The sequence below is a fragment of the Cupressus sempervirens genome, chromosome 2, assembly GCF_028749045.1.
Source record: "Cupressus sempervirens isolate cs-2001-9-10 chromosome 2, ASM2874904v1, whole genome shotgun sequence".
NCBI lineage: Eukaryota > Viridiplantae > Streptophyta > Pinopsida > Cupressales > Cupressaceae > Cupressus > Cupressus sempervirens.
Window position 1 is genome coordinate 22,031,350 of NC_143119.1, and position 72,089 is coordinate 22,103,438.

At 33.5% G+C, this 72,089-nt stretch overlaps 1 protein-coding gene across 1 annotated transcript; it reads left to right on the forward strand.

The window, feature by feature from the left end:
• The first annotated feature begins 6,083 nt into the window (after positions 1 to 6,083).
• Positions 6,084 to 57,626, forward strand: LOC149570881 (RAN GTPase-activating protein 2-like). The gene is made up of 2 exons (XM_089812441.1): positions 6,084 to 6,354; positions 55,713 to 57,626. Exon 2 carries the CDS (start codon positions 56,701 to 56,703, stop codon positions 57,337 to 57,339), a length of 639 nt encoding a protein of 212 aa, XP_089668567.1. The 5' UTR covers positions 6,084 to 6,354; positions 55,713 to 56,700; the 3' UTR covers positions 57,340 to 57,626.
• Positions 57,627 to 72,089: the final 14,463 nt, after the last annotated feature.

Sequence of the window (72,089 nt, forward strand, 5' to 3'; positions counted from 1 at the left end):
TGTGATTTAAAATAAAAGGGGCCATTGTGGATAAGGGAAAATAGGTAATGGGATCAGCTAGTGTTGTTCATGAGGAAAGACCTAATGAACCTTCACCCAAGGCCTAGAGAATAATAAAGGAACAAACACCTCAGGTTGAGGAATATTCACCCACACAATTCCCACTACAATTAGGAGACAACCAACTTACTAGGGAGCAGATGGAGCAATTGGGATCTCAAGGGGGAGTGTTCATCACTTAAGCATAATTAGAAGAGGGAAATCCATAGGTCCTCCAATGCCAAGCCTAGAATTAATAGTGGAAGATTAAAGAGGAAAGGAGCCAGACCCTATGATTGAACAAGCTAGTAATGAGTCTATATCTGATGAAAATTTTGTTAATACTAGAGCCATTAATGAGTTTATATCTTATGACAATTTTGTTAATACTAGAGCCTTCTACCAATTTTCATGGAGAGTAAACATGGGAAATTTTGAGGAGAGGTGCAATAAACTAATAACAAATCATCTAGAAATGGAAGAAGCAGATGCACAAAATTAGGTTAAAGAAGAAATGATGCAAGAATTTAAGAACCTAAGCCCTAAAGAGGGGAGACAAATGGTAAGAGCATCTACTATTTTGTTGCTATCAAATTGGGATATAGCCAATGCTTTAGTTTTTAATTCTGTTGTAGATAGAATAAGTATAGAGGATCAAGGGAAGAAAGAAAAAAAAGGTGCTAAATTTAGTGAAGACCAAGCTACATTGGTCATTTGGTTAGTAAGGAAAGGATCTAAGACTGGCTCTTCCCAACCTGATGATATTAGATTAATAGGCAACTTGATTGTGAAGAGAGTGGAAGAAACTACTGGTGTAGAATGGGTGTTAGAGTATCTAGCTTGACTTTAGCTATTGCTAAAAGAGATGAGAAGGCAAGGTTGGGATTACAAGATAAGTATGAAAAGATTTTGGAGGTATACAATAAAGAAGTTCAAAGGATAATTGAGCTTGAAAATAAAGTGATGGGATAGTCCACTAGGCCAAGGATTACCTACCCTCACCCATCGGTAGAGCCTTTCAAATCCACTCCTCTCATTGAGATGCTAGATACACCACAGAGGCCACAATATTATACTATAGAGGATTTTGAAGAAGAAAAAAGTAAACTATGGGCATTGCATGTGGAACTAGAAGTACAATATGAGGATAAGTTGAGGAAAGCCCTCATGTATTTTGTTGATAAAGTTGATTGGCCTTCATTCCATGAACAATTGGCAAAAATAATAAATGTGTGGGCTGAGATAGAAGCAAATGATCAAGCCTTAAAGCCAATTGTAAATAAATGGATTAAGAGGGGTAAAGAGGTCATATTTTTATGTTTTTCTGTGATTTGTTCATCTAATCAACATATAGAGAAAACTTATGATATTGTCCATGACCTCTCCAATTTTTATGATATGAGAGTTGAGTTGCAAAAAAGGATTGTTAATTATTTGGATAAACATAAGAGTGCCAAATTTGATTTATTGCCACATGCTATGGATAGAAAGAATAGTTGAAAGATAGAGAGAAATGTACCTAAGAAGTGAATGACTTATTCTATTTAAGAATGAATAGAGTCATTAATGAGAAAGGACATGCATGGTGGACAGCCACAACTGAGGAAATTGTAAAAGTACAATTATTATTTGATTCTTTGAGAAGAGACTTTGATGAAATTGATAAAAGTACTGAATATATAATTAAGAAGCAACAAGATATTTTACAATTTGATTGGCAAGATGACATCCTTTTTGACAAGCGGGTGTTAGATATCACTCATAGTGAGTAGTTGGAAGAATTTGAAACTGATGATGATGAGATGGAATAGGATGAGGTACAAATTATTGATACATCATCAAGAGATCAAGGGGAAGAAGAAGACAAAAATGAGCAACCAATTGCAATTGCAGGCATAGAAGTCTAGACTGTTGACATAGCAAAAGAGGAAATGAAAATAAATGTTGTTTTATTAGTTCATGATGATATTAATGGGGATCCTTGAGTTGAAGTGAGCTTGCACGAATCAAAGCTAGAAACATTACCATCAATTCCATTAGCCACATCTTTCAAGGAATCACAACAACAATAAAGCCAATCATCAGCTTTTTCTTCAAACAAAGAAAGTAACAACAGATGTAACAAAAAATGGTCTCACAAAGGAATATTATGATGTGAAGTTTTCTTGTTGCGCATTCCTTTGTCTTTTGTGACAGTAATGACGCAAATATTTTGTCCTAAGGACAACTATCAGTTCTCTATACCTAGAGCTTGTTGCATCTCACCCTATATAAGTGAGATCCCAAGGTTAGAGAAAAGGTCCAAGAGTTTTGTATAATTTTGTTTTGTTCAAAAAAGGTATAGTCAGTCCACTTATGTGTAGTTTTTCTAAGTTTACTTTCAAGTTTTGTATTTCCTAATGTTTTCATATCAATGACAGAATTAGCAAGATTTTTTGAGTCTCATTGAGTTTCTATTGGTTATTGTATCAGTCTGTTGAAAGGATAATACAAAAGGGAACTTACACTACATCTATGTTATCAATCTCTATCTCCATTTTATGGATTTGTTTACTTTGAAATCAGTTAAATAAGGTTTAATTGATTGAATGCAGTTTGGATAGGTTGTATATTGATTCTATTGTTTCTTTTAATTCAAAGAATTAAAGAAGTGCTTCAAAGAATCAATAGGGTCTATAAGTTTATAAGAGGGATATTTCATAAGAATGTGAATCGGTGATTACAGTTGATATAATTCATTTACAAGTTATCTAAATTAGATCCCATGGTAATAGTTGACTCTGTATAACAATGCATAAGGCACTAGTCATATAAATCAAAGACAAAATTGAAGTGAATTATGCTACATGTATCCAAATTATATTCAAATCTAAATCAATCAAATATTGTATCAAGTAAATAAGGGTGGTCATCATCTAAATCTATGGGATTTATGAGTTATTGTTAGTTGTTGTAGCTCATCTTTATTTCACATATATCAGAGAAATTGGACCACAAATGTCATTTCTAGGGATTAAGGGTAAGATTCAAGAAGATATTTGAATCCCTAAGGTACTCCCACCTTGGTCTTGCAGAGCCAGAAGTGTAGGAAGCAATTGTGCTTTATTAAGTTGGCCCAAAGACATAGTTTATTATGCTAAAAATGAGCACTAGCTACCTCTAGGTATAATAAATTTTGTTGTTTGCTGGTAGTAATAATCACTGTTAAATCAAGAGCCAACATATTCCACTTCATTACCTTGAAGATCCAGAGTGAGACTTTCCTCCTTATTAGTCACCATTAGACTAGGGATGACCGCTTTTTGTTGGCTTGTTGGGGCTTCCTTCCTAATTGGTTTGGCAATGAGATCTAATTTAAACATAGGCAAGGATGATCTCATAATTGAATCTCTCATACGAATGAAAGGATTATAATCCATTTGGACAAAGTTGATCTCAGTCTTTTGAGGGGGGTTTTGATCTATGTGAGTTCTGAGGTTAGGGGTGGAGAGAAATTTGAGTTTTTGGGGTATTAAACAATGCTTCGTGCCATCAAGATCATTTTAATTTTACAGTAATCCAACTCTCATTCTTCACTAGTTTAGAAAGATTCCAAGGGAACCAAGTCTAGAATCAGTTTGTAGTAAAAGCCTGGGAGAGCATATTTTGTGCACCAAAAGATAAACATTGTCTATCAAATATTGCCCTAGTTGTCTAGTTCGCATCGATCAAACAAAACACATAGTTTGTAGGATTCAATTTTGCATGGGAGCAATTCCTATTGTTTATTAGTTCTTACTAATTTCAATTATCCAAAACACACTATTATTTCTTCTAAAGATTTGAAATTCATCTATACCTTTGAAACTGCAGTCAAAATTCAAGGTCATTTATAGTTTTTCTAGGTTTTTAATTATCCAATCCATTTACGAAATTCAATTGTTGTGATTTAGTACCTCCCAAAAGATCTTTATCTCTCCTATTAATGACCTATTGCTATATGGAACGATTTATGCATTTTCAATCTTGATGCCTAAAAAACATTTCCTAATTGTTTTAAATCATAGAGTTAAAAACTTAGACAAATTCTAGTTGGTTTCATCCTCCCAATTTTTGTTCTCACTAAAAATGAGATTTCATTTATTAAAATAATGTGAGTTGATTATTTATTCTATTGTATGGTAAATGTGAGAATTTTAAATTATATTATATAATGTTTACCCAATACAAAATATAAATTGTTTGTATTAAATTATATAGTATTTTGTAATATGTGATAATTGTTTTAACTTTATTTCTTCAAATTATTTATTTAAAATATATATAAATATTAAAATATAAATAATTCTAAAACTATGTTACATTAATGTTAAATTAATTAATTTAAATATCATCTATATTTTTCAAGTATTTTATTAGTGTGAACATAAGTTCTCAATCAATATTAATTTTTGTGAGTGTTAGGTTCAATTAATTCACAAAAATATAGATTTCATAAGTAAAATAAAATATTTAATATTTATATCTATTTTCTAAATATAAATTTACAATAATTCTGAATTATAAATATTGATGTTTAAAAATTATAATATTAACAAGTAACATATGAAATACAAGAATTTTTTATATATATTTTATTATATGAATACTTGCACAAGTTTTTTGAAAAATATACTTTATCAAGATTGCAAAATCTTCTATAATATTATAACTTATATAGACTTCGATATTTGAAATATAAGTACATTCAAACGGACATTATGAAAAATATAATTAACTTTTTCCTTTTAACATTTATAACATAAAATAAAATAATAATTAATCATACATTTGTGAAAGCAAAAGGAATCATCTTTCACCATCAATTGTACTGTTATAACAATGAAACAAAATATTTAAAGACACGTTACGAGGATAACAACTGAAAATAAATATTTTAATATTCATATTAATAATATTTTATTTCTTATTATTTTAGTTACTACTAATTATTTTAAAATTGAACTCTCCATATTATTATTTTTATTTATAAAATGGAGGCATGGGTTCGGTTGTCAGCTTCAAACCGTTTGAATTCTTTATTTAAGAACTATGGTGGTGGTGATTGTATATGCTGGTTTCTGGTGACGATGATTTTCCCTGTGGGATCGCTGGTTTTTGCTTGATGGGGGATAAGATTACTGAATTTGGTTATAGGGGCTGAACAACGTTTATTTAATTTTACGCGAGAGAGCACAGAAACAAGGCACTCTTGCTTTGAGAAAGGTCATGGGATCGATGTGGTATAGAACTGTTGTTTTTGATATAGCTGTTTAATTTCAGAAAACATAACAGTTTTGGTATGTGTAAATAAATTTTATTGTGTAAGACATCGGGACGATACCTTTTCTTAGTGGGAAAAGATGTCACGTCTCATCCTAGAACCTTTTTTTTCTTGCTTATGTGGCTATGTCGACTTGATCAAAATTAAGACTTAGTTAAAAGTTAAATAAAAGTTAATGTTTTAAAATTACTAATTGAAATGAATTATGATGATGGATACATATGAAATATTACATTCAATGATGATGTTATTTGATGTAATCATGATGTGATGGTTAAAGTTATGATTCAGTTAATGTTATTCTTAAATGATCATGCAAATAAGTTGTTAATAATGATCGATACTGACTTCTTGTTATGGTTATGAGTGTTTGAGTGGATGCAGGGATTGTTACGACGGAAGTGTGGTCGAGGTAGAGAAGGTTAACCTCCTGGGAGGGGATGTGTCGGATGACCATGCAACCACACACACTTCACCTAGGATTTATATGATGTTAGAATATTGTTACTTGTATTACTATGTTAATTTTTAGAAATTAGAATGAATGTGGAAATAACGTTTTATTTAAATAAGAGATTTTGAATTAGGTGAATATAAATCTATGACGGAAGAGTTTGATCTAATGTTAATGGGATATATTGTGGAAAACACTAAGACTCTTTAGGAGCGTTCTTTACTATCTTTTTTTTATATATATATAACCAAAGTGACTTTATATATATGCTTTTCCTTGTGAAAACAAAATTTTAAATAACAAAGTGTTGAGATGATCCCATAAAACTAACACGCAAGGGACAGTTAGGTCAGTTACCATCGAATGGGGGAAATGAATGTGTAAATATGGGTTTTCGTTTGGGGAAAAACACAGGGCAGCACAGAGCAAAATGCAAGGGACAGAGAAGGAGGTCGGGAGTGGCAGATTGGAGGCCATGGAGTCAAGGCAATAGTCTAGGACCAGACTGTAAGAGCATCAATCTGGCAGCAGCATTTCAGACCATCATATAACCATTCAGGTTCCTCCTTATGTCTTCCTTGCCCATGTCTTTCAATTTGCGGGTGTAACATTTGAAATGAATTGCTTAATGTATAAAAACGTGTAATCATAAACTTTGTTTTTCACATTTCTTGGTGATCTTTTTAGAACGCAGCCTTTAGTGTCATAGTTTTTTTTTCGATTTAAAAGAAAGGAGGGTTTTTAAGCTTTTCTTAAAACTGTACCAGTAAATGAGAACTAAAATTGGGGTTTGACAATGGCAGCGAAACTGAGAAAAACAACCAAAATACCTTAAAGAAATTCTGCCGCTGCTTATTCCTTTCATGTGTGTGTTCTTTTATATATTCGATCAGACCACAATAGTATAATGGTGCCTCCCAGACTGAACCAGAACTTTCAATATGCTAGGTTGACGTGATAACCAACTACACTACGTAATACTGTTAGATTAGTTCTTTTCTTAATTATGGAAGTCCTTGTTAAATGGATTGATCTCTGATGTTTGTTGTACTTTCCAAAAACATTATACTAGAACTGTAATATTAGGAGTAGACACCCTTTACTTTTGCTGTGAGTACATTATTATTTGACTGGAAAAGGTTAGTACTTCCTAAACGTAACTGTGATGTTACAGTCTTACTGTTGTTACTTAATAGACTGGAGGAATTAATCTTTAAATGGAGAAGTCATGTTGTCTGCAACTCTGTAGGGCCTCCTCTATATCCACATAGCTGGTTATGTTTTATTTTAATATGCTGAACTTCCTTTATTTGGCTGCATTACTGAAGTTCAACGCAACTGAAAAGCTAGAGGATTATTCTTATAACAATGAATGCGTGTTTGTAGCCTTTTTGTTATTCTCAGATTATTACCGCTTTTAGGATAAGTGTTAAGTTGAAAACTCTATAACCTCTGAACATTACTCTTTGCATTACAGTTTAGACTAACCTTGGTCTATGAGCAACTGGAACTTTATGTAAACATCAACCACTTGCATCAGTCTGAGCCTACTAAATTCTATTTCCTTAATCAATGTCCTTGGAAATGTTGTTCCAAATCTTACATGAACGCAGTATTTTGGATGATTCAGCACTTTTTGACTAAACCATGTAACCATAGCTTTTCAGTAGTACTATGATTGGCTAATATTGAGCGATAACTTTGATATTTATATGTAAACTTGTTGGTAGCATTAATAAGTATATCCCCTCATGTCAGGTGTAATGTAGCGATTTATGGGATAGATAGGTGGATATCTTCATGTTTAGTTTTCCTATCTGCCAGTGCTGTAGAATGGATACATGTCTATTATTGTTTCTTCTACAGGTAATTCTGGATTTTGAAAGTGCTTGGCCAAGCCATTTTAACTTTTCCAAATACTGTATATGTGACACAAGGTTATACCTATTTGAAATTCTTTTCTTTTGCTACATATGTGTAGATATGTAGTTATTTATTTCCCAGCTACATTCCATGTTTAGACTACTAGGCACATGGTTGCAATGTAGAAATGTTACACGGTTGCACCAGGTACATCCAACCCATCTTGTTTCGAGCAGCTAGGTTTCTCGTGCTAGGGTCGGGGAACTCTTCGTGTCAGGAAGAGTCCCGAGGGAGTACTTCACTCCGTGGTTGGCAAGGTTAAAGCGCCTGGGCCACACTTTTGTCTCGGGAAGCAGGTGGGAGACGTCCTACAACTTTTGGAGACTGGAACCACTGGAGAGCTCATTGAAAAGTCATCTCAGTTTGATTGCCCAACTCGTCATTTGAGATGTTCTTATTTATTTGGAAAGTCATCTCAGTTTGATTGCCCAGCTCATCATTTGAGATGTACTTATTTATTTGGAATGTCATCTCAGTTTGATTGCCCAACTCATCATTTGAGATGTACTTATTTATAACATTGTAACTCATTAAATTCAGCTGTAAATTTGATGCTCTTTCAAAAAGGGTAACTTGTAACTGTTATGGATCAGCAAATTGTACTTTTTTTATGTAACTATTAAGAAGTTGTAAGCTGGAAGATCTAAACAGAAATGATGTACGTCGACATGATGTATGTACAAGGATTTATGATGATCAATTTTAATAATGCATTATTTATCTTTTGTAACGAATAGTGTGTCTTTTCCACTTTTGAGAATAGTTTCTTCCGCATTTTCCGGTTGAAATTCATGTGGCAAAGTTAGTCTAGCTGGTTCTTTACATAAAGCTCCTAAGGCCATTGGAAGAGGCCAGGAAATCATACACCAAGATACATTTTTGCAACCATAGTTTTGGAGTGGAGCCAACCCGTGTTGCCAAAAGAGCCCTGTTGAAAGTTTGAAAAACTTTAAGAGATGTGGAATTTGAACATTTCTTCTTTGGAAGATCTGAGGATGAGGCACTTGAGGTTATGCAAGAATTTTCATCTGCTCTAGAAGGGAGCATGCCGAGATCCTTGATTCTTGATTTAAGGGAAATGGGAGAGAAGGGCGTCGAAGCTTTTACGCAACTGTTGAAATCTCAGAAAGCGCTGGAAAACCTGAAAGTCAAAATGAGTAGCAACATTTCAGTATAAGCCACTAGAGCCATTTTTGAGCTTCTTCCCTCTATTGAAAGGATCGACGATTTGTATTTTATTTACTACCGAAAAGAAAACGATTCAGCAGAGACCCTTTTTGAGCTTGTTAAAAAATGCATTGCTCTGGGATATCAATGGCTTAAACATCACACACTAAGGCTTGATTTCTAGTACAAAAGTGTTAAATAGTCAAAGTTTGACTTACTTTTCCAGACTTAATTTCTTCCTTAGTGTGTGATGTTTAAGGCTGGCCGCTGGATATCCATTTCTCAGAAAACGACAAATGGGTTGCTCTGGAGGATAACAAGTTCTCACTAAACAACAACCTTGGCATGTGGGATGGTACAGATGTGGTACTATCTCTTGGAGAAGGCAACAGTGTAGCAATGTTTGATATAGAATCTAATAGGTGCGGACTTGCAGTGAGACCAGTCATCTCTGGATATCTATGTCTCACACAAGTTAACATAATGAATATGAAATTTCAGGATGAAAGGATGATTGCTATTGCCCGCGGCCTGAAGAATACAGCTCCATATTTAAGAGTTCTTATTGTTGGAGGAAATTGTATCACTCCAAAAGCAGCTCCAGCTTTAGCAGAATGCCTTGCTGCAAAGAACCTGCTGACCATGTTTTCTGCAGAAGACAATAAAATGGAGGATGAAGGATCAGTTGTAATATGCAAAGCCATTTCGAAAGGTCATGAGCAGCGAGAAGAACTTGATTTGAGTGTAAATGGTATGACTGTAATTGGGGCTAAGGCGGCTGCAGAAGCTGTTGCAAAAAAGCCCAATTTCAATTGTCTTGATATTTCTGAGAATGTCATTAGTGAAGAAGAAATTGCGACTGTCAAAGATCTGCTGAGAAGCAGTAACAAGGATGAGTATGTACTTACATATAAAGATTTGGCACGGTGCAATATGAATTAAGAGAAGAGGGTCTCACTGACAGTGGCACTGAGTCAGATAACAAATGGTGGTTGATCTATTGATACAGGAATTCATTTTCTCAGTCAATGGGGATTATTTGGAAATATTTTACTAGTTTCACTACTTACTATGAAATCTGTAGCTACATGTCAAAGGTTTAGGTAGATCATGCCGAGTTGCATTGATAGGACTCAGGAGTAACCATCCTTTAGTTCAGAAGGACATGCGTAGCTACATGTCAAAGGCTTAGGTAGATCATGTTGAGTTGCATAAACCGTCCTTTGGTTGAGAAGGACAAGCACAAACCTGTTGCTAGCTACTATCTTTCATAAACACCTTAAATATAAGCAAGTGTTGCCAAAGAACCACAGCCCTCTTTCCAATACACAATTTGACATTTTGAAAATCCAAATAACTGCCTCATGCACTAATCTTATTGCCTGCAATCAAACTTTATTGGTTGCAGTCAATTAAAAAAAACTCCTTATTCAAACGATACTAATCTTTCATAGAATTGGTGCTTCTGGTGGATTAATGCTCGCAAGCATAGAGTTTTTGGTGTTCTATTTCAAGACAAGGTTTGATACCGGCTTATTCTTGTAATTTTTGAGGCAATGTTGGATTTCAACTTATTTTTGAAATTTCTCAATAACACCTTTAAAACTTTGTTAAAACCCTTAAAACATTTTCCATGCCAATAAAAACTTTTGTTGCATTTGTTGTGTTTTCTTCATCGGATTCAGATGGGATTTCTATCTTGTTTGAATGATTGCTAAAGGCATAGAGGTCAAGTCAAACATGTTTGGGAACTTCAGTTTTAATCACAGATTTGAGCTTGATTTTGAGATCCTTGATCTAATATGCTGGTCGGAAATCATGGGGGTTTTGAATTTTTTACCAAATAACAGATTGCAATTTTCTAAGAACTGCACCTACAAAACAAGAGTCACCTCAGGAATCTCTTCTAAAATTGCAAAGGTCTACATGAGTCTAAGATTGATATGTATATTGACCAGTCAACATAATATATATTCCTTTCAATTGAAATGAAAGAAAATACATGCATGACAAAAGAAGATAAACCAGTATGTTCTAAACTTACAATTGACAAATTTTAGCAATGTTTTATGTTGCATTAGTGAAGAGACTATTTTTCACCTTTTTTTCCAATGCCCCTTTGTCTAACAGATTTGGCACTTCTGGTGGAGTGTGTGGGGATGCACGTGCTGGCATGTTTCCTCTTTATCTAAATTCTAAGACCGTTTGGGCCATCCCCCTTTCAAGACTTCTTTTCTTCAAGTTGCTTGGACTATTTGCCCTTCCCTTATTTTATGGCATGTTTGGCTTGAGAGGAATAAGAGGATCTTTCATGATGTGCAGTTTGAGATCAGGCACCTGTGGGGGAAAATTATTAATTCTCTTCATGAAACACTCTTAGCTAAATGTGACATTGGTAGAGGTTTGGGTCCTAGAGATGTTGGTATTTACTCATGCCTTTCCTTTCCTCTTCAGGGTAGCACTCCCTCGGTCCCCCACAACTTCTTTGGGAATAGAGCTAGGTGACACTCTCAGCATGTTAATTGTGAGGGGCATTGGTCTCCTCCTGAGTCGGGTATTCTTAAAATCAACACTGATGGTTCTTCTTGAGGAAATCCTAAACCAGCTGGTATAGGGGAGTTAGGCATGATAGTTCTGGTGATATTTAGTTTCTATTTTCTATATACAAGCGTTACCATACTAATAACCTCATGGAAGCCCTGACTATCTTGGTTGCAGTGGAACAGTGTTGTCAATGTGGTTGGAAAAGAATTATCTATGAGACTAACTCGTAGGTAGTTGTGAATTTATTAAATAGAAGGAACTTTGTGCATGTGGATTGGCATTTGGCTCTGGTTATTCAGTAGATCATTCAATTATGCAATTATCTGGATTTTGTGTCTTTTATGCATATCCCTTGTGAGTGGAACAGTGTGGCTAATTGTTTGACTAAATGGGCCTCTGAGCATGGGCTGGCTTGGAACATTATTGATCATAAGATGCTTCCCCTTGATTTATCTTAGATGTTGGTTCAAGTTGTGGACCAGGATAAAGCTCTATAGTTCTCTTTGTTTCTTGTGTTGTTCTACTCTCTTTAGTATTCAATAAAAAATTTACCCCTCCTTTAGTTAAGTAACTGACCAAATGACATACCCAAGACACCATCTTCTGGTTGCAAGATTAGTGAAATAATTTGAACACGATGACCTTATTGAGAGGAGCTCCATAACCTGCTCAAGAAATACAAAGTAAAAAGTTACAGTAGGAGTGCTTTATCACCATACCAGTTAGTTGTTAAGCTTCTTGAGAATCATTCCTGACATGAAAAATACATACCCCAGCAATGAGGAAGTCTAAACAAGGAAAACTAAGAGGAGTAAAGGAATACACTTTCCAAAAGCTAAGATATGGGATCATTTCATAATATTGAATGTATTTCAGTAAAAAATAACTCAAATAATACATTTAGTGTAATTCAAGATGCACGATAAAACCACAAAAATAATGATGGAAGGAGATAGATAGAATCACTTGTGATTCATGCAACTACTGTGGTGAAATAAAACACATATCACAGATTAATCAAACAATTATCTAAGCTTGGGAATAATAGTCACATAATCACTGACAACAATTCAGCACAAACTCTTTATAGATTGTTCCCATAAAGCATATCTTTCTCACAAATGTTTCTATTATGGTAAATTAGACATAGTTATATTACAATTCAACAAAATTTTAGTCTGACTGATATTCTGACATTTAGTTGAAAGGATTCTCTTTTATGCCTTCACCAAAGTTCCTAGACTTGCCCTTCTTGGATAGGGATTTCCGAAACATGGAATTTGAAAGCAAGGCAAATGGCAATGATTATATAATTTGTCAAGTACCAAACATTATTAGTTGTCGACTCTACCAAGATAAATTTGTAGGCTTCACAGTGGAACGAAAGTATGCAAACTAGACTTTGACTAGAAAATTTTTGAATACATGGATCTAGATTATGAAATAACTACAGAGGTAAAATCCAATCGACCCACTTTTGTCATTAACATAAGATGTTTTCCTCCATCTGAGTTGTAAGTTTTATGTGGACATGTTTCCTTGATCAGTAATATGGTACATTGATAAGTGGAAAAATAAACAATGGCATAAACGGTAGAAAAAGACTAGAACTTACAGCTACCTCATAGGAGAACATAGAGGGGTTACAGTCCTACACTAAATTTTAATACGACTATAACTATAAAGAGTAGAAATATGTTTCGAAACGACAGAAGTGGTACGGGTTATGCTGATATAAGTTTCACTTTATGCTTGTGATGATTATCACACAAAAAAAACAAAAGAGATCGGTGTTGCCCTGAAAGGAACCAGCCTACTACTGCTATCAAGAATGTAGCGCGAAAAGGAAACAAAGCATTGCAATAGCTGAAAATGCATAGGCTTAGCTACTGATAATTTACACAATACTTTCACTGACACCTCAAATGCTTCTACCACATATTCATTCATCAAGTTTTCCTCATGGAACACAAATACTGTAGCAATTTGAACAACAAAAATACTTCATGATGCACAACGACTACAAAGCAACATTAAGAAGTCCAACGAGGCTATCGGAAATAAATGTAAAAAGAAAAACATGTGCTTTATCTATCGAAAAAGTAATTTGTTGCAAGGCTACACCAACCTATAGGAAATGGCAAGCTATTTTATTTCCCAAAATTGAAGGAACACATTGGATCATCCTTAGAAATTGCAATATCAAGAAAACAAACATAGCAAAGGCAGATTTAAGAAGTGGTAAGAACCATGATATGTAATGCGATGACAGAATACTCATGGGGAAAGAATTCCAAAACAATTTGAATATATTAATCAGTTTCTACGTTTTTAAGATCAATTTAATAATATAACATTCTCCTTTCTTTTCTTAGTTGTGTAGGCCTCTGTTAGAATTGTAGTCTATTAGATGTCACATCATAGTCCAAACATTTGGTATCAGACATGTGCACTCTTTATTTTTAGATTTTCTCTCATCAGATTGTGTTAGGGCCAATTGGTCCTATGTCTTAGAGTGAGTTGGCCCTATGCATTATGGTGATGGTGATGATGTATTAATGAGAAATAATGTGAGGGAAATCTTGTCTCTGGCAAAGCTAAAAATTCATTCATAAACATTTTAGTCATATAATGTTGTTGATAAAAAATAAACTGTGTCAAGCTACAAAGTTCCTGGAATATGCTGGAAAGCCAGTGTTGATCATTGAAATATGTTGAAATTTAAAGTAGCACAGGTCTGATTCAATTGGCATAAAGCATGTAATTCTTGAACATTTTGCAATTTTTCTTGAAGTGCCTTTTAGTATGCATCTGAAGATAGTAGATTCACATCGTTTGATGCTGAATTGATGTGCATAGATTCATAATAATTTTATAATATATCACATGTTTTCTTCCACTAGTTTTTCCACTATAGACCAAGCTAATGCCAAATGTTCTCGGTTAGCATTCTTTATATTATATATTGTGGTTTTATAAAATATATCAAACTACTGATATGTTGTCAGAACATGATGCATTTTACATATTCTCTGCATTTAAATAAAAAACAAATCTTTCATTTTCTGAATTTGAATTTTTAGTTGTCAATTTTAATGGTAGCAGTTAATATTTTAGGCCACTGCATGCCTCCTTTCCTGGTGATATTTGTTTTGGGAGGCAAAAACACACCTTAGGTTTAATATCAATCATTACAGTACTCTTTGATCTCATTTATCAAGTGGTTGCTCTTGCTAAAATAATCCTCAAGGCTAGCAGGATGGACACTTCCTCAATAAAAATGATGACAGAATTTTGGTAATCTAAAAATATTATAGCTCTATGCCCTACCAAGATTTCAACTGTAGTCTTTTGCATGGTGATGCCTTGCTTCATTATCTTGACCATGTCCTAATGTCATTTTTTAAGGAAATTTAAATTGCGGTTTTTAATTCAACCAAGTACTTTTTTGAACTAAATTCAAGGTTATAAACTACTTGTTGCTTGCCTGTGGGCTGAGGACATGGAGTAAAATGGAGTAAAATGAGTATTATTGTTGGGAAATACCGAAAGGCAATTCTTGTTTCATCAAGGACTTTGGGAGAAATTCCAATACGAATGGAGATGGAACTAAGCATGGTTTTAGTAATTGCATTCAATTTTAGAAAATTAAAGAATTTGCATTGGTAGCTAATCAAGAAGGGGATAAAAGAAGGGAACAAATGTAGTAATTTTAAAGTGATTACAGGGTCTTGTCATGGATCTAAATGATTAGAGGGCCTTATTATATTTAAATTGTTGCTAGAACTAATCCTAACTAAGATCTAAGACCAACTTCACTTTCACCTTACTATAATCTTAAGCTAGGTGTTACATATAAACATTTTTAAAATATGAATATATCATAATTAAAAATACCATCACCAAGAGACATCTTTCCGAAGTAGCTATAGAACATTGCCATTTGTTATTGGAAGACGGAATCTTGCATCAATGAATGTTAGTCTTGAACAAATAATTATAAAATTTGTTATTGGACTTCCTTCCCCCTCTCACAAACCATTGTGGAGTGAGCATATTCAATAATAAAATAAAATTACATAGAACATTGAGACCATATCAAATCAATTACCTACTTGCTTGATTCACATATATATACAATCACATATGGTTTTATAATCTATTGTCATTAACCTTGCAAGGAGAATGTTGTCGGGGATAGCCCACATGTCATCTTTCTCTTTTTCCTCCTCAACTTGGGGAGATGAAATAGCAAAGGTCATGTGAGGAAGTCCTTTGGAAGAAGTGGCAAGAGACCATGAAAATTCACCAAGAGCGGACCAAACAATAGTAGGTGGGGGCATCGTCAGAGCCACAAAAGACTAGCCAGAGTTGTGGCACACTAGAGAAGCAAAGCAACAATGCTAGCCATCATCATTGCCACCAGAGAAGTGGAAAGAAGCTTGAGATGTCGAAAGCTTGGGACTAGTAGGCAGAGGAGGGTAGAGTGTGGTTGACATAAGTGGAATTTGGTGACACTCTAGTAATCATACATGGGATGTTACCCTATTTTTGCAAAACCTCTTGAAGGTGGGCCACCTCTAGAGCCACCTAGCCAACTTGTTGACTTGAGCTTGAATCTTCATGTGATGATGTCTTGATTTTGGATTTGAATCTACATCATCACATTATTACATATGCAAACTTTAGTATACAATGATACATTCATATAAATTATCTCAATTTTCATTTTTCAAGCATTATTTGAAATCTTTTTTTAATGAAGAAAAATACATAACTATTAATCTAATTTACATGCCAAGTGCTCACCATCTTGGGTGAGATTCAAACCCTCATGCTGGTATGGGAAGCTGATCAGAATTGATGCCAAGCCATTGTGTTTTAGGTTAATGAGGTCAAAAAATAAAGAGTACTAAAATTTCTTAGTGAAAATCCCATGAAAACTATGGACTCATGCATGCTATTCATCTTGAAGAGTAATATGGGTTGGAAGGAGTCCATTTATAGAGAAGCAATTGAGGAAATGTGATCAATGGAAACTGAGATCACTCGGATGCACAAAGAGCTCCTAAATGATATGCATGTTGTTAATCCCATAAGGGTTTCACAATTTGAAGATGGAAATATGGATTCTGAGGCCTTAACAAGAAAGTTCAATGATGATGTGACAAAAATCAAAGACAATGATACATCTACTCTTGGCGACTTCACTATACTAGAAAACATCAAATTGATGTTGTATCTGAATAAGAACCTCATGCCATGGCAAAGCCAAAGGATTAAGGAACTCAAATGGCAGAAGGATGCTTTCAGGTCCAAATTGTTGAGCCTGAAAAACCCATACTCTCATGCAATGTAGGAATTCATGAATGCCTTCAAGAGCTCAAAGATAGTAAAGCAAATTGTGGCTGATAGAAAGAAAATTTATGATGAACTTTAGTTGAATTAGTTCTGTTTATTTGTTTTGCAATTGTTTCAAAAATTTCCTTTGTTGCTCATAACTATTTTTAACCGAAAGGTTGGGCTTTAATGGAGGCCTTTTCAGATATGTAAAAGCTATAAATGTGGAGCATTTAACTAGTTAGGGATTAGATTATTAGAAGGCAAAAATATACTTTGATAAAGTTAGTACTATTTCAAGTTAATTAGATAGAAATAGCCATAGATAGACAGAACATACATACATACATATATATATATATATATATATATATATATGCTTTTCAAAAGACTTTGTGCTAAGGAAGCTTTTGAGTGTGTGTGTGTGTCACCTTTATTGTGCTTTAAAACTTGGTGTTTGAAGCAATTTGATTGTGGTTACTTTGTGAGCTATGATAATCAGTCACGTGTAATATCTACTACTATTTCTTTGTGGTCCATTCTCATTTATTTTCTTGCATGATTAATCCAAATTATGGTGTGTTTAGATTGTAGTTAGATTATTGTAGGTGTAAGGACATATGAGCTTTTCATTTATTTTATATAAATGAGTATGTAAATTGTTACCTCAATACCTAAGAGTACGTGAGTGATCCTTATGGACTTTTTGGTAAAAGTGCATATTTAGTTATTGTTGGTTTCTTTTGAGCTTATTGATAAATCGTTGTAAAGGGAGTTGTACCTATAAATGTAGAGGGAAACAAATAAATATTATGTTTTCCCAACTATTGTGAATATTATTGGATTTTCCAAGTTTTGGGCATAAAGTAGATTTATTGTTTAATCAAAAAAGACAATTTGTTCACTAACAGATTTTTTGTGACTCTACTAAGGAGAGTCCCTAGAGAAAAAGGACTAAGCCCTTTGAAGTAGTAATGAATTACAGTGGTCCTACCAGATGATGATTTTTTTCTTGTTTTGTAGCCTAATCTCAAATTTAAAAACACACACGAAGACATAATCTCTAATTTAACCTCTACTACTTGAACATTACACCAAAATAATCAACAATTTCAACAAGCATTGAATGTTCTTGAAAGAGAAGAAGAGCATTCTAAACTTTTGAGAGATGTGCTAGAAGTTCAAGAAGAAGTTGTAGTAAATAGACTTGCTCGACCCCCTATGAGACCTTAAACAAGAAGTAGACCTGGCTAAAAGGAGGTACATGAGAAGAAAAAGAGAAAGCGACATTTTAGATGAAAATTTTGAACCTTTAAAGAACTTGAGTTTTTTGCCCAATTTTAATGATCCAAAGAAGAAGAAAACTAAATCATATAGTAGACCCAATTCTCCCACCAAACTTTCCCCTCTCTTGCCTTTGATACAATCTTTGCTTCCATCGAAAGCTCTAGTCCCTTCTCATCTGAACATCTAGCCTTTGCAATTCGTACTACCAAACATGGTTGTCAACTAACCATGGGGGCAGAATATAGGCTCATTGAATCTTGGGGTCAATCCTACCGCATTGCCTAAAGGTGCAACCAAAATTTTACCCAAGTTTAGTGGGGGTGGTAAAATTTCTATAGACGATCACCTGAGTGCCTTTCATACAGCCTGTGGAGTTATAAGTGTTCCTACCCAAGAAATTGCTATTAGGTTGTTTGTTCAAACATTAACCAATGTTTTCACTGATTGGTTCAACCATCTACCCCAACATTCTTTAACTAGTTGGGATGATATGAAAATAATATTTGAAAATAGATTCAAACCCCTGACAATGAATGTTCCTTGTTACTTCAGCTAAGTCAATTGAAGAAGGAAATGCACAAACCCATTAGGGAATTTGTAGCAAAGTTCAATAGGTTGGTTGAGAGAATCCCAACTTCCTCTAGACCTAATGGAGAAAATCAAAAGATATTCTTTGTTAATGCAGTTTCCCCAGATGTGACTTTTCACCTCATTAAAGATTCAGTCGCTAACTTAGTAGCCACTCAAAGATTGGATATCCATTTAGAAGATGCATTCATTATTGTTGGTAAATGGAGAAGGGATGTTCAAACCTCTAGGCCTACTTCTACCTCTACCCCCATAAACCTTTCATGCAGAGGTTAATGAATGACATAGCTATGTTGAAAAGCCAATAGAATAGACCTCATGGTCCTTACCAATCCCCCTATCAAGATGTTAATAGACGTCAGCAACACCAAGGTCATCGCAAATCCCCATCCTTGATAGATCCTTAGCTAGGGTTGCAAATCGAAGGAGTACCTAAGGAGACTATGTTTTCCTTCTATCTGACTACGGATCATGATGGGAAAACTTGCACAAACTGGTTAAGATGTGATTAGTTGGTAAAAGGTGCTCTTAGCACTGAATCACTAATTGTAAATGAAAAGGAAAAAAGTGAGGATGCAAACACTTATTTTCTTAAATACAAATCTAACTTAGAAAGAGGAGGAGATGCTTTTGTGACACTCCAAGATCCTGCTTGCACTATCATGACTAGGAACCAAAGAAATTAAAAGTCTTATCCTAGAACTAATATGACCGCATGAAGTTCTAAAGGAAAGGACCACATGCATGGTGATCTAGCGAAGAAAGCATATTTCAAGATATTATCCAGGAAAGAAACAACCATTGGTATGTCTACTTTTGACATTGTAGATTTTTGTAAATCATCTTCCATATCCATTTCTCCAGCAGAGTACTTAAGAATGAACCCTAAAGAGTTGGATAAGTTAGTTCAGTATGTGAAGGGAGGACTTCTTACTAATGCCAAATTCGCTAACCACATGATTGAAAATCAAATATCTTTGAAGAAACTAGATTTTGTGTTTGAAAAATATACAAAGTGTTCCCCCAATACGAAGCTAGTTGTTAATGCCATAGAAGGAGAAGTAGAAGAAAGGAAACCTAATCCTTTCTATGTATCTTTGTTGCTAAATGGACAAAAGATCAATAATCGTATTATAGATTCAAAATCCTTTGAAAATATTATGCTAGACCCTATCGCTAAGGCCCTTAGCTTGGACCTCACTAAAACTTATGGAGGTTTCCATTCCATGGATAGAAAGCAAGTCCCCCTTTTTGGCTAGGTGAAAGATGTACAAGTAGTTCTTTGTGCTTGCTCTAATAAGAGGCCGAAACCAGCCATATTTGTAGCTAACATATCAGCTAGTTATGGGATGTTGCTAAGTAGAACCTTCTACAAAGATATGGATGGAGAGATCAAGATGGATTGGTCTAAGGCTTATATCACAGTGGGAAAAAAGAAGATAAAACTAGAACCAAAACCTAAGAATAAAATTACACGGTGGTGGCCTCAAATAATCCAAAAGCCCAAATATTATATCAAGAATGTCATTTTGGAAATTATGTCATTTTGGTTGATGATAAATCCAAGGAGGATAATACAGAAGACTATGAGGACATCTTGTGGATTTTTGAATTTGATGGCACTTGCTCTAATTTGGGATTAGGGGTAGGAGTTGTTTTGATTTCCCCCTTTAGAGAAGTGTTTCCTTTCTTGTTTAAATTGGATTTTTACAATACAAATAACACCATATAATATGAAGCCATATAATCTTTCCAATAATGGGGTATCAACTTCATAGGGCCATTAAATCCTCCATCTAGTGCTAGCCATGTATACATATTGACAACTACATATTACTTCACCAAATGGGTGGAGGCCATACCAACTAAGAGGGCCAACTCGTAGGTGGTGTATGAATTCATAGTTGAATACATATTTGTTAGGTTTGGGGTTCCTCAAAAGATAATGGTTGATAATGCAACCTATTTTTCATTTGAAGAGATCTCCCTTTTCTATTATGAACATGGCATATCATTAGCTCACTCCTCAGATTATTTTCCTCAAGGAAATGAATAGGCAGAATCTAGTAACAAGGCCATGATTGCCATAATGAAGAAATCGATAGCTAATAATGCCCACGATTGGCACAAAAATTTGTATGAAGCATAATGGGCTGATCGGATCACTCCTAAAAGAACTATTGGCATGGCCCCATTTGAATTAGTGTATGGAGTAGGTGCCCAAGTGTCTTTGCCTCTGGAATTGTCCACCACAAAATTGTAGTATGTAATAGAGGATGACTTCTTCCAAGGCACTTTAGAGAAAAGGGTGATGTATTTGAACAAGTTGGAAGAGGAAAGGGATAAACTTGTTGATCATATTACTGAGCATCAAATGAAGGTAAAAGGGATTTTTGACATGAGAGCCAGACCTCGCAACTTTCTGAAAGGAGATGAAGTTCTTTTATGGGACAAAAGGAGAGAGCCTAAAGGAATATATGGAAAATTTGATTCTTTGTAGAAGGGACCATTTATCATTACATAAGTTGTTGGTCCAAATGCTTTTCACTTGAGATACCCAAATGGCATGGGTTTGGCCTTTAGCTACAATGGGTAGGACCTGAAATTATTGAAAATGTAATTCATCAAAGGAGTCTTGATCATGTATATTCCCCATTTTAGGGTTTTTGTCTTGTTTTCCTTGTTTTTCTATCATTTTCTACTTAGGTGTTTCCCTGTGCTAGTTTTGTTTCCAATACTCTAAGTTCTCTATGTACTCACATACATTGTCCCCAGTCAAAGCTCTTTTAGCCTTATTTTTTGTTGCCATTATTTGGTTTTTCTCTATTTTCTTTTAGAATGCCCAAGTTAACTATTGAACTAGCCTTCCTCAATTTCATATTTCCCAAATATCATCAAGCCTTGCATATGGAGATTTACCTTGTGTTGTTCGTCATGTCTCTTATGCCTTGAACCTCTTTGAACCTCTTCAAACCTTGGTTTGAAGTTGTTCAAAAAAGTTCAACTAAAAGATTTGATACTGACTATTTTTCCTCCAAGTGGGACTTGCTAAGCATTATGAGCATATTCTTTTGAATTGATTTGAACCCCTTTGAACCTAATTTCAAAGCAGTTGGAATTGGTTTTACTACTAAAAGTTTTTGGGTGAAAAGTGCTCATGATTCCCTAAGGATTCTCGGTTCTCAAGGCATTACTTGAGGTGCTAGGAAGCAATGATTGGAGTTTGTATTTTAATTAATTTCATTTAAAAAACAAGAATGGTTGTCATCATGACTCAAAAGGAGAGATATATTGTTTTTTCAGAAATAGGTAATCATTGCAAATATAGTAGCAAAGGGGAATTATTAAAAAAAGAGGTCTTGTCATGGGTTTCAATCATGTGAACTAGGCGGAAACTAATTCACCATGAATGCCTCATTATGAGGCCTTACTTCCACCTATATGTTCTCCTTTCCAAAGAACACAAGTTTTCCATTTTATTTTTTATTGTGCAAAAGGCTGAATTGAAGGAGAAGTGGTAGAAAGTGAAGGAAAAAGTCTAATTTTTCTCAATAAACTATAGGTGAGAATACAAGAAACCCATCCCATTTTTCTCTATCCTCTACATTTCAAAGAAAGAATTAGTGTTTGGCTTCTATTTCCTTGTCTAAAATGAAGTCTATTCAACATTTCTTCAGAAATATTTCTAGTTTGGAGTGTAGGAAGCTTATTATTACTGATACTAACTTAGAGGGTGTCAAGATTGAGAAATTACAAGTAGATTTCCTTGAATGAGAAAATGAAGTTAATGGTTGTATGAAAATTTTGACAAGTTTCCTAGTTGAAGCTGCAACTTTTCCCCCTACCCTTTTGAGTCCTAATTTACTTTAACTATGCATTGACCACTACCATGTAAGAACCAAAGACATTTTGAACAAAGATGGGGAGCCTGTGTTATCTATTTCCAAGAAAACTATTTCCTTAGTCTTTCATCTATCTCAATGTACCTTTTCCGCCTTCCTACCCAATCTTTAGTGGAGTATTAGGGAAGTCTAGACAAGTACTATAACACCATGACTAGAAAGTGGACAGAGAAAAACTATAAAGGTGTTTCAAGTTTGCCTAAAATAGTCACCAAAGACTATATGAAACCTCATGTTCATGAACTCATGGTCTCGTTACACCAATTTAAAGGTTTGATGAATTTTTTTCTTTTTGAAGACTAGATTTATCACTATGTAGAGATCATTCTAAAAGGAGAATAGATATTAGATTGGGTTGAGTTAATCACTAGTTCATTGGGAAGCCAACTTAACCATGCTAAGGAATCTAAAGAAATTTTTTATATGGCTTCATATTTGACTTATTGCATTGTTTCTGTCGATAACATTACCTCTTGTTAGGATTAAACCATAGACAAAAATAACAATTACATGTAAATATAACCAATAATAGAAAATAATAGATCACACAGAAAAGAACACAAGGCACCAAGATTTAACGTGGTTCACCCAATCCCTGGGCTACATCCACCAAATAGCAAGTTGAATATTTTTATGATCCAGTGATTATAACTTGATTACAATTTGTAATCCCATACAACTCAATACTGCCCCAAGAACCAATTTTGCATCACACCTTATGAAACAATCCCTAACCCTAAGCCCTTTTTATACATGTATTTAAACCACTTTAGGGTTATAATTAATAATTACATGTCGGCCCAAAATCTTGATAAAATAGTGCCCAAAATTATTATTTTTGGGGCGATTCCCTAAACCCCAAAGAATTTATGAAGTATGTATAGTACTTTCCTAATCAATCACCACAATCTAACAATCTCGCACCTGGGGACTAATTAGGCTCCACACTAAAAAACAATCTCCCACTTGGAGACTGATCTTGTAGCAATACCTCTACCACATGGGACTCCCACTCAATCAAACCACCCTAGACTCTACTATTCTTTTATTCATATTCAGTCTAGAAGACCAACTAAAGCTGAAGAGGAGTTCAGCTTCTCTCTTGTTACTACCTTTGTCAACATATCTGCTAGATTGGCATTGGTATGTATCTTCTCCAGCTTTAACTGTCCATCCTCCAAAACTAATCGAATGAAATGGTAGTGCAACTATATGTGTTTGGTCTTTGAATGTAGATCTAAATTCTTTGTAAGATGAATAGTACTCTAACTATCTGTGAACAAATACTTATACTTCTAAGGATGTCCCAATTCTTGCAAGAAGAACTGAAACCATATCATCTCTTTGGCTACCTTTGTAGCAACTACATACTCTACCTTTGTAGTGGATAAAGCATTAACCTTTTGTAACCTAGAAACCCAGTACACAACTGCCCCACCAATAGTAAAGATGTAACCTATAGTACTCCACCTAGTATCAATATCCCCTACCAAATTTGAGTCAACATAGCCCTGTAAATTAGTAGTACAGCCCCCAAAGTGTAAACTCTTATTGGATGTTCCTCTCAAATATCTAAGAATCCATTTGATTGCATTCCAGTGCTCAATGCCTGGATGATTCATATACCTGTTAACAACTCCCACTACATGTGCAATTTCTGGCCTAGTAAATACCATAGCATACATCAAGCTTCCTACAGTTGAAGCATAGGGTACCTTGGACATCTTATCCTCCTCTTCTTGTGTCTTGGAACACATCTCCTTAGTCAATTTCAAATGACTAGGTCAAGGTGTGCTGACAGTTTTAGCATTCTCCATAGAGAAACGCTGCAACACCTTCTCAACATAATCAGCCTAAGATAGCGTCAATGTTTTGTTTTACCTATCTCTAAAAATCTTCATACCAAGGATTTTTTTTGGTGCCCCCAAATCCTTCATAGAAAATGCATGTGCTAATTGGCTTTTTAGCCCCTTAATGTGATCCATGTTAGACCCAGCTACAAGCATATCATCAACATATAAACATAAAATAATGTAGCTATCATCATCTAACCTCTTAAAGTAGACACAATGATCTGAATGACACCTAATGTAACCATGCTCGTGCTTAAAACTATCAAATTTTAGATACCATTGCCGAGATGCTTGTTTCAAGCCATATAAACTTTTCTTCAATTTGCACACTAAATTCTCGTTACATTTGACCACAAATCCCTATGGCTAAGCCATATATATCTCTTCATCCAAATCACCATGAAGGAAGGTGTTTTTAACATCTAGCTTCTCTAAATGCAAATCTTCAGTAGCCATTAGACTTAAAATAATACGGATAGAAGTCATTTTAACAACAAGAGAAAATATCTCATCAAAATCAATTCCCTTTTTCTGTGCAAATCCTTTTACAACTAATTTGGCTTTAAATCTTTTCTTACCTCCATCCTCTTCTTTTAACCTGTAAACCCACTTATTTTGTGAAGGCTTTTTATCTGCAGGAAACTTGCACAAATCCCATGTCTTATTCTTTAGCAAAGAGTCCATTTCATATTTCATTACAGACTCCCACTGAATCTTAGTATCCACCTGCATAGCTTCATCATAATTTTCAAGTTCACTAGCATCAATAAGTAAAATAGAATACAAAGAGGAAAAAAATATTTGTGGAGGTCTAATTTGCCTTGTTGACCATCTAACATTCACTAGTGTATGCGGTATTTGTTGTTGCAGTTGTTACACATCATGAGGAATGGTTAGAACATCAACTTTTGGATTATCATCCAACACTTCATAATCATCTTCTTTCTTCTCATGTTGCTGCAATAGATCTTTGTATAACACTTTCTCATTGAATATGACATCCTTTCTTTTTACAATTTTATGATTTTCAAAATCTCAAAGCCTATAACCAAATTCATTAATGCCATATCCAACAAATGCACATTTCTTTGACTTAGCTTCTAACTAGGTTTTATTTTCAGAATCTATGTGAGCAAATGCTTCACAACCGAAGGTTTTGAGAAAAGAATAACTCACCTTCTTACTAGTCCATGCCTCCTCTGAAATACAAGAGCCCAAAGGAGTAGAGGGACCTCTATTAATCAAATATACAGTAGTATTGACAGCCTCCACCAACATGTCTAAGGGAAACCCAACATGCAACCTCATGCTCCTTGAATGATCCATTATAGTCCCGTTCATGCGTTCAACCACTCCATTTTCCTATGGAGTCCTTGGAACAGTTTTTTTTCTATGAATACCATTAGTGGAGCAATAATCTTCAAATTCATGACTACAATTCTCACCACCATTATCAGATCCGAGACATTTTAATTTTTTACCAGTCTCATTTTCAACCAAGTATTTTCATTTCTTAAAACTTTGAAATACATCAGATTTGTGTCTAAGGAAATAAACCCATACTTTTCTAGTTGCATCATCAATAAATGTAACATAGTAATGAGAGCCACCAACGAAAGATACTTGAGCCGGTCCCCATACATCGATATGCACAAGCTCTAATTTATCCCTTTTATTTTCCTTCCCAGTCTTTGCAAAACTCACTCTCTTTTATTTTTCATACACGCAAATTTCACAACAATCCATATTAACACATTTCAGACCTGGTAAAACTTTCTTTGAATGAAGTACTTTCATACCTTTCTGACTCATGTGCCCAAGTCTATTGTGCCACAATGTTGTATCAAAATCTACAACAGCTATTTGTTCTCCCTGCTCAACTACAACAATTGTTCTTGAACATTGATTTTTCTTTGAAACAATTAAAGTAGAAGGAACAATATGACCTATACAAGGATATAAGGTGGCTACTTTCACACCTTTTTCTACTATGAGGGAACCTTTTGAAACCTTCCAATTTTTATCATTAAAAGTAACTACACAACCCTCATCACCCAGTTGTCCTGCTAAAATTAAATTCTTACTTAGCCTTGGAACATGTCTTACCTCATGTAGTAGCCAATGATTCCCATTCTACAACTTAATCTTAATTTTTCATTTTCCAACAATCTGACAGGGTTCATTATCCCCCAAATAAACAAGCCCAAAATCCCCTTGGACATAATCAATGAAATAACCTCTATGAGGTGTAGCATGAAATGAAGCACCAAAATCTAAAACCCATGAATCATCAACACTTTCTAAAGATAGAAGCAAAGCTCCTCTTCAGATTTATTACTTACCACATTTGACTCCTTGTCTCCATCTGATTTATCTCCTTCATTTTTCTTTTGATTCTAGCAATCTTTCTTTTTGTTCCTGGTTTCCCATAGTACCAGCAATCATTTGGTCCTCTCAATTGAGACCTCCTCCCCTTTGACTTTCCCTTTGATTTCCCATGATTTTCAGAATTATTTCTTCTCTCAATTGTTCTGCTCCTACTTTGTGCATTCAAAGCACTTCTTGATGTAGATCCACCTGAGGTTTTTCCACGAGTTTCCTCACTCAAAATAACACCGATCACATCATCATATTTTAGGGTACTAGATCCAGGAACAGAATTACTCACAACCATTACCAAGCCATTCCAGCTTTCAGGCAAAGAACACAAAATCAAGAGAGCCCTAATTTCTTCTTCAAAATTGATACCCACAGAAGACAACTGACTAGTAATAATATTAAACTCATTTAAATTATCTATAAAAAATCCACCTTCTTCCATTTTCATATTAAATAAACACTTCATGAGAAATACCTTGTTTGAAGCAGAGGGCTTTTCATACAATGTCACTAGGGTTTTCATCAATTTTTTTGTTGTCTTTTCTTTTTTAATATTAAATTCCATTGATGGTGCTAGGTATAATTGAATGCTTCCAAGTTCCTTTCTGTCCAAAAGATCCCATTCATCATTTGACATAGATCCCTGATTCTTGGCTTTGTCTTCCAATGGCTTCCATAAATCCTCCTAATATAGATAGTCTTCCATTTGCATCTTCCATAATTGGAAGTTCTGCCCATTAAACCTATCAACCCTCAGCTTACCCTCATTTGCCATTGCTCCCAGTCAACTGTGAGACTCCCACTCAATCGTGAAACTTTCCTGCAGAGGATAACTGAAAAACAACTAGGCTTTGATACCACTTGTTAGGATTAAACCATAGATAGAAATAACAATTACGTGCAAATATAACCAATAACAAAAAGTAATAGATCACACAGAAAAGAACACAAGGCACCAAGATTTAACATGGTTCACCCAATCCCTGGGCTACATCCACCAAACAACAAGTCTAATATTTTTATGATCCAGTGATTACAACCTAATTATAATCCATAATCCCTTACAACTCAATACCACTGTAAGAATCAATTTCACATCACACCTTATGAAACAATTCCCAACCATAAGCCCTTTTATACAAGTATTTTAACCACTTTAGGGATATACTTAATAATTACATGTCGGCCCAAAATATTGAACCCCAAAGAATTTATGAAGTATGTAGAGTACTTCCTTGATTAGTCACCACAATCTAACACCTCTCTTCCACATGAAACTTGGAGTGAAGATGTAATTGTCTACCAGTATTTCCCTCTGCTCCAAAGAGATGGGGTGTTAGAATATTTTAGGAAAGTGCACAATGTGCTAATAGAGTGTACATTTGAGCTTTTAAAAGGCACCAACGCTAAGGTTATCCTTAGAAGCCCAAAAGATGATTCAAAATTATTAGAGCTATTTTATTCAGTTCCCTAAATTCACCTATTTGAGAGTAGGCAGATTTGAAAAAGAACCAGTGAAACTAACTCATTATGCACTAAATTGTTTTGTCTTAGTTGAACTTTGTAGACAGTTATTTTCAGTGATTAAGGATAGCCTACCTCAAGAAAATTGGGAATTAGTTTTTCCTATTAAGCTTGGCCATTTAACCTACAATAGCATGATTAATGCCTTAGTCATCAAAAGCAATTTACTTAGTTTCAATTTTGGATCCTATTAGGGGAGGAGGGATTTTGACAGTAAAGGTTTCACATCTCAAGTTCTTGGTTTAAAAGGTCAATCACCTATAGTTCCACATTTAGAAGATTTATGGTAGGATTGTAATGATGAAGAAGAAGTGTAAAGAAGAGATCACTAGAGGTTAACACTTTCACAAATCAGTTCTCTCAAGCTAAAATTTTATCTAGAAGGGGTGGTTGAAGATGGCTCAAACATTGTCAAGCCAGGATGAGACGAGGCAAGTGAATTGAAACAATTAGAAGTAGATTGGAGCCAAGAAGAAGAGGATGATATAAAATTGAGAACTAGATCTATCCTCACTCACATAGATAACTGGATAAGGAGAAGAAACATGAGGACTGTCAATGAAAAGAAAACTAGAAAATTTCCAAAGATGGTTTCTTTCTCTGAACCACTTGCTTCTGACATTCTAATTTCATCTCATATTGTAGATAGTTTGTCAAATCCTAATAAGTAGAAAAGAACATCATCTCCTACACAAACCATGGCCCCTAGAACTAGGTCTAAGACAAAATTTGAGGCACTTATGCAATAGGAAATTCAAAAAGAGAAAATGATGTCTCAGGAATAGGGTCTAGGCAAAGAACTCAATTTTTCAAATAATCCTGATGGTGATGTACAACTAATTGAAGCTCCTAAATTGGATCAACCTACATTAATTACTCCCACCAAGGAAGCTCAAGGAATTTCCATTACTCCTACTATTCTATCTTGGTTGTCTAATTTGGTTACCAAGAAAAGGAATCTTTAGCTTGTGTCTACACTTGTTAAGGATATCATTATCAAATATGCAGCCTATGGCTCTAAGAGAAAGAAATTTAAAAGTGATGCACATCTGATCAAAGATCCAATTATGGGAAAAGTAATGGTAGAAGTGGCCACATACAAACAAAAGAATGAATTTTGAGAAATTGATGTTGAAGGCTTTAAGGTCACTACTATAGTGTTAGAAGCCATTATTAGAGACACAAGTATATGCTTTTTCAAATTCTCTATAGATCACATGTTGACCCAGTCAAAGAAAGATAGAAAATAAAAGAAAGAGCTCAAGGCACTGGTAATTACCATGGCCACCTATATAGATTCATTGATGAATTTAGGTGCTCTCCCATTGGTTTAGACCCCACAATCTTTTGGTCCCAACTCCTTAGATAGCTAGCAATTAGTCAAAAAAATGCAAAGGGGGAAATTACTCTCAGACACAATACAGGACTGGGTGGCCTCCATAATAAAGAAAGGTAGTAAATTTATCTTAGATTTAACTACCACATGTGCAGAGGGAGAGACACTATTGGGTGAGATTCAAACCCTTGTGCTGGTATGGGAAGTTGATCAAAATCAATGCCAAGCCATCATGTTTCAGGTTAATGAGGTTGAAAAATATGGAGTACTGAAATTTCTTAGTGAGAATCCCATGAAAAATGTGGACTCATGCATGTTATTCATCTTGAAGTGTACTATGGGTTGGAAGGAGTCCATTTATAGAGATGCCATTGAGGAAATGCGATCAGTGGAAACTGAGATCGCTGGGATGCACAAAGAGCTCCTAAAGGATATGCATGTTATTAATCCCACAACAATTCCACAATTTGAAGATGACAATATGGATTTTGAAGTCTTAACAAGAAATTTCAATGACACTATGACAAAAATCAAAGACAATGATACACCTACTCCTAGCGACTTCACTACACTAGCAAACATTGAATCAATGTTATATCTGAATAAGAACCTCATGGCATGGTAAAGTCGAAGGATTAAAGAACTCAAATGGTAGAAGGATGCTTTTAGGTCCAAATTGTTGAGCCTAAAAAACCCATACTCCCATGCAATGTAGGAATTCACGAATGCCTTTAGGAGATGGAAGCTAGTAAAGAAAATCGTGACTAACAGAGAGAAAACTAGCAATGAAGTTTAGTTGAATTAGATACTTTTTGTTTATTTGTTTTGTGCAACTATTTCAAAAACTGTCTTTGCTGCTTGTAACTATTTTTAATCAAAAGGTTGGGCTTTAATGGAGGTATTTTCAGATATGTAAAAATTATAAATGTTGGAGCATTTAACTAGTTAGGGGTTAGATTATTAGAAGGAAAAAATACACTTCAATAAAGTTAGTACTATTTCAAGTTAATTAGATAGAAATAGTGATAGATAGATAGAATATATATATGAATTCTTTCAAAAGACTTTGTGCGAAAGGAAGTTTTTGAATGTGTGTGTGTGTGTGTGTGTGTGTGTGTGACCTTTTACTATGCTTTAAAACTTGGCATTTGAAGCAATTTAATTGTGGTTGCTTTGTGCAATATGATAATCAGTCACATGTAATATATACTACTATTTATTTGTGGTCCATTCTCATTTATTTTCTTGCATGATTAATTCAATTTGTGGTGGTGTTTAGATTCTAGTTAGATTATTGCTGGTGAAAGGACTATGAGCTTTTCATTTATTTTCTCTAAATGAGTATGTAAACTATTGCCTCAGTACATAAGTGATCCTTATACACTTTTTGGTAAAAGTGCATAGTTAGTTATTGTTGGTTTCTTTTGAGCTTATTGATAAATATTTGTAAAGGGAGTTGTACCTATAAATGTAGAGGGAAACAAATAAACATTATCTTTTCCCAACTATTGTGAATATTATTGGATTTTCCAAGTTTTTGGAATAGAGTATATTATTGTTTAATTAGAAAAGACAATCTATTCACTAAAAAAAGGTTATTTGATGCTAAGCTCACTATCAACCTTGATAAATGTGATTTCATAAAGGAAAAGTTGGTCTATTTGGATTTTGTCATTTCACAGTGACAACTCAAGATAGATCCTAACAAGGTGGAGGCCATACTTAGTTGGCCAACACCCAAGACTACCGCAAAGGTAAAGAGCTTACATGGCTTAGCACAATTTTATAGAAATTTTATTAAGCAAGTCAGTCATTTATGTGAACCCTTGTTGGAGACTATTGACGGTGGGATTAGGGCCAAATTCAAGTGGACTAAAGAAACCACTAAGAACTTTGAATTTTTGAAACAAAATATTGCCACTCAATCCATTTTTGTCTTACCTAACTTTGAGAAGTTGTTTACCATTGAATGTGATGCTAGAAACCTTGCTATTGGAGCAGTTCTTAGCCAAGAGGGTAAACTAGTTGCATTTCATAGTGAAAATCTAAATGAAGCAAAGAGGAAGTATTCTTCATATGACCTTGAGTGTATGCCTTGGTCCAAGCCTTGAGGAAATGGAGACACTACCTATTGCCTAAAGAACTTGTGATTTATTCAAAAATTCAGGCCTTAAGATTTCTAAGTTCCCAAGATAAACTAAGTCACAAACACATGAAGTGGTTGGAGTATATTTAGGCCTATACATTCACCATCAATCATAAAAAGTCATTGCCAACAAATTTGCAGACACACTTAGCCATAGGTTACTGAGTGTACAAGAATTGCAAATTAGGAGTGTGGGAATTGAGAACTTCAAGGAGCTATACCTTGATGATCCAGACTTTTCCAAGCCATATCAAGTTTTTACTAATTATACTAACCATTTCCAACATGAGTTTTCTGATTTTACCTTGCTGGAAGGCCTCTTGTTCAAAGGAAATTACCTATGTGTCCCAAGAGGGTCCATCAAAGAAAATCAGATTCAAGAGAAGCATAGTGGGGCTTTAAGTGGACATTTTGGAGTGCATAAGATAGTGGATTTGGTCCAAAGGTTTTACTACTGGCCTACTTTGAGAAAAGATGTGAAGAGTTATGTTGAATTTTGTTTGGTTTGTCAAAAGGCCAAGGGAGTTGCCACCAATGCAAGATTATATCAACCACTACCTATTCCCCAAAGGCCTTGAGAATATTGTCATGCCCAAATTTTACCAAGGCAAAATACAATAATTTTATTTTGTTTGTTTATTTATTTATTATTATTATTTTTTAAAAAATTCTTAAAAAGGAACCATTATCATGAGACCTGATATTAATTCATTTTATAAAAGAACTTACTCACATAACATTATTCAATTCCAAAATTGACTTAGTATCATATTGATATTTAATGAATTATATGTATGTATATATATATATATATATATATATATATATAATCTAGCTTTCCATAATGTAAAAGATATTCCATAAGAAAATTAATTCTATTGGTTCCAACTTATTACTTCTAATTTCATAAACTTATTTTCTTCCTCTTATTTTATCCTGACCACTAATACTTGACAAAACAATAATCTATTTTTCAACAATTAACAAAGGCTCATTTAATATCCTAATTCAATATATTTCATGTTAATTACTCTCAAATACAATTTAAAATTTATTAAATTTAAAATCTATTCATTTACCTTAATTCCCATTAAATATGCTATTATTTCCTTATCATTTAATTGCTTTACTTTATTTTCCTAACCCTCCTTTTTCAAATTTTGAACTACCAAGCATAGGCTTACGTGCACATACAAATTTTTGATGTTGTTGACTTGATTACATTTTCTGATTTTGGACAGGTCTGCCACATATTTTTGGAAGTTTAAATATCCCCCTAGGAATGCTTTCCAAGCTACCAACCCTCCTCCTCTCCAAATGCATGCACTCCTACCAAGAAAATTTTTATTGGGGAGAATGTAACTTACAAAATCTGCATACAATAGGCTTTGTTTGACGTGAAGAAAGTTGATGGGAAAACTCATAGTTGTGTCAGGAAGCCATAATGTCTTGTCCCCCCCCCTTTTTACTATGACTAGAAACTCGCCTTGTGGGATCTATGTTATTTTTATTGTTGAGTTGTTTTATTATTATGATTTGTTTTTGTTTATCACATGGTCGCCATGGTGCATGGCCATAATTAGTCCCTTAGCATATATAGATATGTATGTATATATTTTTTTTAATAAAACAAGGTGAAGTAGAGTATAGGGGATATGCTAGGTTAGTGTTAAATATCTAGACTATTATTCTAATGATTTAACATGTCCTTGATCTCTACTTGTAAGTGGATTTTGTGCAGACTTAGGGTCACGGGATTCAAGTTGTGTTTCCCTACATGAATTTTGATGATTGTCACTCTATAATACTATATGTACACATATGTTATTTATATGTATATATATTTTTTCAACTAATCTTTCAAGTTCATGATTTTAGGAATCTTCTCTAGATTAAAATATTACTTTGTATTCTAGGAGAGGATTTTATTTTCCTCCCCATACATTTTCCAGAGAGAAAAATGTGGACTTTCAGCAAGGTTGAAATATGCACTCTCTTTACTCATGTAAAATCCTCCTTTCATTCCTTCATAATTCAATGAACACTTGTGCTAGTAGGATGGTTAAGCCTTCTTAGAAAACCTAATTGAACTTGGGGACCAAGTACATAATGTTTTATACATGTATAGTGAGCCTTCAAACATGAAGATTTTATTTCAAATTTTGAAATACACAACATACAATCTTTCAATGCAACTCATATATTTTGAATCGTACTAACTCTACTCATAACATTCAACTACATGTCCTTTTATGAAATCCATATCTATCAATACATCAAGGAGAAGAATCTCATTTAATCTTTCTTCATAACATATCAAATTTAACATAGAAGATTTCATTACAAGAGAAATATAAGCATACAATTCTTCAACCTTCCACAATCTTCAAATGGAACAATGATGCCAAAGTATTCTACATCTCCTACTATCTCTTCCTTAACTCATGAAGCTTCAAATGATCATTTCTTAACAAGGAACATACATATACAACATTTTCAAATTTATTTCCTCTACATATGCATTAGGTAACAATGGTACAATCTCCTTTCATCACAATGAGACAATACAAGAGACCTTCCAAAATCATAAGGAACATGAACATTGAAAGACATGAACAATGAGTTGCATGAACATTGATCACCATGAACATTGAAAACATGAACATTGAGACTCCTATTACACATTTGGATTTTCTCCATTTTGACTAGGGTGAAACCCTAACACTCCATGGTATGCATCTTCACATAACCTGCAAAACAACACAAAACTTGGAACCATGGAGGCTCACCTCCCATCCTAGGCTTCTACGAAGCCACCCACCGAGCAGGGGAAATAAGAACCAAATAGGTTACACACATACTTCAGCAAACTTTGCATGAAACACAACACAAAATACAATCAACACCCTCCCATGGCTAGCACAATGATTCTCCATTGGAATCATAAAATATTGGGTGAAGGTGGGCTCTTCAAGGAGGAGAAATTCTAACAATATATTTATCATATTGCCAATGCATTTTTCCTCTCAAGACCACCACAACATAACAACATATTGCCACTGCATTGCCTCTCAAGGCCTTCAAAACAACCATCTTCTCCTCATCCACCAAACCTCCTTATTCCTCCCAAACAACAAGATTCATGGCCATGATGGAGCCCATGCTCCATGATAATAACAAACCTCATCATGAGGTAAAAGAAAAAGATTTCTTTTCTCACCTGCAATGTCAAGCCCAACTTGTGCCCTTCACCCAAGGCTTCTCTGCCCTCCCAAGGGTGAGTGAAGCCTTCACACCCATAATTCACAACCAACACTCACATTCAAACAAGAAAAAACAAAAAAACAAAAGGAGAAAAACAAAACAAAACTGAGAAAGGATCTCCAGAAGCACAAAACACATTCACTTCTTCCCAACACAATGACAAGCTCATAACACAAGATTGACAATGCAATGCATACTCCATTGATAACTTTTCACACTTGAAAATTCTCTTATCCATACTAAAGAAAAGAATAAAAGAACATGTTTGAGCCACCAACCTTGGTCCAAGCTAGGGTAAGGATAGTTGTAATAGAGCCCCCTTAATCTCCCTCCAAAACTTAGTTGTCTCTAAAATTAGAGAGTGGGTGAACAACCCACTAACTTGTCACTCCCCCCCTTAAAAGACTCTCCACTAACCCTTTTTTTAGTAAGAAACATCAAGCCTCCCTATCTTACATTGTTGCTCCTCCAAAATTAGAAGGTTGACCAAGTGGAGTTGAGAGGGTTTTATCATAGAAAAACTCAAATTTCGAATTGGTTCAAGTTGGCTTTGTTTAAGGGGTTCCCAAAGCTAGGAAAATATTAAAATACTTAAATTTAGGCCCCTAACCTACTATACTACCATTAGGGTAGTTTTTTAGCAATAAAATAACACATTAGGATCCCATTTACACCCCCTAAACTCCCTATCAAGTTTGAATTCGAATTGCAACATGATGTGACCCATCCAACACTCTCTCCCAAATGGGTGTACTCAAGCATTAATTTGAAAAGAAGGAAGAGGACCAAGATTGAGTAACCTTGAGACCAACACTTTAGGTGACACATAGACTATACAAGTGTCAAGTGACACACATAAAAATACATTACATTTTTCCTTGGCATGCCTTTAATGCATCTAATATATGATTAAATATATCCACAAGCAAGAAACCATACAATTATGAAGAAAAAATAAATAAATAAATACTTTCACAACGAGGCTTTTGAATCTTCCAAAGATTCACCCTTGGTTAAACTATGTTCACAAGGTTTGGAACTTGTTTCCCCAAGAATTTCCATGGTTCCACTTTCCTACACACTTAGCTCAATGTCAGTAGTCCAATGAAATAATATAAAAATACATGTAGATAAGTGCAGAATAATCCAATATCACTTAATCCACACTAACTTATTCAATTAACTTCCATATAATTATTTCCATAAACTATTCAAAACATTTCAATATCAAAATATGTGTATCAACATTTATCTTTCTTATCATAATGAAATTACCATTCTATACACTATCACAATACTTGTCTATCATAACCATGAACACTAAGGTCATATCTATTAAATTATTTAAGCAAATAAATGGATCCTAGTATATGTATTTAAATGGAAATCACTAATATGTGGACTTGTTAACTAGTATCTTTTCAATCAGGTTAAGGATAATGACATTCCTAGCAATATCCCTTCATCACATAATGAGGGGTTTGTGTGTGAGTTTCTAGGGTTAATTCCTCAGACTGTTAGAATGTTTCCATAATTATGTCATCACAATATAAAACCAATTTTCAAATGTAACCATATGTCTTGTTGTCCTCATTATCAAATTACATTTATCTGCATATCACAATCCTTCATCTTATAAAGCATCATAATTGAATTAGCGTTCAACTAAAAATCATAAATCATCATAATATAATTAATGTTTTGCATCGCATCAAAATCTAATAGTATCAAGTCATAAAATTGTATCCATATGTGTTCAATCATTTCATACAAAATAACAAGTTCTTATGTAACATGATCAAATTAACATTCTGAACAACCTCATAACCTATTCTCTATCATGGTAATAAGATATTAAATTCATGACTATTAAGTTACAGGGTATGTGAGTTGGGTTCATTTGCATATCTAAATCTATCCTTTGGTGCTAATTTTCATTTGAACATTACAATTTGACATTCAAGTATTATGTAATTTAGTTTCCATTAAAGCAAATTGAAAGAGCTTAGAACATGAAATAAAATAATTAAATATAACAATTAGGTTCTAATAAGTGTGAATCATCAAAATGTTGATATTCAAATGACATAACCCTATAGTCTCAAAACTATATCAAAACATCAAATTAAAAGTACCATGATGCAATTATGTCATCTATACTATGGTGGATTGGGTGAGGCCTCACAAATATCTAAGAATGGACTTTGTGGTGAGACTACCTAAAACCAAGCAGGGTTTTGATAGTGTTTATGTGATTGTGGACATGTTCAAAAAAATGGATCACTTTGTGCCATGTAAAACCACTCATGATGCATGTGCCATTGCAAATCTATTTTTTGGGGAAGTAGTAAGGATCCATGGACTTCCTCTTAGCATTGTGCCTAATAGAGATACTAAGTATACAAGTCACTTTTCAAATAATCTGTGGCACAAGTTAGGTACAAACATATCATTTGGATCTACCTACCATTCTCAAATGGATGGGTAGACATAACTTGTTAACAAGGGCTTGGGAAACCTCTTGAGATGCCTAACCAAGGAGTATGGACAGAGCTTGGATCACATTATTACACAAGTAAAATATCATACAATGATAGTTTCAATAGGACTACTGGTAAAAATCCTTTCCAAGTGGCGTATGGAGTGCATCCTACAAGCATTCTTGAACTAAGGGACATGAAAGAAGGTGCAGAGGTCAATGGAGTGGCTGAAGACTTTTCTATTTCCATGAAAGAGGTTCATGATATGGTCAAGAAAACTTTGGAGAAGAATATAGTCAAGATGAAGAAATAGGTTGATGCAAGGAAGAGGGATGTTCAATTTCCAATTGGGGACTATGTAATGGTCCATCTTAATAAACATAGGTTTTCCAAAGGAGAAACTCACAAGTTGAAGATGAGGAAGGTGGGACCATGTAAGATTTTAGCCAAGTATGGAGCCAATACATATCAAGTTTATCTACTAGTAGATATTGGCTTATCCACTACATTTAATGTTGCATATTGGGTAGCCTACAAGGGTCCTATTCCACCTTCCATTCTAGTAGGGGATACATACTTTCAAGACAGTGTATCCACCTTGCCAAAGCCATGTACAAGCATGCCCAAAGCTGAGAAGGTATTATGCTCAAAGGTGGATAACTAGGAACAAAAGCTACATGAGAAATCTTATGAAATGGATGGGAAATCTAGATAGTTAAGCCACTTGGGTTGTAGAAGGAGACTTCAAGAAGCAAGGCATTGATCCTTCTCTAATTCCCTTCTAAAGTTGTAGGACTTTCAGCTCACTGGGAGAGTATGGTGTAGGAGCACCTAGGTTAGGTGGTTAGAAGTAATAAGAGTCTTGAAAAGACTTAGTAATAATAATGAGGTCCTATTTTTGGCATTCTCATGCATATAAAGCACCAATGTAGGGCATTATAGGCAACTCGGTATCTAATGTTGCATTGGGAAAATATTGTCAATTAGGAGCAAAAGTGCAAAAGTTGTCTTAGAGGGCTAGATAAGCATAGAAGGGTATTTAGGCATGGAAATTTCATAAATATGGTCTAAATAAATTATATGGATGTTTTTGAGTCATAATATATAGTCCTAACAAGTCTAACGTGTAAAAGTTCAAAAATTATTAATTTTGCAAAAATTGCACATGAACAATTTTGCAATTTTTCTTGTCAAAAGTTGCAAATGTGGTTAGAAGAAACAAGTAGGTTAAAAATTATTATGAGTTGGTTTATTTAGTTATATAATGATTTGATATATCCCTCCAAGTTGCCATTTTATGGGTTGGAAGTTTGAGGAGTATGAATGGATACAACAGATAGAGAAATGAATGATAGCTTGAATGAAAGAGCAAGATTTTGATTGACATGTGCTAGAACTGATCTTTTGGAGAAAAAAAATTAGTTTCTAAATATTTATTACTTGATTTTTTTTTATTGTTTTTAGTTTCTAACAATCTGGTTGTGGTTTCAATAAATGATTTGTAAACTACCTATTTGTTGGCCAGTACAGGGACAAACTTTACAAAATGATGTCTACGAAGATTCCCCATGGTTAAAATTCTCTAAAACCTTGAGAAATTATAGTAGACACATTTTACTTTGTATATTAGAAAGGATTGAGCAAGAATTGAAGGGCCAAGCCATTTCCTGGAATCCCTAGGCGAGATTCTATTGATCTCGGCTAGAAATTGAAATAAGGAGGGTAGATTTCTTGGAAGGGTGAGTATATTTTAATGGAATGGGTGTAAACATTGGATAAAGAATAGAGTAAAGCTTTTAATTTTGCAAGGAGAAGTGGTAGAATTCTCTATTGAGGGAGAAAGATCATATTTAGTTCTGACTAGTCTAGATTGTTGATAAATCAAACCCTCAAAATTTGGGTTAGGGCATCTAATATATCTTGGGAACCTAAGACTTAAGGTCTTTGAAAAGGGTATCTTGAACTGGAGTTATTTTGGGACCTTGTTAAGGAAATATTTGCAAAAATCCAAGATTAGTCCATTAGGATGGCTAATTGGGGGCTACTAGACCTAGAATGAGTTTTCCCTTGTTTGAAGGGATCATATAGCAAGTTAATGAATGGGTTGTGAAAGATGGATGTAAATAAGTCCAATACACCCTAGAAAGAGCCTCCAACCCTTGCAAGATTAGCTAAGACATTGGCCTAGAAAGAAATTTCAAGCTAATTTTCAAGCCTAAATAGGTAGGTTGGTTTAAGGGAAAGTTATCTATAAGTGATTAGGGTTAACCTAGTGTAGTAGAGGATATCAATAGGTGAACATCATCTATCTACTCTACCCTAGACTATTCATGTCACTTTGTTGGATGAGAGCTTAGCTTGGTCAAACCTTAGATTAAGGAGTCAAACATAAAATTGATATGTAAAATATTGATAAAGGGAATTATATCATGTAATAGAATTGAATATATCAAAGAGAAATACAACCACTCTTGCAGATGCAATTTATTTTGATACATGATCAAGTATGCAAATGTAATAGCCTCAACTCAAAGAAATAAAAAGGAAACTATATAACCTAAATTTTCATGAATGAGAATGTTTGTGATGTTTCTTGAGGAAGAATGAAATAACATGAATTATTTGAATGATATATCTCCTCCTTAGAGGCTAAATTTCACTACCACCTTGAAGGAATAAACTTAATATAAGAAGGAAATACTAGATCTTGACAAGTGTTTGAAGAATGTCTAATGTAGATAATTAAAATTGCTTTTTTGAATCCTCATGTATACATGTAATATTTATCTTGGTTGTTGATGGACTTATTGATCATGTAATGCCCCACCAAGGAATCCAAAGAATTAACCTAAAATTTCACTAAGTTTGGTAACATTTTTTTTTTTTTTAAACATGAAAGTAAAACCATACACAACACTTGTGGAAGCAATAGTAACATCCAACTAAAAGTAAACATAACATAACAGATTACAAACTTTAAAGATCCCTTAATGTTGAATCATATCTAATCATAACCATTCTTCTAACATCACATCCTCATGAAATAACAATGATACATCCAACATTTTTAAACCATATACAAGTGTCCTTTTAGTAATTACATTTTAGAATTGCTCAATCATCCACTGTACATGTCACAGGGTATAAAAATCTTAAAAGAATAAACATCCATGTAAATAAAGAACATCATCATCCAACATTAATCCATGATGCAATAACATAAATGAAATCACATACCATACATGATACATCATCATCATAAAAATATAAGCATCCATCTTAAAAGATAACCATATATCACCAACATAAATAACTAAGTGCACGGTTCCTCCCAACCGTAAATAGCATCATTAGACCATCATGGATCCTAGCCATCCCTCTGTGCGTAACATTCCAAAGCACCAAAAAGATCATCGGTATTAACATAGTAGGAATGTCACTCCTAACATATACAACATCATATGTAGAAAGTAATCTAACATGCAAATATAAGCATAAGATAACATCATCTAACATATGCTAATCATCAATGAAAGGATACATATCCACCATCATGAAGGATGCATCAGCCACGATGTCTCAATGAATCTCAAATGATAAGAGTGGAAAATACACTACCACCTGACCGCGTGGTACCTAAGTGCTTCACTCCCACCGTGTTGAAGAGATAATCTCAAGTCCCAAACAGGCTGTCCATAACACATAGCACAAATCTCTATAGTCCAAGAATCCTAAAAGTATACTAACTCAAAGGTTCCAATCACGAAACTAACATCTACTTTCCAGAGGCACACAATGACATGTAGGATACCTACTCTGCAAGTAGGAAAGTGTCATCGCATTTATCACATACAAATTACCCTAGCAGTTAGCTAAACTCCACAGGTCCATACTGATCTCATGTGGCCACTAGTATCCTCTCATACTGACGAGGCATACTACGGAATGCATGGTCGCAACCATGCATCTCACTACTCCCATCCTAGCCTGTACAAGCGCTCAAGGCATGGACGAGAACCAAAACTCTTATCTTTTTAGGTTCATTTAATCCCCATTTAGTGTGTAAATGTTATCACTTATTAACCAAACTTACAATGAGTTACCCTGGCAACGACTTAGGGCCCCGACCCCCATTGCAAGCCACTTCCCGACAGTACAAGTAGATTACCTACCCTAAGCTCATGGAATCATAAATTTCAAAATCACAAAAGATAATCCATAATAAAATCATCAAATATGCATAAAAGCATCAAATATCCATAAATCAAACCTCCAAGATAAGAATCATCAAATCTCCATGAGCATCCGAAAAGCATCCATAGAAAATCATGACCACAACACTTCTCTATTGGCAACTGAAGGCATCACTAATAATCATAAGTATCAATTGGTTCTCAATAACCAAAATATATCTCAAAATAATCACCATATCGATTGGTTCTTCAACAAGCAACCAAGAATATCTCAAAATCATACTGATCGAAGACTCCAAAATGGTTGAGTCAAACATGTCACAACATGATATTATCAAAAAATAAATCCACATTTCAGTCCCATCATAGTGACTAGAAAATAATCCAAGGATAACTGATCGATGACTCAAAAATAATGGTTAAGTCAAGGGTCTCAAACATAAGAATCTCAACTTTAACAATCAGTAATCACAACCAATACATAGAGCATTCCATCACATAATCATGGTTGGGTTTATAAAGATCGAGACCAAATAAGATCAACATGCCAACACATCTCATAACCCCTGAGCCTCTGGTAACAACCTAAGACTGGTCAACACTAGTCAACCCAAAAACTAAAACAAGAAGCATATAGAATACACGATGTAAACACATGTTTTGGTTTACTAAAATCATTAAGTGTAGAAGTTTAAATTTTCTGTTTGCAAGTATACTTCAAATGTCTAAGTTTCATCATTTGACCTACAAGTCAACCCAATTGTTCCCCGATAGCATTATCCTAAGAATAACTTAAGGATAAATATTCACTAAACTGATCATCATTGACCTTAATTAAATTGCCCTTTTTATTTAACTAAGATCCATATTCAATTGTTACTTCAACTTCCAACATAAAGCAAAGGTTCATTATTCGTTATATTATAAGAGGACCAATTATCATTCTTCGAATAAGAATATTATAACTTAATTAAAATGATCAATTAAATCAATCAATTAACATAGGTACACAATCCATGTCCTATTAACATTCTAATAGTTAAAACTCAATTAAATATCTCTAACACTTAAGCCTCTTAATTATAATCATTTTAATAGTTAAATCGTTACTAATAACCATTAAAATATCTAAGTCATTATTCAAGTCATTAAAATAAGACTTATCAACTTCGATATAGATAATCTACAATCTCGTTAAAAGAATTATATTAAATAAATCTCTATTACATAATTTAATTATTAATTAAATCTAATTATCTTTAGTTAATTGATTTAATTAATAATTTCACAACCAAACCATCAACCCAATGAATAATAATTGACTAATAACTAAAAGTCAGCCATACACAAATATTCATGTTCATAGTTCAATAATAATAACTTCCTAATATTCAATGACAAACTATATTGAAAATCTTATTAATAGATCCCATTCATCATTCTTTATGAATACTAATGTTTTCTTAATTAATTCGTATTAATGATAGTCATCTCAAGATAAATCTCAATCACATAATTATATTGACAACTCAATGAATATTGATTAAAAATCAATCATACTTCAAACCAAAAACTAATATTTTTTTACAAAACTTTAATCATTAAATAATCTCCACTAGATTAATTCTAATCAAATTTGTTGATATCTCTTTAAACCATTATTTATTAATAATTTGCTAGACCCAACAAACATTAATAAATAATAAACTCATCAAACTATATTTTTATAAATCTCATTAGTTAATATTTAACTAACCTTTATATCAATTTATAATCAATATAATAATTCAAATCGTAGCTATGTTATAACAAGGTCAAAATGTAACAATGACCCACTTTGTCCAATATCATTAAAATATGTGTTTCTTAATAATCATCATTAAACATCTTTATAGATTACCACCTCTTAACTATTTAATATATATTAATATTAAAAGTTCATTACATAAACTATATCAATATCTTTTCTTTATTAATAATAATTGACAAATTATTATTAAACATTTATTTAACAATTTTGAGAACTCCAAAATAATTGAAATAATTTCCAACAAATACTTCCCTTGATAAAACAATTAAAACTCTATTATTAATTAAATCTAATTAATTCTACGATTAAATTAACTAGTAGCTATGTCAATAACTACATGATTATCAGCTGATAATAGTTTCGTTAATTGAGAGTCAACTATGTATCATTCCATCAATGTTCAAATTATTACTTTACCAATAAAATTATAGTAAATCTCCAATATTAATATCTCAACTAAATACCTCTTATGTTGGTTGATAAATAGATTAATTATACTTCTTCTACTATTAGCTAATTAATTTAAATTAGTTAATAAATCATATAAAATTAATGCATACAAATAAGATTCTACTAAGGGAAGATTGCAATAATATCTTTGATTCATTTCATGCTTTGATAAGTTTAAGCATAAAGAACTCTTAGTTATGAGAAATGGAGAAATATTTGCCTTTGAATAAAACAGTTTCAGTACGACAATCATATCTCCCTAATGAACCGTTGGATTGGGCTGAAATTAAAATATGTTGGAGAGGACCAAGTTGCGTCGATTCTAACTGGAGCGATCGAATAAATTCAATCACGATAAAAAGTTATGAATAACTGAGTTCGGGTCTATCCAAGGGGCAGCGACAGGACAATTTGTGATGAATTAAGAATTTTCTCTTAAAATAATTATTCTCTAAATTTATCCAATAATTTCACAAATGGATTTGGCCATAAATCTTGAATCCATTTTCAAATCTATTTCAATTTGATTCTAATTCGAACCCAAATCCGTTTAGATCTAATTTCTTCCTTAATTGGATCTAAAAAATTTCTATTGTTTTCTTCTCAACCAAATAGCATATCTAGATTCCTATTTCAATTATAGATTTAATCACGGAGAGTATTCAGATACATATAACAAACATGATGAAGACAAGAAGAGAAATAGTGCAAAGAGAATATGCGAATATCACGAGTGCACCTAGACACTGATGCTAATCCATCATGCCCCAGAAGTCCATAGAAAATTCTTTCCTTCTCCACCATTCACAATTTCTCCAAGATCCAAGACAACCAAAAACCTCCAAATGACTAGAAGTGCTAGAAGAAGCATAGAAGCATGTAGAAAATATATGAGCATATGAACTTCTCCATTGCATGTAAGCTTTGAAGCTTCCATTTTAAGTTTGTAGCTTGTAGCTTCCATTCCCCAATTGCTCTCCACGCTATATCTAAGCTTCTATGAATGCCTGAATATAAAAAGCTCTCAAGAAACCTTTGGAATACTTTTTGAAACTGCTGAAAGGTGTCACCAATTAAGCATGGGTCTTTTCCAACCTTTTTGATGAGTTATAGAGTTGTAGACACCTTGTGCTTAATTGATGCACTAACCCCCGTGTTGTTGACACATGTTAATTCTCTTGCAAGCTTATAACTCCAATTTATTTAACTCTTTCCAATTTAATTTATTTATTTATTAAGTCTCATGCACTAACTTTAATATCTCCACTTTTCAATCGTAATATATTTATATTTTAATCATATGAGATTTAGAATCTTTTAATAATTTAAAATATATTTTTCACTTTTAAACTTTATTGCTAAAATATCTATTAGCTTTAATAATAATATTATTTAGTCATTTATTTAAAAATGAGCTCCAAATATATTATTATTAAAATAAATATTGTCACATTCCAAATTTAATATTATAACTTTTATCTTCCAATTTAATTATTTTATTTTCAAATTTAATTATTTTATTTAATTAATTTTCTAATTAATTAAATTAAATAAATATTAAAATATCATATTAATTTTTATTTAATTAAACCATTAATTAAATCTTTTAATTAGGCTTAATTAATAGAAAATACTCCAAAGACTCACAAAAATAAAAATACGAAAAACTCATCATAGCCAAAATACATACAAATCAAACCAAGGGGTTTATATCACGAATTACATCATCTGACGCATTCGTAGGGTACTCAACTTAGATACTTGTTCTAATTTTTCAATTAGAACAAATGGCTTAAAATGTTAGGATTTGGACTTAAGAATTTATCTCCCCTCTCTTATCATTGAGATAATGTGATAGGGTACGCTCATTTTGGCAATTCAGGGAAGTCGATACTTGGTACTTGCAACCTGCATAAAAACCATGCATGTACTAGTATAATATATACCAAACTAAATAGGCAATGGCAAGAAGTGGTGCATCGTGTAGATCCCGACTAGCAGGTGACTACGACTCCCTTCCTTAACTACATCAGACACGCCATACAAAAGCAAACATACAAAGCAAACACGCACACCATACACATGCAAGTATGGGGTAAGTATCCATAAGAAAACACATATGATAATAAATCATCTTACTAATCATCATTAATAACTACAAACACTGAAAATAATCATCATGCATACATGAAATGCAAAATCTAAGTAATCACATCACATAATAAACTGAATCCCTAGCACAATATCTGATAATCTCAAAAAAATGTTGCTAACCATCAACATAAAACCAGCTCTAAAAGAGTTCAGCAACGGTAACAAAATGCGAACTAGGGGCAAGCACTACATGAGAGTTCAAGGTTTTCATTTTGTTCATCTAGTTGACAACTAGTGGTATTCAAATATACCCGGAGCTCCCAATGTTGAAACTAGGTGAACTGAAAACAGAATCTAAAATTGTTACTTGCATATTTTTCATACTTCAACACTTAGCTTTCAAAACTGAAAATTCTACTGAAAACCTAAATGAAAGGCAAAACTGAAAATTGAAACTCATTCTAGTTGTAAAACATGTATTTTTTATCTATGTTGAAGGGTAGTAAACCTTTATTTATCTTTGCAAGCATTAAGTTGCTCTTGTTTAGAATGTTTTAAATGATATATTTTAGTAGTTGTTAAAGGAATGATGTTGGATCAATGTGGTTTTCGGTTTACCATTAAACTAGAATCATATTGCTCTAAGGGTGTTGCAATATCCTCAGTGGAATCATGTTTCTCTATATAGAGAAAAAGGGTTCAATGGGACCCGCAAAGTGAGTATCTTAGCTTTTCATTCTTGTAGGCTTCCAGGAGTAAGCCTAATCCTAGGGGGGTGGATGTAGTGCCTGCCCCTAGTTCGCATTTTGTTACCATTGCTGAACTCTTTTAGAGCTGATTTTATGTTGATAGTTAGCAGCATTCTTTCGAAATTATCAGATATTGTGCTAGAGATTTAGTTTATTATGTGATGTGATTACTTAGATTTTGCATTTCTTGTATGCATGATGATTATTTTCAGTGTTTGCAGTTATTAATGATGATTAGTAAGATGATTTATTATCATATGTGTTTTTTTATGGATACTTATCTCATACTTGCATGTGTATGGTGTGCGTGTTTGCTTTGCATGTTTGCTTTTGTATGGCGTGTCTGATGTGGTTAAAGAAGGGAGTCGTAGTCACCTGTTAGTCAGAATCTATACGATGCACCACTTTTTGCCATTACCTGTTTAGTTTGGTATATATTGTGCTTGTACATGCATGATTTTTATGCAAGTTGCAGGTACCAGGTATCGACTTCTCTGAATTGTCAGGATGAGCGTACCCTATCACATTATCTCAATGATAAGAGAGGGAAGATAAATTCTCAAGTCCAAATCCTAACTTTTTAAGCCATTTGTTCTAATTGAAAAATTAGGACAAGTATCTAAGTTGAGTACCCTACGAATGCGTCAGATGATGTAATTCGTAATATAAACCCTTTGGTTTGATTTGTATGTATTTTGGCTATGATGAGTTTTTCGTATTTTTACTTTTGTGAGTCTTTGGAGTATTTTCTATTAATTAAGCCTAATTAAAAGATTTAATTAATGATTTAATTAAATAAAAATTAATATGATATTTTAATATTTATTTTATTTAATTAATTAAAAAATTAATTAAATAAAATAATTAAATTTGAAAATAAAATAATTAAATTGGAAAATAAAAGTTATAATATTAAATTTGGAATTTGACAATATTTATTTTAATTATAATATATTTGGAGCTCATTTTTAAATAAATGACTAAATAATATTATTATTAAAGCTAATAAATATTTTAGCAATAAAGTTTAAAAGTGAAAAATATATTTTAAATTATTAAAAGATTCTAAATCTCATATGATTAAAATATAAATATATTAATATTGAAAAGTGGAAATATTAAAGTTAGTGCATGAGACTTAATAAATAAATAAATTAAATTAGAAAGAGTTAAGTAAATTGGAGTTATAAGCTTGCATGGGAATTAACATGTGTCAATAATATGGGGGTTAGTGCATCAATTAAGCACAAAGTGTCTACAACTCTATAACTCATCAAAAAGGTTGGAAAAGACCCATGCTTAGTTGGTGACACCTTTCAGCGATTTCAATAAGTATTCCAAAAGTTTTTTGAGAGCTTTTTATATTCAGGCATTCATAGAAGCTTAGATATAGCGTGGAGAGCAATTGGGGAATGGAAGCTACAAGCTACAACCTTAAAATGGAAGCTTCAAAGCTTACATGCAATGGAGAAGTTCATATGCTCATATATTTTCTACATGCTTCTCTGCTTCTTCTAGCACTTCTAGTCATTTGGAAGTTTTCGGTTGTCTTGGATCTTGGAGGAATTGTGAATGGTGGACAAGGGAAGAATTTTCTATGGACTTCTGAGGCATGATAGATTAGCATCAATGTTCAGGTGCACTCGTGATATTCGCATATTCTCTTTGCACTATTTCTCTTCTTGTCTTCATCATGTTTGTTATATGTATCTGAATACTCTCCGTGATTAAATCTATAATTGAAATAGGAATCTAGATATGCTATTTGGTTGAGAAGAAAATAAAAGAAAAATCTTAAATCCAATTAAGGAAGAAATTAGATCTAAACGGGTTTGGGTTCAAATTAGAATCAAATTGAAATAGATTTGAAAATGGATTCAAGATTTATGGCCAAATCCATTTGTGAAATTATTGAATAAATTTAGAGAATAATTATTTTAAGAAAAAATTCTTAATTCATCACAAATTGTCATGTCGCTGCCCCTTGGATAGACCCGAACTCAGTCATTCATAACTTTTTATCGTGATTGAATTTATTCGATCGCTCTGGTCAGAATTGACGCAACTTAGCTCTCTCCAACATATTTTAATTTCAGTCTGATCCAACGGTTCATTAGGGAGATATGATTGTCGTACTGAGACTGTTTTATTCAAAAACAAATATTTCTCCATTTCTCATAACTAAGAGTTCTTTATGCTTAAACTTCACAAAAATAATATATATCAAAGCATGAAATGAATCAAAGATATTATTGCAATCTTCCCTTAGTAGAATCTTATTTGTATGCATTAATTTTATATGATTTATTAACTAATCTAAATTAATTAGCTAATAGTAGAAGAAGTATAATTAATCTATTTATCAACCAACATAGGAGGTATTTAGTTGAGATATTAATATTGGAAATTTACTATAATTTTATTGGTAAAGTAATAATTTGAACATTGATGGAATGATACATAGTTGACTCTCAATTAACGAAACTATTATCAGCTGATAATCATGTAGTTATTGACATAGCTACTAGTTAATTTAATCGTAGAATTAATTAGAGTTAATTAATAATAGAGTTTTAATTGTTTTATCAAGGAAAGTATTTGTTGGAAATTATTTCAATTATTTTGGAGTTCTCGAAATTGTTAAATAAATGTTTAATAATAATTTTTCAATTATTATTACTAAAAAAAAGATATTGATATAGTTTATGTAATGAACTTTTAATATTAATATATATTAAATAGTTAAGAGGTGGTAATCTATAAAGATGTTTAATGATATTGGACAATGGGTCATTGTTACATTTTGACCTTGTTAAAACATAGCTACGATTTGAATTATTATATTGATTATAAATTGATATAAAGGTTAGTTAAATATTAACTAATGGAGTTTATAAAAATATAGTTTGATGAGTTTATTATTTATTAATGTTTGTTGGGTCTAGCAAATTATTAATAAATAATGGTTTAAATAGATATCAACAAATTTGATTAGAATTAATCTAGTGGAGATTATTTAATGATTAAATTTTTGTAAAAAGATATTAGTTTTTGGTTTGAAGTATGATTGATTTTTAATCAATATTCATTAAGTTGTCAATATAATTATGTGATTGAGATTTATCTTGAGATGATTATCATTAATACGAATTAATTAAGGAAACATTAGTATTCATAAAGAATGATGAATGGGATCTATTAATAAGATTTTCAATATAGCTTGTCATTGAATATTAGCAAGTTGTTATTATTGAACTATGAACATGAATATTTGTGTATGGCTGACTTTTAGTTATTAGTCAATTATTATTCATTGGGTTGATGGTTTGGTTGTGAAATTATTAATTAAATCAATTAACTAAAGATAATTAGATTTAATTAATAATTAAGTTATGTAATAGAGATTTATTTAATATAATTCTTTTAACGAGATTGTAGATTATCTATATCGAAGTTGATAAGTCTTATTTTAATGACTTGAATAATGACTTAGATATTTTAACGGTTATTAGTAACGATTTAATTATTAAAATGATTATAATTAAGAGGCTTAAGTGTTAGAGATATTTAATTGAGTTTTAACTATTAGAATGTTAATAAGACATGGATTGTGTACCTATGTTAATTGATTGATTTGATTGATCATTTTAATTAAGTTATAATATTCTTATTCGAAGAATGATAATTGGTCCTCTTATAATATAACGAATAATGAACCTTTGCTTTATGTTGGAAGTTGAAGTAACAATTGAATATGGATCTTAGTTAAATAAAAAGGGCAATTTAATTAAAATCAATGATGATCAGTTTAGTGAATATTTATCCTTAAGTTATTCTTAGGATAATGCTATAGGGGAACAATTGGGTTGACTTGTAGGTCAAATGATGAAACTTAGACATTTGAAGTATACTTGCAAACAGAAAACTTAAACTTCTACACTTAATGATTTTAGTAAACCAAAACATGTGTTTACATCGTGTATTCTATATGCTTCTTGTTTTGGTTTTTGGGTTGACTAGTGTTGACCAGTCTTAGGTTGTTACCAGAGGCTCGGGGGTTATGAGATGTGTTGGCATGTTGATCTTATTTGGTCTCGATCTTTATAAACCCAACCATGATTATGTGATGGAATGCTCTATGTATTGGTTGTGATTACTGATTGTTAAAGTTGAGATTCTTATGTTTGAGACCCTTGACTTAACCATTATTTTTGAGTCATCGATCAGTTATCCTTGGATTATTTTCTAGTCACCATGATGGGACTGAAATGTGAATTTATTTCTTGATGATGTCATGTTGTGACATATTTGACTCAACCATTTTCGAGTCTTCGATCAGTATGGTTTTGAGATATTCTTGGTTGCTTGTTGAAGAACCAATGGATATGGTGATTATTTTGAGATATATTTTGGTTATTGAGAACCAATTGATACTTATGATTATCAGTGATGCCTTCAGTTGCCAATAGAGAACTGTTGTGGTCATGATTTTCTATGGATGCTTTTCGGATGCTCATGGAGATTTGATAATTCTTATCTTGGAGGTTTGATTTATGGATATTTGATGATTTTATTATGGATTATCTTTTGTGATTTTGAAATTTATGATTCCATGAGCTTAGGGTAGGTAATCTACTTGTAGTGTCGGGAAGTGGCTTGCAATGGGGGTCGGGGCCCTAAGTGGCTGCCAGGGTAACTCATTGTAAGTTTGGTTAATAAGTGATAACATTTACACACTAAATGGGAATTAAATGAACCTAAAAAGATAAGAGTTTTGGTTCTCGCCCATGCTTTGAGCACTTGTACAGGCTAGGATGGGAGTAGTGAGACGCATGGTTGCGACCGTGCATTCCGTAGTATGCCTCGTCAGTATGAGAGGATACTAGTGGCCGCATGAGATCAGTATGGACCCGTGTAGTTTAGCTAACTGCCAGGGTAACTTGTATGTGATAAATGCGATGACACTTTCCCGCTTGCAGAGTAGGTTTCCTACATGTCATTGTGTGCCTCTGGAAAGTAGATGTCAGTTTCGTGATTGGAACCTTTGAGTTAGTATACTTTTAGGATTCCTGGACTATAGAGATTTGTGCTATGTGTTATGGATAGCCTGTTTGGGACTTGAGATTATCTCCTCAGCACGGTGGGAGTGAACTACTTAGGTACCACGCGATCGGGTGGTATTGTATTTTCCACTCTTATCATTTGAGATTCATTGAGAGATCATGGCTGATGCGTCCTTCGTGATGGTGGATATGTATCCTTTCATTAATGATTAGCATATGTTAGATGATGTTATCTTATGCTTATATTTGCATGTTAGATTACTTTCTACATATGATGTTGTATATGTTAGGAGTGACATTCTTACTATGTTAATATCGATGATCTCTTTGGTGCTTTGGAATGTTACGCACGGAGGGATGGCTAGGATCCATAATGGTCTAATGATGCTATTTACGGTTGGGAGGAACCGTGCACTTAGTTATTTATGTTGGTGATATATGGTTTTCTTTTAAGATGGATGTTTATATTTTTATGATGATGATGTATCATGTATGGTATGTGATTTCATTTATGTTATTGCATCATGGATTAATATTAGATGATTATGTTCTTTATTTACATGGATGTTTATTCTTTTAAGCTTTTTATACCCTGTGACATGTACAGTGGATGATTGAGCAATTCTAAAATGTAAATACTAAAAAGACACTTGTATATGGTTTAAGATTGTTGGATGTATCATTGTTATTTCATGAGGATGTGATGTTAGAAGAATGGTTATGATTAGACGTGATTCAATGTTAAGGGATCTTTAAAGTTTGTAATCTGTTATGTTATGTTTACTTTTAGTTGGATGTTACTATTGCTTCCGCAAGTGTTGTGTATGGTTGTACTTTCATGTTTTTTTTAAAAAAATGTTACCAAACTTAGTGAAATTCTAGGTTAATTCTTTGGATCCCTTGGCGGGGCATTATAGATCATGGATGAATGAAAACGAAATGTATAAGCCTCCTTATACTAGTTTTTGGTGTCCCAATGAAGGGGTCTTCTGAGTTTTTAGAGGAAGGGCATAAAGATTTAGGATATTATGGCAAATCTTAGAGGAAGTGCATAAAGATTTAGGATATTATGAGACCTCCATAAGATATGACCAAAAGGGTGATAAAATAACACCTAAAGGACCACATTGAAGATGAGAGATACTGGGAAGAAGAGAGAGATCAAAACTATATTTATCAGAGGTAAAAGGTCAAATTGAAGTGCTTTCATTTTTAGATGGTACACGAACAATGTTTGGTCAAATGGAAAGGAATAGTTGTTGAAGGTTCATCATGCTTGTCAATAAAGAAGGTTAACCATCTTGGTTTCCCTATACACACCTAAGATGTGACATTGCCACTTCTCAAATGAATCTGAGTGTCTAATTGAGTAGCATCCTAGGTGTAAGGACAATCTTGCATCACCCAAAAATATTATTTTGTTTGTCAAAAATGGTTAGTTCAATGCAAAGTTACTATTTTTGGAAAGCTTTTTATTTATTTTAAGTTTTCTTTTCGAGCTCAAAATGTTCTAATTTCTTCCTTGAAAGGCCACTTTGGTTATATCATCCCAACAATAAAGTTTCAATGCAAAATACAATCTAGTGTTGAAGGTATTGAGAATTTTGATTTTTGGAGAACAGTAGAAAAAGTTTAAAATAAGTGTTGCAGATTTTAGTGGCTTTAAAAAAGGGCGCAAATCTTGGCATGTGTGGAGTTTTGCAACTCAAAACTATAGAGTACTTTGTGTCATTTCTGAATTTAGGTTATAATAGCCAATCAGGTAATTGATGATGATTTGTGGTCTCTAGAAGTTGCACTACTTGAATTTTTTTTTTTATATATATAATTTCTTTCCAAAATCTCATTTGAGTCTCGAAAGTTATTTGGGGTCTATTTCAATATAAAAATATATAAATAATAATATCTAAGAGATAGTTAGCCTCAAAGATTAGGCTTAAAATGTCCAGAACCTTCTTGGGTAGTTTGAAATTTCTTGTGGAATATTGTAATAAAATATTCATGTGGTTGTGCATGTTATAATATTCTTAATTTTATAATTCCATTTCATTGGAGATAATAGAAAATAAATATTATATTCTTGTGATTTGTTGTTATTTCTATATTTTTTTGTGTTTGTGTTGACAAGAGGAGTACCCTCGTTCAAGAGATATTGGGAGTACCAGGTTTGTCAATAGGTAAGGGGAGTACACCTTTCATCAATGATTCAATGCAAAGTCTATAAATTTATTGTTTGACCCTTAGTCCTTAAATCATTCCACAAGTAGCTTGGATGGATAACACTCTCCAATAGTCTAAGAGAAGTGTGCATTATGGAGATAATTATTTGGTGTTCAATACTAGTTAACATTATCATCAAATCTTGTAAGTTGTAAGAATGTGTGCTTATTTTTTGTAGAAGATAAGTTTGAGAGAACAAATTACTACTAAGATTACTTATAATAGTTTGGTTTAGCTTAACGAACACAATCTAAGCATAGATTTCTTGGAAGATTGGGTATATTCTCATTTTTTTTCTTAGTAAAAAATGAGATTTTCATAATAAAATAATATGAGTCCATGATTTATTTTTATGATAAATGTAGACTTTTGAATTATATTATACAATGTTTATCCAATACATAATATAAATTGTTTATGTTAAATTATATACAACTTATATTAAATTATTTAATATTTAATGATATGTGATCAAACAAAATTATTTTTCTACTTTGTTTATTCAAATTTTATATTTAACATATGTACAAAAATTTAAATATATAAATACTTCTAAAATTATGGCACATTAATGTTAAATTAATTATTTCAAAAGCCATCCATATTTTTAAGTATTTTATTTATGTAAATAGAATTTACAATCAATATTAATTTTTGTGAGGCAAGAGCCTACAACACAATGGTAACTTGTGAGCCTCTCACACTTTGGCCATTTACCGATCAAAAAAAATTTTAAAAATTGTGAGTGTTTGGTTCAATTAATTTGCAAAAAACATAAGTTGCATAATGAGACAAATTATTTAATTTTTTATATCTGTTTTCTAAATATAATGATATAACAAGTTTGAAATATAAATATTGACGTTTAAAAATTATATTATTAATAAGTAATATATAAGATACAACAAATTTTCAATGTTTTTAATTATATGATTGTTTATACAAATATATTTAAAAATATACTTCTTCTTTTTTTTTAAGAGGGGTAAACGCTTTGACCTGGAGCTATGAACCAGTGAGGCCACAAACGGGGGACCTCATCCCCATTAGATTTGAACATTGATGGCAAGGATAACAACTCAACAACTTAACCATCACATATATAGATTTGATATTAGAAATACAGGAACATTGAAGCTATTAATATAATTTGTCTAAACACTTTATTTTAAAATTCAAAGATATAATGAAAAAGTATACCTAATTTTTTATCTTTAAACATTTATAACATAAAATAACAATTAATCAAACAATATTATTTCAATAAATTTTGAAAGCAAAGGGAATCATTTTGTAATTTTGTGATTGTACTGATAATGGTACAAGCCACCTTACAACTAAAACAATAAGCATTATTATTTTTTTCTTATCATTTTAATTACTAGCCTTTTTGCAAGATTAGTTTTAAATTTAACTCTCCGTATTATTTATAAAATGTAGGCGTCGGTCCATATATTATCATTTGTCGGCTTCAAACTGTTTCAATTCTTTATTTAAGAACTTTGGTGGTAGTGATTGTATATATAAAGGGTTTTTGCTTGACAAGAGATAAGATTTAGTGAATTCGGTGATAGGAACTGAAGAACGTTTTGAGTTTGGTTGCAGGTTTATTTTATTTTACGCGAGAGATAACAGAAACAGAGCACTTGCTTTGACAAAGGTCGTGGGATCGATGTGGTACGGAACTGTGGTTTTTGATATATCAACGAAAGATAAGGATGGGGATTTCGTATTTCTTGACGAACACTCAGCCATAGAGCTCTTCGGGCCATTGGAAGAGCTCAAGGATTCTTGTACCAAGATATGTTTTTGCAACCATATTTTTGGAGTGGAGGCAGCCCTTGTTGCAAAAAGAGCCCTGTTGAATGCTCATAAAACTCTACGAGATGTGGAAATTAGGCCCCGTTTGGTTGCTGGAAGATGAGGGCCAAAACCGAGTTATCAGAAGCAAAACCAGGTTTTGCAAAAAAACTTTGGTGTTTGGTTGGTTAAAATTATAATCTGGTTTTCAATTTCATCTTCCAATTTTGGTTAAAAATTGGAAGAAGTTTCTTCCAACAAAAAGGTGGAATTCGAAATTAAAACCAGGTTTTGAAATTTATGACAGTTTTTTTAATAATATTGTGGGGCTCACAGTATATTCATCTTTCGTGTCAACCAAACGGACCATTGGCTTTCCAAACTACAAAACCAGGTTTTCGAAAACCTGGTTATAAGATAACCTGATTATGTCAAAAAATCATCTTCCCCAACCATACGGTGCACGCTGACTACCTTGACTCTTGCACTTGGGGATTTGGGAGAGAAGGGCGTCAAAGCTTTTGTACCAGTCTTGGAGTCTCAGGAATCACTGGAGAAATTGGAACTCATTAGTAACAACATTTCGTATGAAGCCGCTGAAGTCATTTTTGAGCTTCTTCCATCTACAGAAACGATTGAAAATTTGTATTTCATTTACAACCAAAAAGTAAATGACTCGGCAGAGACCCTTTCGAAGCTTGTTAAAAAATGCATTTCTCTGGATATCAATTCCACAGAAAAAAACAAATGCATTGATCTGGAGGATATCAATTTCTCACTGATAAACATTGGGATGTGGGATGGTACGGATTTAGGAGGACCTTTGGGGGAAGGCAGCAGTTTAACAATGCTCAATTTAGAATCTGACAACTATGAACTTTCTCTGAGACACGTCATCTCCGGATATCTAGGTCTCACAAATGTTAACTTCGCAAATATGAAATTGGAGGATGAAAGGGTGATTGATATTGCCCGCTGCCTAAAGAATACAGCTCCATATTTAAGAGTTCTTATTGTTGCAGGAAATGATATCACTCCAAAAGCAGCTCCAGCTTTAGCAGAATGCCTTGCTGCAAAGAACCTGCTGAGCAACTTTTCGGCAGAAGACAATAAACTGGAGGATGATGGAGCAGTTGTAATATGCAAAGCCATTTCAGAAGATCATGAACAACTCAAACTACTTGATTTGAGTGTAAATGGTATGAGTGGAATTGGGGCTAAGGCTACTGCAGAAGCTGTTGCAAGCAAGCCCAATTTCAGGTGTCTTGATATTTCTCAGAATTTCATTACTGAAGAAGAAATTGCAACCGTCAAAGATGTGCTGAGAAGCAGTAACAAGGATGGCTATGTACTTTCATGCAATATGTTGGGGCCGCGCAATATGAAAGAAGAGGAGAGGATCTCACTGACAGTGACACTAAGTCAGAGGTGAAATTTTAGAAACCATGAGGGGAGTATTGTATCTTTAGTATATGCACATACATTAGGACCATTTTTTGATACTCTTAATTTCCATTAAGGTGTTCTATAGTTGTAGGAACAATAGCTAATTCCTACTTAACTTCCCAAAGTTACAAGCTCAACCTTAACCAGAAATATTCCCAGTTTCACTTATTTAGTTTGTTTCACTCATGTTATTTGAGACATGTTTCATTTTGACATCTTCTGTAACGATTATTGGTTTGTGCGTAAACAATAAAGAAGATCAAGATTGGCTTCTTTTCTCTTTTAATCTGTTAATAGATCTATCCAATTGTGATATATACGCTAATGTTGAAAAATTTTATGGATTATAAATTTTCTTCATGGGTGACATAATCTGTGTGTTTTATGAAATTAAAAGTAATTATTTATAGGAAGTTTAGTGGTTATAACTTTTAGAACTTCTTTATCTGTCTTCTAAGGACAGGTTTTATGTATTCTAATGAGAGGCCCATTCACAAGATGCTTCAAACTAAATGTTAGCGATTTTACTTTCTAGCAAAATAATAGATGTTTCTTTCCTTAAGCTCTGCAAATTGTGTTGGAAAACTTAAACGTTGAAGAACCAGCAGGTTGTCCTCGAGCCCCATGCCCATCTACCTTGTCAAGTCACTGTAGGCATCCATGAATGGCAGGCATTTATTTTTGGTAGGTGAGATTTTGAATTTGGACATTGAGGGGGAAAGATATGACAAAAGGGAATGTTTATTCATTCATTCAGAGAGTTCAAGCTGATCAAGCAAATCAGAAGTTGCAGAAGAGAGCAGAGCAGAAGAAGGAAGAAGGAAAGAAGTTTGTGTCTGCAGTTGCACGTGCTTCCCCTGTTCACTCTATAAGTTTGTCATTGTTAGATTCATCCTGTTGAAGCAGTGATTGCTCCACAGGCACCATTGTATGCAGCCATTAGAGTTGCAGGTTTAAAGTTTATTGAATTTTGAAATTTTACCAGTTTAGGGTTGTTTTAGGGTTTTCTGGTTGAAGCTGAATGCTCCCAGATTTTGTAATAGTTTAAATCTCAGTTGAATAGAAAATAAAGTAGGCATACTTGAATCTATTGTTCTTCCTCTTCTATTCATTGCATTTGAGAAACTTGGTTGAAAGGTTAAAGCTCGGCTCTCTGGTTTTAATCGTGAAAGCATTCACGTTAGATTGTTTCTAAGTTATAAATTTTATTAGTTGGAGCCGACCTTACTCGGCATCCATTGTCTTCTTTGAGTGCCGAGCTAACTCAACATCTACTACATTTTCCTTTGTGTTCCGAGTAAATCTGTCACTCGGCACTTTCAAGTGCCGAGTAAAACTGGCACTCGGCACCTTCATGTGCGACCAACTTTTAAGTGCCGAATAAGATTTTAGGTTTAGGGTTGTCAGTATTAAATTAAATTTTAATATATTTCTCACATGGTATCAAAGCTTTGAGGCCCCACATCCATAGTGAGTTAGGGCATTTGTTTTCTTGGGATATTTGACATGGCAGGAGATGCAGGAAAGATATGGCAACAGCCACCATCCTTTAATGGACAGAATTATGATACATGGGCAAAGAAGATGAAAACCATAATGGTTGCAAATGATTTGTGGGAGTTTTTGGTCAATGGATTCAATGATGTAACAGACCCAACTTAGTATGTTGCTCTCACAAATGCACAGAAGACTCATTTGAAAGAGTCAAGGAGGAGGATGCTAAGGCATTAAGTTTGATTGAAGCAGCAATGACAGAGACAGTATTCCCAAAGATTGTAGCAGAAAATTATGCAAAGGAAGCATGGAATATCCTTGAGAAGAACTTCAAGGGGACTGATAAAGTCCGTACATTAAAGCTATAGAACATAAGGAGGGAGTTTAAGAACCTTCAGATGAAGGAAAATGAATCAGTTGCAGACTTCAGTTCAAGGACCTCCAATGTGATTAACCAACTGAAGTCAAATGGAGAAGACTATCAAGAGCAGAGGATAGTGGAAAAGATATTGAAGAGTTTACCTCATAAATATGACAATTTGGTCATGACCATAGAAAAGGCAAAAGACCTCACTATTTTGACAATGGATGAGTTGATGGGTACACTTCAAACCCATGAGCATAGGATCAACAGATCTACTTCTTCATCTTCCCAAGAGCAAGCATTCAAGGCTCAGTCAAATTCAAGAGGAAGGGGGAGAGGAAGAAATGGCTCAGTTGGGAACTCCAGAGGCAGAGGCTGAGGTAATGGAGGACAAACGAATGCTACAGCAGAAAGCTCAGGAAGAGCAAATGGAGCAAGTAGCTCACAAAATACTTCAAGAGGAGGTAAGAAAAACTACAACTCAAATAAAAGTAATGTAGAATGCTACTACTGTCATAAATATGAGCATTATGCAAGTGAATGCTGGAAGAAGCAAAGAGATCAGTTAGGACAAGAAAATGTGGCTGACGTAAATATGGGAAGTGAAAACACTATCTTCATCATGTGTAATGTTGGTGAAGAAGGAAGCCCTGAGGTTTGGTACCTCGATAGTGGATGTAGCAACCACATGACTGGTAATGAAACCTTTTTTTCATTCATTAACAAGAGTTTCAAATCAGAAATTAAGATGGGTAACAATGGAACCCTACCAGTTGTGGGCAAAGTATCTATTATGGTCTGCACCAAGAAAGGTGAGAAGAAGGAAATACAAAATGTGTATTTCGCCCCTAATGTGAAGCACAATTTGATGAGCATTGGTCAGCTCATTCAAAATGGATATAAAGTGTTGATGGAGAATGACAAGTGTGTCATTCATGAAAAAGATGGGAGCAAGAACTTACTTGCAGCAGTTCAAATGACAAAGAACAGAATGTTTCCCTTGAGGATAGAAACATGTTTCTCATCTCAAGTTTGTGTTGCACCTCACACACAATCAGCTCTAAGGAGTGTGATTGAAGACCCTTCACGGTTGTGGCATCTCAGGTATGTTCATCTTGGCTATGTTGGTTTAAATTTATTGTCAAATAAAAGAATGGTAGATGGTTTGCCACGTGTAGGAAATTCTTGTGACAAGTGTGAGGCTTGTATTTTGGTTAAGCAACATAGGCTTCCCTTTAATTCTAAAAATTCTAGGAGGGCTAGATATCCATTAGAGTTAGTTCATACCAACCTATTCGGTCCTATGCAAGTTACTTCCATTGGGGGGAGTACTTATTTCATGACATTTATTGATGATTTCAGTCGTAGGACATGGGTGTATTTCTTAAAGAATAAATCTGAAGCATTTGATAAATTTGTAGAATTTAAAGCCGAGGCTGAAAGAGAATGTGGACACTATATCAAGGTCCTAAGATCAGATAGAGGAGGGGAGTATACCTCCAATTCTTTTGTAAACTTTTTTAGGAAACATGGCATAAAGAAAGAGCTCACAGCCAGTTATACACCACAGCAGAATGGAGTAGCTGAAAGAAAGAACAGGACCATTGTTTAAATGGAAAGGAGTATGATGAAGGAGAAAAGTCTCCCAACTGAATTTTGGGGAGAGGTTGTGGCAACAGTAGTTTACCTAATTAATAGGTGTCCTACAAAGGCAGTCCATGACAAAATTCCAATGGAAGTATAGTCACGAGGAAGATGGACAGTTGAACACCTAAGGGTGTGTGGATGTGTTGCATATGCACATGTTCCTAAAGAGAAAAGGCAAAAATTTGATGAGAAAGGTGTGAAATGCATTTTCATAGGGTACAGCCCAGAATCAAAGGCATACAGATTGTATGACCCATTGAACAACAAGATGATTCTCTCAAGAGATGTAGAATTTCTTGAAAATCAATCTTGGTATGGTTCAATTGATGAGTCACCACGCACTTCAAGTAAAGTGCCAATTATGAGTGAAGAAGATGTTGATGAACAACAACAAGAAGGAGCAAATAGAAGAAAAGGCAAGCAGATTCAGACATTGTCGAGCTCCTCTAGGAATGACTGAGCTAGTCGGCAATGTAGCAACAGTGAAGATTCTAATCACACACTGTCCTCCCTATTACCAAGAAAGACCAAGAGCCTTAGGGAGATATATCAAGATGAAAGGTATGAAGATTATGATGAGAGTGTTAATTTTGCATTATTTTCTCATAGTGATCCAATATATTTTGAAGAAGCTATTAAGGAGAAGAAATGGTGTAAGGCCATGGATGAGGAAATAGATGCTATAGAAAGAAATGAGACATGGGAGCTAACTTAATTGCCTCCAAAGAAGCATGTGATTGGAGTGAAATGGATCTATAAGACCAAATGCAATGCTAAAGGCAAGATTGATAGGCATAAGGCAAGGCTAGTAGTCAAGGGCTACAAACAGCAATATGGAAGAGATTATGATGAGACCTATGCCCCAGTTGCAAGAATGAAAACCGTGCATGTTGTCATAGCAATTGCAGCTCAGCACAAGTGGAAGGTATTTCAAATGGATGTAAAGTCCGCCTTCCTTAATGGTGTATTGAAAGAAGAAGTGTATGTGGAGCAGCCACCTAGTTATGAAGGTGCAGGTGAAGAGAACAAAGTATATAGGTTGAAGAGAGCTCTTTATGGGCTCAAGAAAGCTCCACGGGCATGGTATAGTAGGATTGATTCATATTTGATGAGCAATGGCTTTAGCAAAAGCAATGGTGAGCCCACTCTTTACATCAAGGTAGCAGATGGTAATGTATTGATTGTTGTCTTGTATGTAGTGACTTGATTTTTACTGGAAATGACAAGGCTCTGATTGGTGAATTTAAAGAGGCCATGAAAAGTGAATTTGAAATGACAGACTTAGGTCTCTTGAAATACTTTCTAGGCATAGAAGTAAAACAAATGCATAATGGCATTTTCATCTCTCAAGAAAAATATGCAGGGCAGATCTTGGAGAGATTTAAAATGCAAAATAGTAAGGCAGCCCCCACACCAACAATAGTAGGTCTGAAGTTGAGCAAGGAAGACTCTAGCAAGAGAGTGGATCCAACACTATACAAGAGTATGGTTGGAAGTCTAATGTATTTGATTGCAACTCGGCCAGACCTAATGCATGCAGTAAGTCCGATTTCTAAATTTATGGAAACACCAAAGGATTCCCATTGGCAAGCGAGAAAAATGATCCTAAGGTATGTGAAAGGTACCAAGGGATTTGGAGTTTTGTATACTACAAATGATGATTTCAAGTTGGTTGGTTACATGGATAGTGATTGGGCTAGAAGTATAGATGATAGGAAGAGCACTTTCGGATACATGTTTCATATGGGACCGAGTGCAATTTCATAGGCATCCAAGAAGCAACCTATTGTTGCTCAATCTATAGTAGAGGTTGAATGCATTGCAGAAAATGTAGTAGCATGTCAAGCAATTTGGCTAAGAAGGATCTTGACAGATTTGAATGAAAGGCAAGAGGTTGGAACCACAATTTATTGTGACAACATCTCATCAATTGCATTGTCCAAGAATCCAGTCTTCCATGGGAGAAGCAAACACATAGAAATCAGATATCACTTCATCAGAGAGTTGGTGGAGAATGGGGATATCAAGATGGAATTTTGCAAGTCTAAGCAGCAACTAGCAGATATTTTCACCAAGCCATTAGGCATTGGAACTTTAGTACACTTAAGAGAGTGTCTTGGTGTAGTTGATTTGGATCAGTTGTGATCCTTGTTTGTTTGGCTCGGGACAAAGGGGGAGTGTTGGAAAACTTAAATGTTGAAGAGCCAGTAGGTTGTCCTCGAGCCCCACACCCATCTACCCTGTCAGGTCACCGCAGGCATCCATGAATGACAGGCATTTATTTTTGGTAGGTGATATTTTTAATTTGGATGTTGAGGGGGAAAGATATGAAAAAAGGGAATGTTTATTCATTCATTCAGAGAGTTCAAGCAGATCAAGCAGATCAAAAGTTGCAGAGGAGAGCAGAGTAGAAGAAGGAAGAAGGAAAGAAGTTTGTGCTTGTAGTTGCACGTGCTTCCCCTGTTCACTCTGTAAGTTTTTCATTGTTAGATTCTTCATGTTGAAGTAGTGATTGCTCCAGGCACCATTGTATGCAGCCATTAGAGTTGCAGGTTTAAAGTTTATTGAAGTTTGAAGTTTTGCTAGTTTAGGGTTGTTTTAGGGTTTTCTGGTTGAAGCCGAATGCTCCCAAATTTTGTAATAGTTTAAATCTTAGTTGAATAGAAAAGAAAGTAGGCATACTTGAATCTATTTTTCTTCCTCTTCTATTCATTGCATTTGAAAAACTTGGTTGAAAGGTTAAAGATCGGCTCTTTGGTTTTAATCGTGAAAGCATTCATGTTATATTGTTTCTAAGTTATAAATTTTATTAGTTGGAGCCGACCTTACTCGGCATCCATTGTCTTCTTTGAGTGTCGAGCTAACTCGGCATCTACTACATTTTCCTTTGTGTGCCGAGCAATCTATAACTCGGCACCTTCAAGTGCTGAGTAAAACTGGCACTCGTCACCTTCATGTGCCTACCAACTTTTAAGTGGCGAGTAAGATTTTAGGTTTAGGGTTGTGAGTATTAAATTAAATTTTAATATATTTCTCACAAATTGAATGTATTAGTTTCTTTCTACACATTGAGACCTTAAAATCTATCATGTTTTTTCTATCAGTCATCAAGAATAGCTGTTGATTTGGATATTTTATTTTTCCTGCCTATTTACAAGCCCTTGAAAGGTGAATTTAGTAAATTTATCCTTAAATGCAATTTGGATTGCTCTGTTTTGGGTGATTAAGATGATTGAAATTGTGTACATTAAATTCAATTCATTGACAGTAGCCATTAACAAGACAAATGACCGGTTGATCTATTAATGCGGGAGTGCATTTTCTCAGTCAGTGGGGGATCATTTGGAAATATTCAATAAATTTCCCTACTTAAGTTATGAAACTAGTAGCTACATATCCATGGTTTAGGTAGATCATACCGAGTTACATTGTTAGGAATAACTATCCTTTGGTCCACAAGGACATGCACACTGGCTACTATCCTTCATAAACATTTTAAATATAAACAATCATTTCAAAAGATATTTGATATTTTGAAAATCTTGATAACAGCCTTATGCACAAATCTTCTCGTCTACAATCAAGCTTCATTGGTTGCGATCAATTAAAGTCTCTTGCCACACTAAATGTAGTTTGATGGCCTTAGAAAGTGGCGGGTGTGGACTCCACATGATACACATTCAAGCGTAGATACTAAAATTCTCCTTCATAATCACCTCGTCAACCTTAATAAACTTCCCCAATTTATTGCCAATTTCTTGGAGAGTCTCCTCATTCCAATATTCGTGTGGCCAAATTTAAATGGCCACTTCTTCGATAAAAGCCCATTTTGGGTTGAAATTTGGCATCTAATCCTTATTGTAGAATCTAATCCCATTCATTAGGAAAGGACCGTTGCATATGACTCGATCTATTTTCTGAGGTGATTCCATAGTGATCACATAAAACCCATTTGTTAGGGTTTTAATGGACATCAAGATTGTGCCTGCGAGATACATGGAGAACAAACTCTTAATTATTCTATATAAAAATTAACAATTGTAACTTGAAGTTCAAACATCAAAGTCCCTTCTACATTGGAAAAGACTCATTTTATCTGGACAATGAACTGCATCAACAATTTGAACATGCAAAAATAAAACTAGAAAATGAAAATGGTTGTTCCCAAAATATACTTGAACTACTGTCCATTAAAATAGTAATTCACTTGCAATAATATCGAATCTCTAGTAAAAGGTCTTATGGAGGAGGACATCTTCCACTTGAATTGATTTATCCACCTAGAGTGAGGCCATAACAAACCAATAAATTTGAAATTTTTCATGGCATGTACAAGGTTGTAGAAATTATATCTGTTGAGATAATGGGTGTTGCACACATTGCATAATATTGTTATTTTTTTATTTTATTTTATTATGTAATGTTGTGCCTAGATGGACATGCAACATGTAAAGATTCCCATGAAATATTCTTGATGAGTTGTATTGTAACATTGTGATAATATTTTATGTAATTATTTAATATTGGGGAAAATAATTAAATGCCCAATATTAAATGTGGGGTCAGTGGGTTAGGTAGCACATGGTTTTAGCACATGGTTTATGTAATACCACTTAGTGGTTTTGTGGGACTTTCTACTATATAAGCAACCACAAGGGTAGTTGTTATAGAGAGTGAAAGAGAGTGACAAGGAGAAGACAAAAGGCAAGAGTCGAGCGGGACAAGGCTTGACAGGTTAGCCAAGGGAGCATTTGTGAAGGTTGAAAGCATGGCATGGGATGTGTGGATTCATGCTTGTTCACATAGTTTGCTCGGTTGTGGATATGGCCATGAAGGCTTCCATGGTTGTATGGCAATGGTATTTTTTGTTGAATAATACATGATGATGGATGCTTTTGGAGGCTGGGTTTTTTTCCCTCAATGAGGGTTTCCCAGGGTATATCTTGTGTCACAATTTTGTGGGTATGTTGTCTATTCTCTTGCATGTGGATTTTAATTTCGTGTTTATTTTAGATCTATTATGGGTTATGTGGAAACAGTTATATTCTTTGTTGCCAAGTTTCCTTACAATATCATTAGGCCCAACAATACCTCAAAGTTATTTTCAATTGCAAAAAAAGACTAGTAATAAAAAATGATTAGCCTCACAACTTTTGCAAACCTCCCACACTCGCAAAGTTTGTTAGTAGTTCCCCACATCTCTTATCAAATTTAAGCTTTCTCAAATGAAAAAGATGCTATAATTTATGCTTTATTCACACAAGTGGGAAGTATGATTCCTTTCTTCCTACCAAAATAAATTGAATTATATCATTGCTTTTGGGTTTGAAAACAATATAGAAATAAAACCTAGGATTGAATAGATCTTGGAATAGACTTATCCCTCACAAGATATCAGCCTAATCAAAATAGAAATTCATAACAAACAATAGTGAAAGAGAAGTTAGTGCATGAAAAATATGAAAGCACAAGGCAGGACACGTGGACTATTGAATCAGATGTCTTAAAGAATGTTTTTATGACATGCAAGATATCAGATTCATAAAAAGATGACAACTATCAAATTATTCTGGTTGTGTGTGGTGTTCAACAAATGTCTTATGTTTAGAAATAAAATTTTCACTTTTTGCAAAAAAATACCAAAAATACTACTAGGACAATCAACAATGACCAATCAGAAAATAAAAATGGAATAACACAATCTCACTTTAATGAAATATTTTCTACATAGGATAGAAGTACTATGCACAATTTTTTAAAAATTAATTAATAGATAAAAGTGTTGTGGAAACTTTAGTCTTGGCCTATTTATAGTGATACACCATTTTTGTAATACCTTCAATGAGAAAATCACACGATCAACTGAAGGTCTTTGACATCAATGGTTCTAATTCACATTTGCATTGTAATAGCATACTTCATATTTTCCATCAATGACAAAGAATACTTCCATAAGTACAAACATTATAATTTCAATAAATTTAGAGACACAATAATTGATGTAAACCATTGTCAATACTATGCTTTGCTAGAACACACCATACTAAAATCAAGAGATAAATAATATCAAGCTAATATTTCATACTTGATTTAAGATGATTGCTAGAAAAAAAACTACAATAATTTTATTTTTATTTTTATGTAAGTTCACATCACAATGCTTTATCTAAATTAAGACCCTAACCCCCTACACCTATCTATGGATAGAGACTTATGTTTTCACTGCATTGTTTTACAATCAGTTCACTCCTTGAGAACCATTTGTAGTGGTTTATCCTATGGCTACTAGGAATTTCATTATACTTATTGATTTTCTTCTACTTTGTTCTCTTTTTGTGAATTTCTTGTGTTATTTAGATGAAGGTTCTTTCACCTTTTCTAGTTTCAAATTTAGGAAAAAGAGTTTTGGTTACATAAAAAATGGGGGAAATTTTTTGTTATCCCTATATTGGGCATATGTCATTAATTGATGGCTATATGGCATTTTGCAAGTTGGCTCGCTTGCCTTGTCTGTAGTGAGACATCTTACATTTTCTTTTATTTTGCAAACTCCTTTGGATGCATATATAGTAGGATGTCTCTAAACTTGTTCCTTAGCTCACATCTTTTTTATTGGATGACTATCTAAAGATATCAAACTATATATGCAACTCAACTGGGGTATTGATTCTGATATTTTTCTTTTTCATTTATTTGTTTTTTTTTAATGCTATGTTTATATCTTAGGTGCATATATAGTAGGATGTCTCCTTAGCTCACATGACTTGATTTTATTTTTTTAAATTGGTATGATCATCTATAGATATGAAGCTATTTATGATATAATTTATGCAACTCAATTGGGTATTGATTCTCAGATTTCACGATAGCATCCAATAAGAATCACAATATCTATGATTTACTATATTTCAACATTGTTGGGGATGAGGAAGAAGATGCAAATCAACATTAAAATTTTATCAATACTTACATATCAATAATACTAAAATTTAAATTTAAAGAGTTGACTAATGCAAATCTTGTTACAAATATCATGCTAGGTTTGAGTTTATTTTGAATGCTTGTATTTTGGAAGGTTTTTTTTCCTCAAATATGGATGTAGAGAGCTTGTATGTTGAAGTTTGGGGGAAAGCTTTTGCAGTCTTTGAATTGCATAACCTAATTTCTGTTATTTGAATTCTATGTGCCAGTTGAGCATTTAATTATTTTTCAAATGTGATGCTTAAATAAAAAACATTTCCCCATAGATTACTATTATCAAAATTCAATAGAATATTCTTAGGAATTAAATCTTCATGGATAAACTCTTGGTCATGTATAGAAGAAATACCATTTCATATGATCTTGCATTGATGACAAAATCCTAATTAGCATTTTTTATTTGAAAATTTCAGAAAAAATAAACATAAGAAGAATTGTAAGAACTAATTATGAAAATACACATGTTGTTCCAACTAACTAATGTGTGATTTGTAGATATCTTATGCTTATTTCACATTTCTAAAATATTATGACTAATAACATTGCAATCTTCATATTTGTTTTATTTGTTTTATTTTAATGCTATGTTTATATCTTGGATGCATATGTAGTAGGATATCTCTTTAGCTCACATGACTTGATTTTTTTTTATCGGCACTATCATCTATAGATATGAAGCTATTTATGCAATCTTCTATGTTATAGAAATATGGAATAAGCATATGATATCTAGTCAATTACATTTCTCTAATGCAATATAAATAAATTCTTTGTCATTCATTATAGTCATAATGACTAATAACATTATTATAAGAATTAAATTTGGAGAAAAGTTACACTTCTCATATGGCTGCCTCATAATGCTTAATTTTTATGCACTTTATAGCATCTTCTCTAAACCAGTAAGTTCCACTACATATGACAACTCCCTTCTTTCCTCTTCTGATTTCTTGTTTATGATTGGTAGTCATAGTAGTACAAAGATGAATCCCCCCATTTTTTTCCCTAAGTCTCAAAGGTGGGGATGAATTAGGGACTTAGGGTTCTATTCCTCAGTCCCAATGACACTATCAAATTTTTCCACCTCCACCAAGAATGGGAGGTTGTCTTGGTGTCAACTATTTGTGGATTCAACTATTTATGTTCAATGTTTAATATTCCAATTCAATTCAATGTTCAAGTATTTACTCTTTTATGTCTTTATATCTTACATGACAATACATATTTTCATAACTAGCATTTTAAGTATCATATGTATAGTATATACAACTCCCCTCTATCCCCTAACATCATCCCCTAATTGTCCTCAAATTAAGGCTACATAGATGTTGTCTAATTTAGTTCCTAGGTTGTGATTGTATTGAAAGACTTATTCTTGGATTTTTTTCTTGGAAACTTGTCCCCCCATTTCATTGTCCCTACTTCCCTGAGGGTGGTATAACTATGGTGATAGCACATTCATCCAATTCAAATTTCTTCACTCTCCAATTATTCATGGTCCAAGAACTATGTGAAAACTATTTACAAAAAGTATAATAAATCAATTAGAAAAAAAATGTGGCAATTAAATTGATATCAATTCAAAGTTGACTGTTGCCTTTTTTAAATGAAAAGAATCACACAAGAACACTGACTGATAAATAGAGTGTAAAAATATTAGTCTTTATATATTATCTCAAGTAATTAAATATTACTTATAGAATAATTGTAACTATTTAGTTGGTTTAGGGAATGTATTAATTTTTGAATCCTAAACCTATGTATTATATATTTTATTTAATTATATTTTAATTATATTCTAAGCACTTCAAGTTATAAATTATTATGTTGTCTAATTTAGTTCCTAGGTTGTTATTGTATTAAAAGACTTATTCTTGGATATTTTGTCTCTCATGTATAATCTTTCATTTTATTGGCCCCAGGTGTAGTACAAGTTTTACTTGTTTCAAAAAAGCTTCATACCCTTAGAGACCTTAGAGTGCATTCAAATATGTCATAAATTCTTTTATTACTTATCTAACATGTCAAATGTAAAAATTATTTCCTTGTAAAAATTAATAAAGAGTTTATGTGTTTCTCTTTTGTGGGGAAGTTTTCTTTTTCTTTTTGTTAAGATCTATCAACTTCAAGCCCTAACTCCTGGTTAAAGGAGTGTGGAGAAAAAAGCAAGCCCTAGATTCATGCCTTGGTCTTTTACACCCATTAAAATTGACAAAGAAGATATTTTGATGTCCATGAATGTTCATGGATAACAATAGCATTCCAATGCTATAATAGAAGATATATGAAAAGGGGAAATAGAGTAAGCATAAATAGAGGATCCATTTTCAAGAAGTCTCAAGGAGAAAAAACAACAACCATAATGAATAATACTAGTCTTTTCACCATTTCCATGAGAATAATTTCATTGTTCATAGATTTAGGATGCAATGGATAAGAAACTATTCTCATTTATTTGGAGATTTTCTCTTTTTTTGAGATTCAAAACTAGTATTTGAAGTTGTTCATTGTTCAAGAAGGTGCATTAGTGTCTAGACACCTTCATTGATAGAGTAGAGCACTGTAATGCAAATGTTTGAAAACCACTATTATGGGAAAGACTTATGCACTGTTATAAGGCACAAAAGGTGTAAAGATTGTAGATATCAACAACTATTGATAGTCTTATGAAAGGGTCAGTCTCTATCTTCTGGGGTTTTTTCTCTACTCCTAAGGTTTTCATTAATTCTAGAGGATCTTCCATTGTTTTATCATCCCTTTTGGTTGTCACATAGTTGCATCCATTATTTTAGGAGAGATACATTTGTGGTTTCATATGAGATATACCCCCTCTACTAGAGCCACAATGGAGGAGGAAGTTAAACTGACATATCCTAGTCCTGGAGAAACTAACCGCCACAACTTGAAAACCTTAAGATGTGATTTTTGTTTTGGAGCATGGATATGTAAATGGAATTCCTAAAACTATAGTTTACATGAAAAGAGCATTGATACCCAATGTAATTGTGCTTTACTATGAACCAATGATCCAAGTAAAGACAGTATACAAGAAACAATGGGTGAGAGAGATCAACATGTTATGATTTGAGAGCATATTAAGCATGAAAAGAAATTGAAGATTGTTAAAAGTCAAGGTTATACTATGTTCAAGAAAGTGACAAATCACTATTATGAATGACAATGATATAAATAAGGTTCTAGGATGATGATAGGATTTTGACTAATTGAATTAGCTACTCTACTTGCCTTCCTTTCCTTTTCCAAGAAGACAAATGCTACCTATAACTTTTTCTTTGATGAGTTATTTCACAACCATTGGTTAAACAATATGCGTAGCCTATCAACCAATTTCTAGATTACAATATATAGGTTTGTTGTGGTTTGTTTAGCAAGATTCATTTAGTTTGTTTTCATTTAATTAGTTTTTAAAATAATGGGTATATATGTATATATAAGCATGTGTAGATCTCTATTATCAACTATCTTGTTTTGTTTTTTTATATATATTTTATCATTATGGCATTTGGGGGTAGTGATTTTGGAGAGGCTAGTGTACATGGTCATCCTCGTAGTGGTTCATTGTGTAGATTCACTACTAGTATCCAAGATAGGTAGACATTGTTCACTAAGACTATTCAATGTGTACATAGTGCACTTGATGCTATTAATTAGTGCTTATAGGCTTCACCTACCCTACATCATAGGGATAAGGTGACTACAATTAGAGATGAGATGATCAGTATGATGCACACTATCGATGGTTTTAACTCTAATGATAGTGTCAGTTTGGACATATTTTATAGCACTCCATCCCATAGTGACAATGGTGGTTAGAGGTGGAGGGAGATAGATGAGATGGTATCAATGGAGAGTGTGAAGAGAATGTTCCGATATTATCGATCTTTCAAAAAGGTCAAAGGGCACCATGCTACGAGGTGTAGTGATCCATTGGTGGCACTTTCTTATATCCTCATTGGTTGGCTGCACATAATATGTGGCCCCAAAAGGATGAGTTCCCCTTATATTTCTACAAATAATTGTTTGTAGAATTTCATCTACATCAAGATGTTGACTACACTAATATCTCTAGGCATGTTGGGTAGGATTATGGTAGGTTCTCAGATAAATTCAGAGACCCAGATGCTCTCGCACCTATTAATAAATGGGCATTGATTGGTCCAAACCTTTTGGTGATGCCAAAATGTTTTGAGTTAGCTACAACTAGAGATAGAGTGACAGATGATACACAA

What these genes read in the sequence shown, in the direction of transcription:
- LOC149570881 (XM_089812441.1), top strand. Translation starts at nt 56,701, where the DNA reads ATGTGGGATGGTACGGATTTAGGAGGACCTTTGGGGGAAGGCAGCAGT.